This window comes from Narcine bancroftii, chromosome 2 (assembly GCF_036971445.1).
Source record: "Narcine bancroftii isolate sNarBan1 chromosome 2, sNarBan1.hap1, whole genome shotgun sequence".
Classification (NCBI taxonomy): domain Eukaryota; kingdom Metazoa; phylum Chordata; class Chondrichthyes; order Torpediniformes; family Narcinidae; genus Narcine; species Narcine bancroftii.
In genome coordinates this window covers 227,897,655-227,969,743 of record NC_091470.1, presented here as the reverse complement: position 1 = coordinate 227,969,743, position 72,089 = coordinate 227,897,655, and the positions used below count along the sequence as shown (strand labels likewise).

At 41.4% G+C, this 72,089-nt stretch overlaps 1 protein-coding gene and 1 long non-coding RNA gene across 2 annotated transcripts; one reads left to right on the top strand and one right to left on the bottom strand.

Moving 5' to 3' along the window:
- Positions 1-37,145: 37,145 nt before the first annotated feature.
- Positions 37,146-41,528, bottom strand: LOC138755125 (uncharacterized). The gene is made up of 2 exons (XR_011352038.1): positions 40,935-41,528; positions 37,146-37,871 (listed from the first exon to the last, which is right to left on the bottom strand). It is a non-coding gene; the product is annotated as an uncharacterized lncRNA (long non-coding RNA).
- LOC138755120 (14-3-3 protein zeta/delta) lies at positions 39,958-69,468 on the top strand. Its single transcript, XM_069920451.1, has 6 exons — positions 39,958-40,068; positions 40,508-40,850; positions 57,463-57,586; positions 66,780-66,943; positions 67,021-67,116; positions 67,760-69,468. The coding sequence occupies exons 2-6, from the start codon at positions 40,557-40,559 to the stop codon at positions 67,817-67,819; spliced, it is 738 nt and encodes a 245-aa protein (XP_069776552.1). The 5' UTR covers positions 39,958-40,068; positions 40,508-40,556; the 3' UTR covers positions 67,820-69,468.
- Positions 69,469-72,089: the final 2,621 nt, after the last annotated feature.

Genomic DNA, 72,089 nt, shown 5'->3' with positions numbered 1-72,089 from the left:
TAGGATAGTTAAGAAGGCCAAAGGATGTTGGGCTTCATTAATAGGGGGATTGAATTCAAGAATCAAGAGGTTATGTTACAACTCTGCAAATCTCTGGTGAGACAACACTTGTGTTCTGTTCTGGTCACTTCATTATAGGAAGGATGTGGAAATTATGGAGAGGGTTCAGAGGAGATTTACCAGGATGTTGTAGCGCCCTGCGCCAATCTGAAAGCGAACTAGGTCACAGAGGTGCAGGCTTGCACAAGGATGAGAGGCCCGAGACCTGGGAGCATTGCCAGCTCTCCAGGCTGACATCACAATGGTCCCAGGGACAGCAAAGTATCATGGTGGTTGTGCTTATAAGCTCACATGGGAATTCCAGTAAAATCAGTTAAACAGACTCACACTGACTACTTTGTCATTGTTCGCTACATTTGGTGACCCCGACAGTCCAAATCATCAAATTTGAACCTCACGATGAATGACGCTAATGCATTCTCCTTGAAGCTGCCTACATTCTGGACCTCAGAGCCTGCTGTCTGGTTTCAGCAGGCTGAAGCTCAGTTTCATGTTAAGCAAATCACTGCTGACGCCACGAAGTACTATTACATAGTCAGTTCTCTGGACCAGGAGACTACTGCAGGATTGTTGATTTCCTGCAGCAGTCTCCCACCAAAGACGGGTTTGATGCACTCAAAGTGCTCCTCATACACACTTTCGGGCCCTCCCTCCGTGAGTGAGCAGCAAGGCTGCTACATATGGATGGCCTGGGTGACCACACACCGTCTTCCCTCATGAGCGACATGCTGGTGCTGATGGATGGTCATAGACCCTGCCTGTTGTTTGAGCAGATATTCCTAGAACAGATGCCGGAGGACATTCACCTGCTCCTGGCCAATGACGACTCCGGTGACCTTAACAGGTTGGCTGGTCAAACCAACACCCTATGGCAGGCTGAGCAACATGGTGACCTGCCATCGACTACATTGCTATGTCAGAGGCTAATCAGTATGGCGGAATAGCCATCAACCAGGTTGCTGTGTCATACTGTCCCAGTGTCTGAGAGAAAGCCTAACACAGCTAGGGACAGCTTGGAGAAGGAACAGTGGAATTTCACTGCCTGACGCTGCTGACCACTTTGCTTGCATCGGGGAAATGCCTTGGTAGGCCATTGCTGATGGCTACGATGGTCATCTACAGAGACAGCCTGCTCTATTTTTTGGCTCCGGCATTCCGGTTGGCATTTCCTGGTTGACATAGGAGCAGAGATCAGCATATTGCCTCCCGCAAGCCAGGACACTCATGCTGGAAAGACCGCGCCTTGCCTCGCTGCATCTAACAGCAGCTATATCCAGACATACGAAGTATGAACCATCCCTCTGGAATTCGGTCCCTGCCGGTTTAAATGGACCTTCACACTGGCAGATGTACCTCAATCCCTGCTGAGCGCAGACTTCCTCTGAGCCCATTGCCTCCTCATGGACCTGAAAGGGCTCTGGTTAGTGAACTCTAAGACCATTAAGTCCCTCACCCTATGCCAATTCACTCTACTATCACATCACCTTAATTCGGTGACTTTCTATCACAATGCTTATGCCAAGATCTTAGCGGAATTTCCGAGCATAGTCAACCCGCCAATTCTCCTCAACCATGCTGAAGCACGGCATACAGCACCAATCCCTATTGTACACGCTCGGGCCTGCAGGCTGTCTCCTGACAAGCCGCAGCTTACCAAGAAGGAATTCTGCAAAATGGAGGAAATGGGGATAGCACGACACTCTGACAGTCCATGGGCACCCCCCCACCCCCGCACGTGGTACCTAAGGCAACTGGTGGCTGGAAACCTTGTAGTGATTATCACTGGCTTAACGACATCATGAAGGCAGACTTATCCAGGATTTCGCTGCTAATCTTCACGCGTGAAGATCTTTTAAAAAATCGATCTGGTTCAGGGATACCATCAGATCCCGGTGCACCCTATGAGGTTCCAAAAACAGCACTCATTACTCCTTTTGGGCTGTTTGAGTTCCTGCGTATGCCTTTTGGGTGAAAGAATGCGGTGCAAACCTTCCAGAGGCAAATGGACTCGGTAGCCCACAGCTTAGATTTCGTGATCAACTATCTGGTTGATAGTCTTACTGCCAGCCGCTACCGTCGGGAGCACAGCATGCACCTGTGCCAGCTCTGCCAGCATCTTAGCGAATATGGACTAGCTGTAAATCCTGCCAAGTGCCAGTTCAGGCTTACAATGATTGATTTCAGCAGACATTGCATTGACTAGCATGGGGCAGTGCCACTGTGATAGTACAGGATACTATCACCAATGTATATTTGTATATATTTGCTTATAGTTGTTGTGATTGGCTGAGAGTCACCACATCTACTGGCAGGTCATAAAGAGCTGCTCCTAACCAGACCCAGGACAGTCTGGACTGGTCGACTGTGCTGTAATACGCTCCAGTTTTTTGCTGATTAAAGCCTTGGTTTGAGCTAACAAGTCTTTGGTTCATTCGACATGCTACAGCCACTCCCTACCAAGGTGGAAGCTATTCACAGGTTTGCCCGACCTTCCACAATTAAAGAGGTGCAGAAATTTGTAGGCATGGTAAATTTCTACCATCGCTTTCTACTAGTGGCAGCCAGGATCATACAGCCACTCTTCAAACTACTTTCCGGCCAGTCCAAGGACCTGGAGTGGATTGAGAAGGTGACTGCATCTTTTCAAAAAGCATAAGATGCATTGGCCAATGCCACCATGCTCGTGCGCTGAGTCAACATGCCCACAGCCCTTATGGTCAAGTGTCAAACATGGCTGTAGGAGGTGCTCTGGAGCAGCTGGTCAACAGGAGTTGAAAGCCGCTTGCCTTTTTCAGTCGGCAGTTGAGGCCACCAGTGCAGAGATACAATGCGTTCAACCGAGAACCATTGGCCCTTTACCTTGCCATCCACCATTTCCAGTACTTCCTCGAAGGGAGGGATTTCATCATTTTCACGGACCACAAGCCTCTGACAGTCACCTTTGCTAAGAAGTCAGATCCGTGGTCCACAAGATACAATCTCATGGCAGATGCACTCTCCTGTACATCTGTTCAATTGATCAGCTCTTTGGCTCTTAGGATCGACACACTGCTCTGGCAGCCCTACCGTACTGCCATTTCGGGGCTCAAACTGGAAGACTTGAGGTTTGGATCTACGCTTCTTATAACATATCCACTGGACAGCCAAGACCCATTGTACTAGTGGTTTGGAGGCATTGTGTGTTCGAAACCATGGCTTAGCATGCCCATCCATACATGCTACGACGCAGCTGGCCATCAACAAGTTTATGTGCATGGCCTGTGTAAACAGGTCGGCCACTGGGCCAGAACTTGTGTACACTGCCAGACCTCCAAGATTCAGAGGCACGTCAAAACCCAGCTCCAGTCATTTCCCCTGAGAGACAGGCATTTTGACCACTTGCACGTCAACTTTATTGATCCCCTGCCAATCTCCAGAGGTGCCACATACCTGTTCACCATGGTTAACAGGTTTGCCAGATGGCCAGAGGTGGTACCACTCTCGGACACATCCATGACTTCCTGTGCCAGGGCCTTCACCACTAATTGAATAGGCTGTTTTGGGATGCCAACAAACACAACTTCGGATGGGGGGGACACAGTTCACCTTGACACTATGGTCAGTGCTATTCCAGCTCCTTGGCACCCAATTACATCACACACCAACAGTCCAATGGCCTCGTTGAGAAGTTTCACAACCAACCGAGAGCTGCCCTGATGGCTCGACTCAATGGTCCCAATTGGACTGACGAATTGCCATGGGTGCTTCTGGGAATCAACACGGGGCTGAAAGAAGATCTGGCCTCGTCCTCCGCTGAACTCGTGTATGGAGCCCGCTTACAGTCCCAGGTGAATTCATACCATTGGCCCGAGGACAGGAAGAACCACCCACTGTTCTCCTGACGTGACTTCAGGAGAAAATCGGTACCCTGGCATCTGTCCCAACCTCATGCCGTGGTCTGACTGCCTCCTACATCCCAAGGGAGCTCAAGGACTGCCAGTGCATATTTGTGCACAGAGGGACGCATCGAACTCCACTTCAGTGGCCATACGAGGATCCTTACAAAGTGCTCTGACACGATGGAATGATGTGTGTACTGGACAATGGAGACAGGGAAGAAACATTCACCATTGACTACATCAAGCTGGCACACTTTGACCTGGAACAGCAAGTGCTGGTAGCATGCCCACAGCGGAGGTCACCCACCTAAACAAAAGAACTTCATACAACGAATGGACTCATCACCTCCTGACACTGGTTCTGGGGTGGGGGGGGGGGGGTGGTAGGGGGTGTCATGTAATGGGCTGTGTCGATCCACAGGCAAACTGGGTTACAGAAGTCCAGGCTCGCACGGGGCTAAGAGCCCCGAGACACTGGGAGGGTTGCCACAGCCCTCCAGGCTGATGTCACAATGGTCCCAGAGGCAGTGAAGTATCATGGAAGTTGTGCTTCTAAGCTCACATAGGAGTTGCAGTAAAATTAGTTAAACTGACTCACACTGACTACTGTAACTTTGTTCGCTGCAATGTTGCCTGGAATGGAAAATGTCTTATGAGGCAAGGTTATCAGAACTGAAACTCTTCTCTTTGGAAAGTAGAAGGATGTGAGAAGACCTAATAGAGCTGTACAAGATTATGAGAGGCATAGAGAGGGTGGACAGCTGGTGCCTTTTACCCAGGGAAGGAAGAGCAAACACCAGAGGACATCTGTACTAAGTGAAGGGAAGGAAGTTTAGGGGAGACATCAGGGGTAAGTTTTTTATGCAGAGAGTTGTGGGAGACTGGAATGCTGAAACATTTGGGGCATTTAAGAGACTCTTAGACAGCCACATGGATGGAAGATAAATAGAGGGTTTAGTACTTTTTGAAAGGAATATATGGGTCTATACTGTGCTGTAGTGTTCTATGTTCTAAAGACTCTGAGTCTTTTCCTGAATCGTAATGACCTTCAGCAGCATACTTATTAATTTTGTCCCTCTATCCATAGAGTTAATAATTTTTGTTTCTGAAAATACTCCAGAGCTTTATTTTGTAATTTCATTGGTGCCTAACCTTTTGCACGTTCCTTAATCAGTTCTTTGTCCTTCACTATTCTGCTCACTGTAAGCACACAATATCAAAATTAATGTTTGCTTCATTTCTGATTGTGCCATTATATTAAGCTCCTCCTCGAGGGTGATCACACAATGCATCGTACCACCTTTATAAATGGTAAAAATTCAAGTCATTTCAAGTTACCAAACAAACAAAGCACAAAATGTAACTGTATGTCTTACCCATGTGCTGCAAGTAGCACTTGCTTATGTCCAAACCCAGATTTCCATAAATTGAGTGTTATATATTATAAGGAGTATCTGTAAACCAACTGAAATTACATGTAAAGAGAAAGCCAAAAATATCCCACGGGGCAGGGAAATTATCCTTAATGTCCTGGAAAACAATTACAAAGAGATCATTGTGAACAATTTGGGGTTTTTTTTGGTGTATCCGATGTTACAACAATGACTACTTGTAAAGAAATATTTCATAATCTTTAAAATGCTTTGGAGTGTCTTGAGGTTATTAAAGGTCCTATATAAATGTAAGACTTGTCATTTAATAAGATTTCAGTAACTTTCCCTGAAAGGGTTCACCCCACCTGTTTCTGAGGAAAAAATAAGCAACCTTTACAGCACTCAGATCGAATAAATATACTTAGTAGAACAAATAGAGGAATGAATTCTCATGATGTAAAAATTATCTGAGAAAAGAGGAAAAGTGTATGAATGCAATTATTTATTATGTTTTTTTTAATTGAAGGATTATGCTGAAAAGAAAAACATTGTAATAGGAAATGAATAGAAAATAATAGGTGAATATTAAGAATGCAGTAGTATTTTAGAAAATTAACAGATGAAAAATATGCTCCAATACTTTATGTATTTTGCATTTGTTTTATATATATTACATTTTTTGGACCACAAATCATTTTATTTTACAAAACGTTTTAGTAATTCAGCACCCAACTTTATCCCAATCATTGATTTTGCAACCATTTTTTTGCTGATCCACATTTAGATTGTATTGTCTTCTGTTTGCATTAGGCTCCTCACTGAGCTTGATGTGAGAACAATTAATAGCATGGCTGCTTTTGTTAACTAATTGGCTTATAATTGACCACAGCCTGTAATTTTGCAGCTGCAAGGTAGTTTTCCATTTTTTTAGTTAAAAAGCTAACGTTTTGAATCTGTCTTCTCTGGCTTTCTAAAAATGTAGGTTATAGCCAATTGGCTTTAGTCTATATATTTATATTTGTGCGGTGAGAAGGATAGGTAGTTAATAAAATTTATAGCGGATTAATCAGACAAACATCTCTCATATTGGCCCTCAACTTCTGATGCTCTGGAGAAAACAAAGGGAATTAATTCATATTTCTTGTATTTATTCAGACATTTATCCTGGTGGGCCTTTTCTGCACCTCTCCACATTTTTCCTGTAGCATGCTGACCAGAACTGCACAAAATGCTCCAAATGTGGTCTAACAAAAGGTTTATACAGTTGCACATGACTTATCCATTTTTATACCAAAAACCCCCTATCCACATGTTCCTATTGTTAGGGAGCTATGGACTTGCACTGAAATATCCTCTGTATATCAGATCTGCTGAGGGTTCTGCTATTTACTGTGTATTTAATTCTTGCATCTGACCAACCAAAGAAGCAACAGGTTACATATGTCCACATTAAACTTTATATGCCATTTCTCGGACCAAATTTCAAACTAATCCATATCCTTCTATCCCAATTTTTTTTGCGATCTGCAACTCCAATTTTTGTGTTTCTGCAAATTTACGAATCAGACCATTAACGCTCTTAATCGTTAACTTTTGGCTCCAGAGATGTTGTTTCAGTGTCGACAATAAACTGGTATTAACTGCTGTGAAAAGCTGCAACATTTTCTTGCTCATTTGGTATGTTTTTGTCACATGGGAACGATAGCACACTGGGTCCCTGGAATGTTGAAACATTAGGGGCATTTAAGAAACTCTTAGACAGCCACATGGATGGAAGAAAGCACACGCACAGCTTAGAGGGAACACTTTTCTCTACCCATAACCCTCTATTTTTCTTGCATCTATGTGGCTGCCTAAGTCTCTCTTAAATACCCCTAATGTTTCAGCATTCCAGGCACCCATTTATATAGGATTCTTAACGTTCCAGAAAACACACAAAAATACATCACAGTTGACAAACCATGTTACAAAATTATTGGAAAATAATCAAAATTTGTCCGGAGAAGGATTTTAAAAGATGGGAAAAAAGGGACCTTGAGGGAATTACTGAGCTTTGACCTTGACAGTTAATAATAGAGTTTGCAGTAGTGAAGGAAGTAAATATGAGGATGAGCAAAATGTCAGCATTAGAGGAGTTTTAGGACCTTTACATGGCCAGAAGGCAGAAGGAAATGATAGAGATGGGAGTGAGTGAGCACATGAAAGAGTCCATTTTAGGAGCCCAGGTAAGATATTACTAAAGTGATGGCTGAATAGAACATTCATATGGAAACAGGCAGCAGAATTTAAGGCAGGAGAGTTAGCATAGTGGTTAGTACAGCACTGTTGCTGTGCCAGCGAACTGGGATTTGAATCTGGTGCAGTTTGTAAGGAGTTTGTACATTCTTCCCATGTCTGCATGGCTTTCCTCTGGGTGCTCCTGTTTCCTCCCACCATTCTAAACGATAGGAAGGTGTAGGTCATTTGGGTGTATTTGGCAGCAGAGGTTTGTGGGCCGAAAGGGCCTGTTCCCTCTATGTGTCTATGTGTCTATGTTGGGCACTACCAGTTGCCCCAATAATCACAAGGTCAAAGACTGAGGGGAACGATGGGCTTTATTGTACATAAGACTTGAGCTGGCCCGGATCCAAGCTAGGGAAGTGCAGGGAAGGGAGAGGTGGCTCGACCTTTATGGCCTAGGCCCCAGGGGAGGAGTCCAGGTGAGAGTGTCATTGGGGGCGGGCCAGCCCGAGCCTATACTGGCCAATGAGTACATACAATCCATACCATTACATTCACCCCCTCTTTTTAAACAGAACCCCCCCCCCCCTTTTTTCGACACAAGAGAGAGAATTTTTAAAAAAATCTAACTGGAGGTTTAGCCGCACCGGCAACTTCCTCCTTCTGCGGGACCGCTGGGGGCTGGCGTGTCTGTGCTCTGCTGTTTGGGAGGGGAAGCAGTCCCGGGGAGGGTACAGTCTGGGTCGGCCTCCCAGTATTGCGCTCCCGTTGGACTGGTCTGCTCCGTGGAATGGATGGTGGCAGGTAGGGCAGTCAGAATCCCCGGCCCTCGCCAGGTCTCGGATAGGCACAGTGTCCTCGTGGCCATTGGGGTACCTCTCAAACGCGTATTGCGGGTTGGCGTGTATGAGATGTACCACTTCCACCAATGGATCTATCTTATGGCCCCTCATGTGTTTTCGTATCAGGACCGGCCCCGGGATTGCCAACCAAGGAGGAATGGAGGCATCATTCGCCGATGTCCTAGGGAAAGCAAACAAGCGATCGTGCGGGGTGGTGTTAGTTGTGGTGCACAGGAGCGATCAGATGGCATGGAGTGCTTTGGGCAAAACGTCCTGCAGCAGGACACCAGCATGTTTTTGGACCTAAGAGCCAGGAGCACCACCTTCCAGATGGTAGCATTCTCCTGGCCATTACCCCTGGGGTTATAGCTGGTGGTCTTGCTGGTGGCTATGCCTCTGTCCAGGAAGTACTGTCGCAGTTCCTCACTCATGAACAAGGACCCCCGATCACTTTGGATGTAATCGGGGTACCCAAACAGGGTGAAAATACTGCGCAGCACCTTGATTACCATTGCTGAGGTCATATCCGGGCAGGGAATAGCAAAGGGGAACCTGGAAAACTCATCCACAACCGTAAGGAAGTAGGCATTCTTATTTGTAGTGGGTAGGGGGCCCTTGAAATTAACTCTGAGCCATTCAAAATGGCGTGTGGGCTTAATGAGATGTGCCTTTTCGGGCCAGCAGAACTGTGGCTTACATTCGGTGCAGATCTGAAAGCGTCTGGTCATGGACCGGTCGTCCTCAACATTGAGTACAGAAGGTTCCGAGTCTTGATGAAGTGGTATAACCTTGTGACTCTGGGGTGGCACAGACTGTCTTGGAGGGTCTGGAGGTGGGTGAGATGTGCGTTGGCACACGTCCCCCGGGATAGGGCATCTGGGGGATCGTTGAGTTTACCTGGTCGGTACAAGATGTCGTAATTATAGGTGGAGAGCTTGATCCTCCACCTAAGAATTTTGTCATTCTTGATTTTACCCCACTGTTTAGTATTAGACATGAAGGCCACGGCCCTCTGGTATGTCAGGTAATGTCACCAGTGGCGCACTACCTCAACAATCACTTGGGCCTCCTTCTTGACCGAGGAGTGACGTACCTCAGGACTGTGCAGGGTGTGGGAGAAAAATGCTACTGGCCTGCCTGCCTGGTTAAGAGTGGCAGCCAGTGCCATTGCTCTCCATCTGAAAAAGGATAGACTCATCCACAGCATGCATCGTGGCCTTTGTGATGTCTCCTCGGATCTGGGAGAATGCAGCTTGGGCTTCTGCTGATAACGGGAAAGTTGTGGACTTAATCAGGGGATGGGCTTTATCGGCGTAATTGGGCACCCACTGTGCATAATAGGAAAACAGCCCCAGGCACCTCTTCAGCGCCTTTAGGGTGTTTGGGACTGGGAGCTCCATAAGAGGTCACATGCGGTTGGGGTCCAGGGCAATTACACCATGTGCTACGATGCATCCGAGAAGGGCCAGGTAGTATGTGTTGAACACGCATTTGTCCTTATTGTACATCAAGTTGAGAGACTTGGTCATATGTAAGAACTTTGCGAGGTTCGCGTCATGGTCCTGCTGGTCATGGCCACAGATGGTGACATTGTCAAGGTACGGGAACGTCGCTGTCAGCTTGTGCTCCTCCACCATCTGATCCATAACGCTCTGAAAAGCAGAGACACCATTAGTAACACCAAAAGGCACCCGCAGGAATTGAAAAAGTTTGCCATCGTCCTCGAAACCTGTGTAGAGCAGGTCGATCAGGCGAAGGGGAAGTTGATGATAGGCCTACTTGAGGTCAATGGTCGAAAAGACTCTGTATTGTGTGACCTTGTTGACCAAGTCAGCTATCTGGGTTAGAGGGTTCGCATCCAACTGGGTGAAGAAGTTGATGGTTTGACTATAATCAATCACCATCCGGGGCTTGCCTGCCCCTCTGACCATGAGGACCTGTGCCCTCCAGGGGCTGGAGCTAGGGGCAATGATCACCTCCACCAAGAGTTGCCGAACCTCGGCCCGGATGAACGCCATATCCTCAGTGCTGTAGCGTCTGCTCTTGGTGGTGATCGGTTTACAGTCCAGGATGAGGTTCATGAATAGTGACGGAGGGGCTACCCACAAGGTGGTGAGGCTGCAGGTCGATGCTGGAGGCTGGGTGCTCGATTGGGGGAGGGGGGGTCCATAAGCTGCGAGTTGCAAACAGTGAGCGGCAGTTGGGGGCCCCCTGAATGCCATTGTCACACTCCTGAACTAACCCTGGAAGTTGAGGCCCAGGAGGATCAGCGCGCAGAGCTGGGGAATGACCAACAACAAAAAGTCATCATAACATTCCCCCTGCCTCCCCCCCCAGCACCACCGCCAAAGATGCCACACAGTGCCCCCGGATACAAGTCCGCTGGTCTTTCGTTGTCATCGACATGGATCCCATCATTGGCCAAATGAGGATCGAGAGTCTACGGGCCATTTCGGGGCGGATAAAACTTTCAGTACTGCCACTATCAAAGAGGCAGTTCGATTTGTGCCCATTCACCTCGATCTGCATCATGGAGTTCGTGATCGGGTGAGGGCTGGCTTGGTTCAAGGTGATCGATGCCAGGATAGGTGTGTCGTCTTCATCGTTGGTGGGGAGGCCCGATGTCCAAGATGGTGGCCTCCATGTTGACCACGCTGCCAACATTGATGAAGACGGAAGAGATATCGTCGGGGGTGGAAGTGACGTCTTTGGTGAGAGCTGCTGCTGTGTAGAGGATGGAGGCGGGAACAGATAAAATGGCGCCTACCTTATCGTCCACACAGCCGGCACCGGAAACTCCTCAGCCATACATGCCATGCTGCTTTGGGATGGGACTCTGAACCTGTAGACTCATTGATAGTGACCCTTTTTCCCGCAGCCCGAGCAGATAGCTCCCTTCATGGGACAGAGACGTTGTGGATGTCTTGTCTGCCCACAGAAGTTGCACCTCGAGGATCCTGGCACCACTGCAGCCGCAGTCGGGTCAGAAGTCCCCGACGCCGACTCCCAGGATGGCGGCCCTTGTGGTGGCGCATACTGGATAGGCCCACTCCTGACCACAATTGACTCCACATGGCGCTGGGCCAAGTCTAAAATCCTGGCCAGTTGGATCGCCCATTTTAATGGGAGTTAATCCTCCTCGAGGAGATGTCAGATATAATCTGACCTCAATCCCGGACCAGATCTTCCACACACTGGGCCCCCGGCACAGGGACCATGGGGTTCCCCAAAAAGTCATTTCCCAGTGTGATCAGGGCTCGAATGAACTCTTCAACCAACTCACCAGGCTGCTGTTTTCTGGATGCCAGGAGGTAACAGGAGTAGACCTCATTGATTTTGGGCTTGTATAGTGTCCATAGCTCAGCCATCACCTCGGTGTAGGTCGTCCAGCTTCTGATAGCCTGAAAAGCCCTCTGACTTACTCTTGCCTCCAGGACTTTCAGCCTCTTCTCATCTGAGTCGACCACTCCAGCAGCGGCCTCCAAAAAGTTGTTGAAGCAATTGATCCACTGCTCAAAGAGTTCTGATGCACCCGAGACTTAGGGATCCACCTCTAGCCGATTGGGGTGCAGCAACGTCTCCATTACCGGAGGCGTTAAAATTTTATGTACAATAAATTGTTGGGCACTACCAGTTGCCCCAATAATCGCAAGGACAAAAAGTGAGGGGAACGATAGGCTTTATTGTACATAAGACTTATGCTGGCCCGGATCCAAGCTAGGGAAGTCCAGGGAAGGGAGAGGTAGCCTGACCTTTATGGCCTGGGTCCCATGGGAGGAGTCCAGGTGATAATCAGAGGGTGGGCCAGCCTGAGCCTTAACTGGTCAATGAGTACATACAATCCATACCATTACAGTCTAAAATTTTAGAACTTCTGAAAATTTTGATATTTATTGGTAAAAATTCACTATACCACTTTCAAAGAAAATGATAGAGCGTGGTGAGATTATCTAATTTGAAATTTCTCAGCCCTGTCTAGAATTGGATACCTTCTCAGCCAGTTCTTCAGGATCAAGTCGGGTTTACTTCCACCCCATTTTTGTAATTTCTCGAATGATGACTGATGAGGCTCGTGTTCAAACCACATGCATTTCCACAGATGAGGCCAAGGTTTGATGGGGTGGGCCGATCGTAGTGTGCTCCTTCCACCACTTATGCTGCACTTCTGTACCATCCTGGTGCATAAGACCAAGGATTTCAATATAATTCCAAAAGCTCTTGATCCAATCTGAGTGCAGTCAGGGTTTACATCTCAGTGGGAATGTTGCATCTTTTCAAGAATAGATGGAGCACATTCTTGAATCTTTCAGCCATTTGCTGATTTCTGTCTGTAAAAGAATTCAGAAAATACTAGAAGATCTGCAGGAGTATAATGTCAGCCATGAAAATAAAGTGCCTGACCACTACATCTATTGAACATAAGGGCCTCAGTGCTAGCAATGTTGACCTGGGAGAGGATGCTGATGTTAGCTGGCTTCTTCTTTTAATGGATCTGGTGAATTTTATGGATGTGGAGCACTTTTCCTGCACCTTCCATGAGTAGTCCACATCTCAGAATTATATAGAAGGGATCACAGTTTCACAGTAGACCATACATTTTGTAGCAGGCTGAAATCTGTTTTTCAAAGATCAATTGACAAAGACTCTGCTGGCACATTGAGGGTGATGGAGAATCTCATCTGATGTACAGAGGATTTTTGGGTGCAAGTCCATAGTTCCCTAAAAATAGGAACACGTGGATAGAGTGTAATTGGCTTTTTAGTATCAAAATGGTAAGTCATGTGCAACTGTATAAACCTTTGGTTAGACCACATTTGGAGCATTGTGTGCAGTTCTAGTTGGCATGCTACAGGAAAAATGTGGAGAGATGCAGAAAAGGTTCACCAAGATATTGTTTGAATAGATACAAGGAGAAGAATTATAAATGCAGTAAAACCTAAAACCCCCAGTATCCAGCACCTTTGGGGATTGGTCGATGCCAGTTAAGTGAATTTGCTGGTTGCATGTTGTGCAGACTGCTATTTTTCCTATTTCTGTGATTTTTTTTTCTGCTGGTTGCTTGAGGCTGTCCATTGCTTGAATTTCAGATAACGGGGATTGTACTGTAAATGAAATGCATTTAAATGGCCCTTCCTAAACATATTACACCAAATAATGTGTGAGATTGGAACAACGTGCAGAAATAAATGAGTGTACTGTAATTCACCACATTGTGCACTGCATTATACCTATCTAGCTTTTCCATCTCCCACACCAGTATCAATACTGACAATGTCTTATAATTTTTATGACTGCAAGCTTGTACCTGGTCAGAAGTTGATTGAGATTGCTCAATTATTAATTATTCAAAAGGAAGTTGAAAAGATGAAGCTGCAGATTCAAATAAATACATGGAAGGTTGTACAAAGTCTGTTGTCTGCAATGCTATAGCTAGCTAGCAAATAGTAATTTGCCTAGTAATTTGCCTGTCAATCAATCGTGGTGACCACACTGGTCTGACAGATTGCCTTTATGCACAGGATTTTTATGGATGATCTTTCTCTTGCCACATTTTTCTGAAAAAGTAACACCCAGTGCTTTTACTGGTTGAAGAGGTTTTGGTTTTCCTCTGAACTTTCAAACATGCAAGGTCCTAAGGGATGTGACAGAATGGATGTGGAGCAGTTGGATCTACTGGTAGTAGAATCTAGAAGGGAGGAGGTTAAAAATAAGAGATCACCCATTTAAAACCAAGTAAGATAAAAAGTAATTTTCTCTCAAAGTATTTTGAGTCTTTGGAACTACCTGCCACAAACAGCAATCAAAATGGAGTCTTCGGACATTCGTAAGGAAGAGGTAACTAGATCTTTGATAAATAAGAAGTCAAAAAGATACCACGTGTTAGAGAAGAATGGTTGCCATTTTGAAATGAGCAATCAAACTGTGACAACACTATAATTTTGAATCCTACTCTTTCCATTTACTGACAAAGTCTCCCATATCAAGGTCCTTTCTCAAGTCAGAATGCCAGCAGTTTGAACCTTGGTGATGTCAGCCCAACTGCACTGGACAGAACATGTTGTCAGAATGCCTGACAAAGACTGCCCAAGGACATCTTGTAGGCCAACTGTCCAGTAGTACCCAAAAGCAAGGAGGTCAGCAACTACGGTACAAGGATGTTCTGCACAGGAGCCTTAAGAAAGCTGACATTGCCCCATCAACATGGGAGGATCTGGCACAAGATCGCTTGCAGTGAAGTGATGCCATTAAAGAAGGTGTGGTTGCTGCTGAGAAAAAGCTCAGATGCAACAGAGAAAAGCCACAGGAAGCACCTATAGACTCTGACTTGCCCATCACCCATCCGATCCCACGGCGCAGGGGTCAACCTCCTAAGAACTCTGCCCTGATCGCTGGCTCGGGGGGGGAGTTCGCGTAGCAGCCTGCGGCCTATGCCTTGGGCCACCAGAAATGGCCATCGAACGTGGCGACTGGCAAGACCTCACATGGGCTGAGACACTCATTTCCATAGGCCACCAGTGGAACAGTGAAACTGGCCAACCATTGCTGGTGGATCACAGGGGTCCCAATCAGGGACCGGATGCTGGAACCGACCAATAGGTGGCCGGCCCACTCAATCCACGCCCCGATGGTGACGTGGCCGAGCTCACTATAAAAGGCAGAACTGCCCCTGAATAAACTCAGTGTTGAATACACTTTACTGGCATGTGTGTCTTCCGACCTCTGCAAGTTTCGAGCTACAGCCCAGGAACTATAACCATGAGCTATAACCTAGCTGTAGCATTAGCAACCATGCTACAGTACAATATTTTTATCTTTTAAACTCTTTTTTATTAATGCAGGTGTATTAGTTAGGCAACCGGAAAAAAAAAACTTATTTAGCATCTACCAATCCCTATTGGTGCCAGATATCAGGGGTTTTACTGTATTTGTAATATCATAAAATTGACACTGCAGGAACATGCCACTCACTTCCATTGCCCAATTCTTTCCCTAAGCCCCTGCAAATTTCTTCTCCCTCAAATATCCACTTAATTCTTTTGTGGAAGTGGCAATTGAATCTGCCTCCACTGCTCTCTCAACAGTGGATTGTAGAGTTCAACTACTCACTGCAGGATATTATTTTCCCTCGTTTCTTATCCCAATCTATTAATTTAATGTAATCAAAACAATTACAAAAAAAATGATGCCAAAGTGACAAATTCCAGAGCAATAATGGTTTATATTCCATTCATTAAGTAAACCTCAATATTATGGATGCCCAAAATATGACCTTCAAACTGACTCTTCATTCAGAGACTGTTCCTTTAGATGGAAAAATTACATAATTAAGATTGCAAATCATGGAATAATAATACAGTTGTTAGGAAGGTACTGGAGTTTATAATAATGGATAAAGTGACAGCAACAGATTAAAGTGGGGCAGCACATTCATGATTCACAATTCTGATTGAACTTTTAAAGAGATAACTTGTGGGACGAAGTCTATGACTGTTATTTATATGGAGCAAGAAGGATTTTATAATTACTTCATAAAGGTGATTTAATAAAGTTGAACTTTATTAAATTGAAATGAAGTTATTTACTTGGTTTAAAAATTAGCTGTGTGGTGGAACCGATGGAAGGGACAGTGGGAAAATGCAACACTTGGCAGGGCATGACTTAAAGTGAAGCACAAGGATTATGTTGAGCTTCAAATAGTCATGGTATTCATTAATGAAATGGATGAAGGGATACAAAGTGATGTACCAATCAACCATAAAATGAAAGCAGCATTGTAAGCACTAAGGATAAAAGGAATTTAAAGAGATGTTAATAGAGTTCTACAGCATAGAAATGAACTCTTCAACCAAACATGGCAATGCTGATCAACCAAGACCTATTTTCCCGTGTCCATTCATCTAAATACTTGTCTAAATGTCTTTTGAATGTTTTGATTATCCTACCTCTACCATTTTATCTGGCAGCTCATACCATAGACCCATTACCCTCTGTGTGTAAAATGTGCCATTCAGGTCCCTTTTACATCTGTCCTCTCTCACCTAAAACCATCGAGGGAAAAGACTATTTTATCTACAGCCTTCAAGATTTTATAAAAGTCTGCAAGGTCCCCTGTTGGCCACTTAAGCTCTGGGGAGAAAAGTCCCACCCTATCCAGCTTCTCCTTGTAATTAAATCCTACCAGCCCCAGTAACATTCTTGTGAAACTCGTAATAGATTGGGTGAATGGGTAAAGTGCAGCAAAATGGATTTCAATATGAACAAGGTCATTTATATTGAACATAGAAAGATTAGAATATTTCACAAATGGTAATACTGTAAATCGGAGCAGTGAGGAGCATCTCAATGTTCAAAGTACATATACCTTTATTCATTTATCCTGAATATGTCCTGAACATTTACAGAAAATGTAGAAAAAAAGTTAACAGGATGCATTATATTTAAAGGATTGGACAACTAAACAAAGCCCTTTCAGGAACATTTACTTCCCATTTCCCAGTTATTTCTCTATGGGCCAAATTATTATTTTTTATTTCTCAAGGGCAGCATGGTTGGTGTAGCGGTTAGCACAACGCCGTTACAGCGCCAGCAATTGGGACCACACCAAGGTTCAAATCCCGTGCAGTCTGTAAGGAATTTATACGTTCTTCCTGTATCTGCATGGATTTTCTCCGGGGACTCTGGTTTCCTCCCACTGTTCAAAACGTACCGGGGTGTAGGTTAATGGGATGTAAACTGGGCAACACAGAAAATAGCCTGTTACTGTATTTAAATTTTTAAAATAAGTATTCATCAAATTCCCACATGAATGTAACAATTGAATATGCTTCCACAATCCTTTCAGGCAGGGAGTTGTACCTGTGCAGGGAGATTTCTCCTCATACGACCCTTGGTTCTTTTGTGAGTCTGCCATTCTTTAACTTTCCACCATTGGATATAGATTCTCATGACTCTCAGTCTAAATCTTTAACAGTTTTCAAATCATCTATCAAATCATCTCCATCTTTTATACTGTAAGGAGAACAATCCCACCTTCACCAGTCAATACAGATGATTGAAGTCCACCAATTCATTTTATCTATGCTTTCTTGGATTTCTCCTCATTTACTTCTCATTATGAAATAACCAGAAACAGATTGTTTTGCAGTCAAAGCAAAAGTTCAGCATAATCTTTTTTTTTAGTGATTTATGCCTTTATTTAGAGAGATTAAAATCCTGTGTTCTTTTCTAATTGTTTTTTCAACTGTTAGTATCGAAGGTATGTGCACATGGGACTCTGTAGAAATGTATTCTTTAATATTAACTCCTTTTACTATCTAATTGGTCCTAAGAAAATGAATTCTGTGGCATTTTCATGATTAAATTTCATGTCACATAGCTGCCAAGTCCACAGGCTATATCCATTTAATATTTAGTACTTAATGTATATTTAAATTGTGTTTACTTCCTATCCAAATTTTGTTTCTTCTGCAAGTTTTGAAATGATGCCCTATACTCTGGCATCTATCACTCACACATACATAGTACACATGTATATCTTATATACAGTATCTGTTTATTTGTGTGTGAGAGAGTGTGAGATAGAAGTTGGGGAATAGGACATCATTTAAAAATCCAGAAACTTCAAAGCAAATAATATATATAATAGTTATATATTTATTATAATTTAAAAGCTGCACTGCAGTAACTTGCCAAGACTTCATTGGCAGGACTTTTCAATTCTACAGTATCAAAGAGAAGTAGGATCATGGCAACACTTCCAAGTCACATACCACTCTGCTTCACCAGAGCTTGGTCAAAATGTTAGATCACCCTACCTAATGTGAGTATACCTTCAATAATTGAACTGCAGTGGTTCAACAAGGCTGCACATATAATCTTTTCAAGTTTATCAAGGGATGGGTAATAAATAAATGCATGCATTGCCAATGCCATATTTAATCTGTCAAACAACCTGCGGAAGGCTATCTCAGCATCAAAGAAACAATTTTGGAGGAAGCTAGAGACGGAGACAGATACTCGCCAACTATGGCCGGGATTGCAGACATTACATCTTACCAAGCGAGGTTGAATACTATAAATGGCTGAGATGCTTCACTACTCCATGAGCTGAACACCTACGCCTGCTCTGAGAAGGAGAACTCAATAGTGCCTACGAGAATCCCTGAAAAGGCTGAGGACCATGTGAAATCTGTCTCTGAGGTCGATGTTAGAACATCATTTAAGAGGGTGAACCCTCACAAGGCATCAGGCCCTGATGGCGTACGAAGCAAGATTCTGAAAATCTGTGCCAACCAACTAGCCGAAGTGTTCATAGACATTTTCATCCTCTCATTGCTGCAGACGAAGGTTCCCACCTGCTTTAAAAGGGCATCAATCATCCTGGTAACAGAGAAGAGCAATAAACTGCATTAACAACTAACGTCCAGTAGCATTCACATCTGAAATGCTTTGAGAGGTTGGTCATGTGAGAAGTCAAAGGAGATGGGGGAAATTTTAAATGATTTCTTTTCCTCGGTATTCACTAGGGAAAAAAATATTGTACCAGTTGAAGTAAAGGAAAATAGTGGGGAGGTCATGAATCATTTATGGATAACCGAGGAGGTCATGATGGCAGTGTTAAAAAAGATAAAGGTGGACAAATTTCCGGGTCTGGACAAAGTATTCCCAAGGACACTCAGGGAGGCTAGTGTACAGATAGTGGGGCCATTAACAGAGATATTTAGGATGTCACTGGTCACGGGGGTAGTGCCAGAGAATTGGAGGGTGGCTCATGTTGTTCCGCTGTTTAAGAAAGGGTCCAAATGCAAGCCTGGAAATTATAGACCTGTGAGTCTATAGGTTTTGTCAGGGGTAGATCATGCTTAACAAACCTTATAGAGTTTTTTGAGGGGGTTACGAAAAGGATTGATGAAGGGAAGGCTGTGGATGTTGTCTATTTAGACTTTAGTAAAGCTTTTGACGAAGTTCCCCACAGGAGGTTAGGTAAAAAGGTAGAGGCATTAGGTATAAATAAGGAAGTAGTGAAATGGATTCAGCAATGGTTGGATGGGAGGTGTCAGAGAGTAGTGGTAGAAAATTGTTTTTCAAATTGGAGGCCGGTGACTAGTGGAGTTCCTCAGGGATCAGTCCTGGGTCCACTATTGTTTGTTATATTTATTAATGATCTGGAAGAAGGGGAGGTGAATTGAATAAGTAAGTTTGCAGATGATACAAAGATTGGTGGTATTGTGGACGGTGATGAAGATTACTGCAGCTTAAAAAGAGATATAGGAAAGCTAGAGGAGTGGGCTGAGAAATGGCTGATGGAATTTAATATGGATAAGTGTGAAGTGTTGCATTTTGGAAAGGCAAATCTAAATAGGTCATATTCATTGAATGCTAGACAATTGAGGAGTGCAGAGCAACAAAGGGATTTAGGAGTTATGGTAAACAGTACCCTCAAAGTTGATACTCAGGTAGATAGAGTGGTGAAGAAGGCATTTGGAATGTTGGCCTTCATAAATCGGAGTATTGAATTCAAGAGTTGGGATGTTATGATGAAATTGTACAAAGCATTGGTGAGGCCAAATTTGGAATACTGTGTGCAGTTTTGGTCACCAAATTATAGGAAGGATATAAACAAAATAGAGAGAGTGCAGAGAAGGTTCACGAGAATCTTGACAGGATGTCAGGGTTTGAGTTACAGAGAAAAGTTGAGTAACCTGAGGCTTTTTTCTCTGGAGCGTAGAAGACTGAGGGGGGATTTGATGGAGGTGTTCAAGATTTTAAAAGGGATAGAGAGAGTCAATGTGGATAGGCTTTTTCAATTAAGAGTGGGGGATATTCAAACCAGAGGCCATGGTTTGAGATTGAAAGGGGAAAATTATTAGGGGAACATGAGGGGAAATTTCTTCATGCAAAGGGTGGTTGGGATGTGGAATAAGCTTCCGGTGGAGGTGGTTGAAGCAAGAAAGTTATTTACATTTAAGGAAAGACTGGATAATTACATGGAGGGGAGAGGATTGGAGGGGTATGGACCAAGTGCTGGTCAGTGGGACTAGGAGGGTGGGGATTTGTTCCGGCAGGACTAGTAGGGCCAAACTGGCCTGTTCTGTGCTGAATATGGTTATATGGTTATATTGTCATGGTCAGAATTAACATGTACCTGAGTAAAGGACTGGACCCACTACAATTTGCCTACTAGAACAATTGCTCCACAGCAGACACAATATCACTGCCTCTCCATTCAGCTCAAACATACAGTTGCTCTTCAAAGAATACAGCTCAGCCTTCAACACTATTATTCCCTCTGCACCCCATTTTGCAACTGGATCTTTGACTTCCTCATCAGAAGACTACAGTCAGTACAAATTGGAAACAATGTCTCCTCCTCACTGATGAGCAACACAGGCGCACCTCATGCGTGCGTGTTTTAATCCACTGCTGTACTCACTCTATACCCATGCCTGTGTGGCCAGGCACAATTCCACTGCTATCTACAAATTTACTGATGGCACCACAATTGTCAGCAGAATCACAGATGGCAATGAGGAAGCGCACAGGAGGGAGATAGATCAGCTCATTGAATGATGTCACAATAACAACCTTGCACTCACCAATAGCAAATCCAAGGAGATGACAGTAGACTTCCGGAGGAAATTATAACATGAACCAGTCCTCATTGAGGTTTCAGCAGAGGAGGGGGTCAAGAACTTCAAATTCCTGAGTGTTAACATCTCTGAGGATCTGTCCTGGAGCCTCCATGCTGATGCAATCACAAAGAAGGCTCTCCTGAGGTTATACTTTGTGAGGAGCTTGAGTCTTTGTCACCAAAAACTCTTGCAAATGTCTACAGATGTACCATGGAGAGTATTCTGACTGGTTGCATCATTGTCTGGGAAAGAAGTGCCAATACACAGGACAGAAAAAAAACTACAGGAAGTTGTGAACTAGGAAGCGCCATCACAGGCATCAGTCTCCACTCCACTGAGAACATCTACAAAAGATGGTGCCTTAAGAAAGCAACCTCTATCCTCAAGGACCCTCACTACCCAGCCATGCCCTCTTCACACTGCTACCATCAGGAAAAAGGTACAGAAACCTGAGGATGAGCACTCAGCGACACAAGGACAGCTTCTTCCCCTCTCCTATCAGATTCCGAAATTAATAATGAACCATAAACATTATCTTACTTTGTCTTTTTTTCTTTTTCTTGCACTATTTTTATTTATTTTGTAAGGTGCTTTATAGTTAAAAAAAAATGGAACATGGTGGCACTGCTGCTGGTGCAGACTCACGAAGAGCAGGGAGCAGATGCACAGTGCTCCCGTGGAGTCCAACCACCCAGTCTGACTGCCATCAGCTCTGTACAGGCTATAAATGGCTTATTGATGGAGCTGACAATGGCTTTATTGGAAAATCCTGTGGTGGCGGAGTCTGGCCCAAAATGGTGTCACCTATGATTGGCAACAGACTCCAAGGAAACAGAGGACTACAGCAGGGTACCTGAAAATGGGGAGAAGGAGCCGCAGAGGGGATGGCAGGTGCGGCATCATGAAGTGGGGGTGGACATTCACGGGCCATGCCGCTGAAAATGAGTTATTGTGCCCCCCTACCCACCTGCAGCACCAGCTTCACTAGGGGGCTGTGGACCAAACTGGGTAATGCCATCAGAGAGGGTGTCACCGAAATGAATCATAAGCTATAAGTACATGCATTTGTCTGAAATGCCAGAGGGACAGGGAAGTGTGATGGTGCGGCAGCCGAAGGAGATCCATGGCACCCACTCTCACCCCCCACCCCGCTAAGTGAGTTCTCAAATAGCAGTTAGTGCTTCTCCCCTGCAGTTACCCTAAGGCCACCCCCCCCTCCCCCTGAATAGATGCTGACTCTGGGAAACGACTCATGGGACAATCACAGTGGTGGACCAGTTAGGGGTTCTGATATCAGATTTATTGTCAGAGTGCATACATGACATCACATACAACCCTGAGATTTATTTTTCTGTGGGTGTGACAGAATTACCACTAATTGGTAGTGCAAAAAATTATTGTACACAATGTATACATGTAAATAAAACTGTAAACAGATAATGAATGTAATCAAATTGCAATATATAGAGAATAAAAATGAAAATTAATATGAAGTGCACAAGTAAGAGTCCTTAAATGAGTCTCTGATTGAGTTTGTTGTTGAGGAGTCAGATGGTGGAGGGGTAGCTGCTGTTCCTGAACTTGGTGCTGCGAGTCATCTGGCACCTATACCTCTTTCCAGATGGCAGCAGTGGGAACAGAGTGTGTGTTGGGTGGTGTGGGTCTTTGATGATCGCTGGTGTTCTCTGACAGTAGTGTTCCCCGTAGATGTCCTCAGTAATAGGGAGGGTTTTGCCTGTGATATCCCGGCTGTGTCCACTACCTTTTGGAGGGCTTAACACTTGGAGTATTGGTATCCCCATACCAGACGATGATGCAGCTGGTTAGCCCACTTTCCACCACACCTCTAGAAATTTGCCAGGGTTTCTGGTTTAATATCAAACCTCCACAAACTCCTGAGTAAGTAGAGGCGCTCTCGTGCTTTCTTCATCATGCCATTGGTGTTTTGGGGCCAGGAAAGATCCTCCGAGATAGTGACTCCCAAAAACATAAATTTGCTCCACCTTTCCACCTCTGATTCCCCCAATGATCACCGGATTGAATACCTCTGGCTTTCCTGAAATCATCAATCAGCTCGTTAGTTTTGGTGACATTAAGTGCAAGGTGGCTGTTGGTTGTTACGAGCCCAGAGGACCCCAAAACCCAGCAGCAATAGATATTCACCAAGACAAATGGTTACTTAAACAAAAATTGCTTTTTGTTATATTTAAACATGAAAATAGAATCAAACTTTAACTTATCACTTGACTTACTTAACCTAACTTAACTCCCTTCTAATTCTAAGCCCATGTATATGTAAGTTCAGAAAAGTTCTTTGATTCACAGTCCAATCTCACTTCTCATTCCTCCATGTTCACTGGTTGCAGGCAATTCTTATACTGTGCACAGAAGTTAACATTTATAAAGTTCACCAGATGCTTGAAAAGTAAATGGTTACCTCTCAGGAAGGTTCTTGTTGGTTTTCAGAGAGAGATTTGTTGTTCCAGGACATCCACAATTGATTTCTTTTTAATCAGCCATTTCAGTGTCTTGCTGATGAAACTTGCCCCCTCAGGGTTCTCCAGATGATAACCTCTTTCTTTCAGGTCACCACAGAGTTCCTTTTTGTTTCACTTATTCCAAGTGAAACATTAGACAGCCAGTCCTCTCATCTTGCATAAAGCACAAGGGCTTTGACCAGGCCATCTTCCAAATGGTCCTTTTCACAAGCTTGCCAGTTTGTCCTGTTCCAGTCCCAGCAGTCTCTACTGACTGTCACACTGTAGAATGATCTCTGTCTCTCTCTCTCTTAGAGAGAAAGACTGTTTGATTCTCTCTGCTTGCAAAACCACATAACCCTCTGAGAATAGCAAGCTCTTCTCCAGACAGAAGGCAGCTCCGACAAGATCTTTCATCTGTTGCCTTTTGTAAACAACAATCCATTAGTGAAGTCTCTTGGGCACGCTCCAAAGCTCTGCAAAAGGTGTGGAGCCAATATGTCTAGCATTAGGAAAGCTCCAGTATTTCAAATAAGATCTGTTTTAAAGTGTTTGTATGTTACTTACTCTAACAAACCTTTCCCAATTTATCTCCAAAAAACAGATCTATATACTCTGTCACATAGTGCATCATTCAGCCAAATTTTCAATCTCGATCCTGTATGCTGATTCATCCCCTTCCTTTATACAACCCACTACCCTGGTAACATCGGTAAATTTGTAGATTATGTTATTACCGAGCCACAAAATTGTAGGTGTAAAGTGAGTAGAGCAGGGGACTAACAACACAGCCATGTTGTACTGGAGGTCTGATGGAGATTGTGGAGATGTTCTTACCAATCTTCACTGATTGTGGTCTTGAGGTGAGGAAATCCATGATCCAATTACAGAATGGGCTGTTAACACCCAGCTCTTGGATTTTGCTGATCAGTTTTAAGGGGATGTAGGTGTGAAATGCCAAACTGTAGTTGATAAAGAGCATCTTGATATATACATCTTTGCTGTCCAGGACTTTGTGTAGAGCCAGTGAGATGGCATCTGCCGTTGACCTGTTGCTACGATAGGCAAACTGGAAAGAATCCATGTCACCACTCAGACTACAGCTGAAAATCACACAGGCAGCGGGCTGTTGGCAACTCAAGGCCAGGAAACCAGGCTGCTGTTGACTTGAGAGTCAAACCAGGCTGTGGGCTGTTGGAGACTGGATTAAGACTGGCTCAAGGGGTACCAGGTATTGGAACTAGGATATGAGAGGGAGCTGAGGGCAGTGAGGGTTTCCTGATCATGTCGGAGGTTCTGATCTGGAGCTTGGTCTGCTGAAAATTTGGACTGGACTTTGTGTAGCTGCGGGATCTCTGGAGGCAAATCATTGGTGACTCTATTGGTACTCTCTTTTACTTCTCTTTCTCTGACTGTAAGATGCGCTTCAGGCAGTTTCTGCAAATGGCAAATCTGACTGCCGAAAGGCAGACAAAATTAGTGTCCGTTCAATATTGCACTGATTTCATTAGATGACAATGAAGAAACCTTGAACCTTAAATACCTTAAATTTCGTTGCTGCAAAACAACGAATGTCGTGACATGTTCATGACAATAAATTCTGATTCTGATTTTAAATGTATAATTAGATTAATTTTCCCTTATAATTGGAATGGGCAGTTAAACTTTTATTTTTGAAGAGAACAACTCTTGTCACTCATGAATTCTATGATCAGCTATTGTTATAAATCATCTTTATCCCAAATTCAATGTAATTGATGCTGATTTAGCAATTTTTTTTGTAAGAGCAGAAAATTCAATTTCTGTGAGCATTCCTGGAAGGAGAAAATCAGCTTGGTTTGCTTTTGTTGATTGCTATCTGCTAAATGCTACTCAAAGCACCCATTCATTGATGTTTGGATAAGAAGGGAATTAGGAAGACAGAGGTAAAACACTTACACTTACAAAATGGTAGACGATGCCGTTTTATTTTCAGGTCTTAATGAAAAATGTGCTCTTGAATAAATATTTCCACTAGCAATGGATTTGTACCAAAAAATTAGTCACTCTCTTTGGGAGAGAAAGACAGGAAAGTCCAATGAAGCACTTTGAAGCAGATGTCCACAAGATAGAAAGAAAGTGAAATGAGGATCAGTGCAAATTGCACATTTATGCAAGAAGATTAAACTCCCCTGATTATTGCTGTTTCAGTACCCTTCTTGCATGTGGAAAGCTGGTGAGGTCTAGATGGCCTGTAGAATTGAAGAATTGGGTTATGTCAAAACTTCCAGGGTAACATTCTGCGGGATCCTCGTGTTAAAAATGGATGTCACATGGACTTCACTAGTCGTAAACTACATGGATTTTATGCACACCTTTGACAAAGTCCCTTATGGGAATCATGCTATGTATAAGTACCAGTGATGCAGAGCAATTTAGCTATTTGAATCTGCAGTGGACTTGGTAGATGTTGAAGGACAACGGTTGTTTTGTAATTGAAAGCCTGGTATTAGTTATGTACAGGCGACCCCTTGTGATGGCTGTTTGGGTAACAGAAATTCATCCTCACAGGTCACTATCCAGAATTTTTAGATAAGGAATTAAATTCTCTCTTTTGTAATTTATGTGGATAAATAAATAGACAAAGACAAAATACAAAAAAAACAACAAGTACTGTCAATTTTCATTTTCGTCACATAATTTGGATATGACATCACCAGATCAATTGGGTTGGGAGTCACAACCAAATCCCTCCTTTGCCAGATTCCATGCAGACTAAGGACATGCGAATAGACATCTCAGAGTGCAGCACCAGTGAAGTCTTCACCTGTGAGGCATTTTTTCTGATGCACTGCATGAGGGGAGCTGCATGGGCCATGGTCAGCTCATACACAAGCAGTCCCTCAGCCCTACTCCACTTCCATTCAGTCACCTCTCATTAATTCATTAACCTCTCTTAATTCCTTCTACATCGAAGTCAGAGCATCAATCAAGAGGATGAATCCTCGCAAATATTAGGCCCTGATGGCCTACCTGACAGGGAATTGAAAATCTGTGCCACCCAACTAGCTGAAGTGCTTATGAACATTTTCAATCTCTAACTACTGAAGTCAGATGTTCCCACCTGCTTCAAAAGGGCATCAATCATCCTGGTGCCTAATAAGAGGAGAGTGAGCTTCTTCAATCACTATCGCCCAGTAGCACTAACATCTACTGTGAATAAATGCTTAAAGAAGTTGGTCAAGGCCAGAGTTAACACATACCTGAGTAAATGACTGGACCCACTGCAATTCGCCTACCATCACAATTGCTTCACAGCAGACACAATATCACTGGCTCTCCATTCAGCTCTGGATCACCAAGACAACAGCAACTCATACATGTAATGCACATCGAAAGAACCAAAGACTTGTTGATCCAAACCAAGGCTTTTATTAACTGGAACATATCACAAGTAGGTTGACCAGTCCAGAATGACCTGATCTGGCTAGGAGCAAACCTTTAAGGCCTGCCAGTAGGTATGGCTACACTCTCAGCCAATCACAGTCATCCTACACTACCATCTGTACATATACATATTGGTGATAGAATCTGTACTATCACAATACATATGGTTGATCTTCATAGAATACATTCAATACCATTATTCCCTCAGTGCAGGTCAACAAGCTCCAAACCTTGGTCCTCTGCACCCCCTTTTGCAATTGGATCCTTGACTTCCCCATTGGAAGACCACAGTTAGTACGAATTGGAAATAATATCTCCTCCTCACTGATGATCAACACAGGCGCACATCAAGTATGCATACTTAGCCCACTGCTCTACTCACAACACACCCATGACTGTGTGGCCAGGCACAATTCCAATGCTATCTAGAAATTTGCTGATGACACCACAATTATCAGCAGAATCACAGATGGCAATGAGGAAGCGGACAGGATGGAGATAGATCAGCTCATTGAATGGTGTAACAACAACAACCTTGCATTCAATGTCAGCAAAACCAAGGAATGATTGTGGCTTCAGGAGGAAATCAGGAGAACACAAATCAGTTTTTATCAAGGGCTCAGTAGTAGAGAGGGTCAAGTACTTCAAATTCTTGGGTGTCAACATCTCTAAGGATCTGACCTGGAACCTTCATGTTGATGCAATCATGAAAAAGGCTCACCAGTGTCTATACTTTGCGAGGAGTTTGAGGAGATTTGGTATGTCACCAAAGACCCGCAAAAACTTCTACAGGTGAGCAATCATGGCTGATTGCATCACTGTCTGGTATAGAGGTGCTAATGCTCAGGACAACAAAAAACTCCAGAGGGTTGTTAATTTGGCCCATGACATCACGGGCACTAGACTTCACTCCATCAAGGACCTCTACAAGAAGAAGTGTCTTAAGAAAGCAGCCTCTATCCTCAAGGACCCCCATGCCCTCTTCATTCTGCTACCACCAGGAAAAAGGTACAGAAGCCTGAAGATGAGCATTCAGTGGCACAAGGACAGCTTCTTCCCTGTTGCCATCAGATTCCTGAATGAATAATGAGCCACAGACACTGCCTTACTTTATCTTTTTCTTGCACTATTTCTATTTATTTATTTTTAAATATAGTTTGTATAAATATTTGCTCTATGATGCTGCTGCAAAACAACGAATTTTGTGAAGTGTTCATGACAATAAATTCTGATTCTGACCTCCCATTTGTTGGATCCCATCCCTTTTGTTGACGTCTCCATTTGCTAAACTCTTTTCTAATTCATGAACCATGTCCATCTATTGAATCTAATCTTGACTTCAGCAGTTAGATAACAGCCGTGGTTCACGCTATTATTGCTGATAGGCTTAATTTGAGAGTAAAAACACGCATAGGGACATCTCTCTCCTTGGAATTCAATTGTAAAATATGGAAAATCACAACACAGATGGTTTTCTAGAAATGCAACCCTATATAATATGGGGATCTGTAGATCTATGGAACTTTACAGCACAGAAATAGGACCTTTGGCCCATTTAGTCCATGATGAACTATTATTCTGCATCATCCCATTGACATTCCATACTCCTCCCATCCATATATCTATCCAATCTTATCTTAAATGTCAAAATTGAATCCACATCCACCACTTTCACTGGCAGCTTGTTTCGCTTAAAATTTTCACCTTTCATGGTTAACCCATGTCCTCCTCTTCTTGTCTCACCCAACCTCAGTGGAAAAAAAAGCCTTGCATTCACTGCCTCTATACCCCCCATAATTCTTTATACCTCTATCAAATCTCCCTTCATTCCTCTAGACTCCAAAGATTAAAGTCCTTATGTAGTCGACCTTTCCCTGTAACTTAGGTCTTAATGTCCCAACAATATCCTTGTAAATTGCCCTGTATTTTTCCATTCTTATTGATATCTTTCCTGTAGATAGGTGACCAAAACTGCACACAATACTTCAAGTTTGGCCTCATCAAATGTCTTGTATAACTTCAACATAACATCCCAACTTCTGTACTCAAAACTTTTATTTATGAAAACTAATGTTCCAAAAACCCTCTTATGACCCTATGTACCTGTGATGCCTCTTTCAAGGAATTATGTATCTGTATTGCCAGATCCTTCTGTTCTACCGCACTCCACAGCGCCTACCTCTTACCATGCAAGTCTTACCTTGGTTAATCTTCGCAATACCTCACACTTATCCACATTAAATTCCATCTGCCATTTTGCAGCCCATTTTTCAAGATCCCACTGCAAGCTTTGAAAGCTTTCCTCGCTGTTTACCACACTCCTCATCTGTAAATTTACTGTCCGAAACCTGGCCAAATGGTGCACAACAAGAACATTGCACTCAATGTCACCAATACCAAGGAACTGATTGTTGACTTCAGGAAGGGAAAACCAGGTGGAGTCACGTGATGGAGTAGTGGCCGGTAGGAGAATACCAGCCCTCTCCAGAAAAGAAGAAATAAAATGAAGAAAACGCAAAGCTCAAGAAACACAAAACACAATAAATAAAAGATAAAGGTGTGGAGAAAAGAAAGAAAATGTCACCTAAGAAGGAAAAACCAAAAACAACAGGAGAAAAAGAAGGAAAGATGCTGGAAGAAGAAGGAGAAGGCCTTACCTGCATGAAGAGGCAGGGACCCACTGTGGACAGAAGAGCCCTCTCCCCGAGGTTAGTGGAGACACCGCAGGGTCACAACCTCCCGACCGCGCGTCTGCAAAAATGGCTCACTGAGCCAAACAGAAGTGCGCAACTGCGCACAACAAGGAAACTGAAAACACCGACGGGAGGGGGGCCCATCTGTGGAGTGAACTTACACAGTGCAACCAGCTGAGAGATGCCCAACAGCAGGGCTCTCAACTGGAAGAAGAGGAAAGCAACAGGAAAGCGAGTGATAAGAAAGAAAAATAGTAACAGGAAGCCCAACAGATAACTAGCCCAGAAGAAGAGGACCAACAACAAGAAGCCATGAAAAAAAACACCCAACAAACTGAGACAAGCAGCTCAACAAGAAAGTCAGAAGAGATACAGATACAAGGACAGGAAGTAGAAGACACAAACACAAGAGCAGACACAGAAGAAGAAGAAGAAGAACACCAAGTTCTGCACAGAGGAATAGAAAGTAAAATAGATGGACAGTACATAGATATAAAAAAATTTCAAGAATAAAAGAAAGCATTAAAAGAATGGTTGACATTAGTATTTAGTAAAATAAAAAGAAAAATGAAAAGTACAGAAAAAAAAGTGAGTAGAATAGAGCTGGTCATAACAGAAATAGGGAAAAGATTAGAAAATGTGGAAGAACGAGAGATGGCTGTAGAAATGGAAGTGAATACTTAAGAAGAAAATTGGAAAAAGTGACAAAAAAGTTAAAGAGTCACAAGAGTTGTTTGCTCAACTATAGTAGGCGAAACAACATAAAGATAGTGGGCCTAAAGGAAGATGAAGAAGGCAAAAATATGAAAGAATTTATAAAAGAATGGATCCCAAAAGTCCTGGGAATGCCAGAAATACAGGAAGGAATGGAAATAGAAAGGGCACACAGAACACTAGCCCCGAAAACACAGTCACAACAAAAACTAAGATCCGTTTTAGTAGAATTTCTGAGATACACGACAAGAGAAAATATATTGGAGAAGGCAAGCAATAAAATTAGAGAAGACAAAAAACCATTGGACTACAAGGGTCAAAAAATTTTTTTTTTTACCCAGACATAAGTTTTGAACTCCGAAAGAAGAGGAAGGAGTTTAACACAGCAAAATCAACCCTATAGAAAAAAGGCTATACATTTATGTTAAGATATCTAGCTATGCTTAAAATAGTTATCCCGGGGGAGCAAAACAGACTGTTCTCGGATCCGGAGAAAGCACGAGAATTTGCAGAACACCTGCAGGACAGAAAGAGAGATGAAGAGATGTAACAAGAACAAAGAATCATGACAAACTACATATAAAGATGTAAAAATAATGTATGTAAGAACTAAAGAAGGGAAAGAAAAGGGAAGTAAGGGAGAGGGTAAAAAAAGAGAAGAAAAGAGGGTGGGCTTTGTTTTAATGTGAAGATAAAAGTCTTTTTTGGAGGGGGTTGGGTAGGAGAGAATAACAGTCACTTCAAAATCAGTTGACACTTGTGAACAGGTTCACAATCCGAATGGAGAGGTGAGTTGTGGTTGGCCGGCAAGGGATAAGGGGTGACTCAGAGAGGGCAGGGGGACACTTGGGGTTAAGGGAATTTTAGATGTGGGAGTGATTGAAGAATTTTATGTTTTAGAAGTGTTGTCATACATTGAGTTCAAAAAAAGAAAACTGAGAGATGAAAATGGGGAAAAGTGGTGGTGAGGAAGCGAAAATGAGGTGTAAACAGTGTATGAAATGGCCATGTTGAACTATATGACTGTAAATATTAATGGAATACATAACCAAATCAAAAGGAAGAGGCTATTAAATTTACTGAAAAAAGAAAAAAATAGATATAGCATTCGTGCAGGAAACGCATCTAACTGAAGTGGAACATTATAAATTAAGGAGAGACTGGGTAGGACACGTAATGGCAGCATCATATAATTCAAAAGCCAGATGTGTAGCTATATTAATCAATAAAAATGTACCAATCAAAATAGAGGAGGAAATAATCGATCCAGCAGGGAGGTATGTAATGATAAAGTGTCAGATATATTCAGAATTCTGGAATTTGGTCAATATATATGCACCTAATGAAGAGGATCAAAAGTTTATACAAGATATTTTTTTGAAGATTGTAGATACGCAGGGGAATATATTGATAGGAGGGGATTTTAAACTTAATTTGGACCCAAAGTTGGATAAAACTGGACAAAAGACTAGCAAAAAGAACAAAGTAGCCAAATTTATGGTTAAATCAATGCAGGAAATGCAACTTTTGGATATGTGGAGGAGGCAACACCCAAAGGAGAAGGAATACTCATATTATTCAAGTAGACACAAAACATACTCAAGGATTGACCTGTTCCTGTTGCCAGCCCATATCCAAGGGAGAGTTAGGAAAACGGAATATAAAGTTAGAGTGTTATCTAACCATTCACCCCTATTATTAGCAATAGAACTGGAGGACATCCCACCAAGAACATATAGATGGAGATTAAACTCCATGCTACTTAAAGGACAGGAATTTAGAGAATTTATTGAACGCCAAATTAAAATGTACTTTGAAATAAATATGGAATCAGTGAAAGACCAACTTATATTATGGGATACAATGAAAGCCTTCATTAGAGGGCAGATAATAAGTTATGTAACTAAGATGATAAGACAATCGGGAAATAGAACAGTTGGAAAGGGAAATAGTAAGTACAGAAAAAGAACTAGCAACAAGGGAAGATACAACAAAAAGAAGACAAAAAAATAAAAAACTAAGCATTACAAACGTATAAAGTGTAGAAAAACATAATGAAAATAAAGCAGAAGTATTACGAGCTAGGAGAAAAAACGCACAAAATACTAGCCTGGCAACTTAAAACAGAACAAGCTAAAAGAACAGTATTGGCATCAAGGTAAAGGACAAACAAATTACATGTAACCCAACAGAGATCATGAAAACTTTAAGGAATTCTAGGAACAATTATGCTGAACTGAGAAGGAAGGGAAAGAAAACAAAGTAGATGAGTTTTTAGCTAAAATTGAACTACTGAAATTGCAAGAAGAGGAGCAAAACAAATTGATAAAACCATTTGAAATAGAGGAAATACAGGATATATTAAAAAAGCTACCGAACAATAAAACACCTTGAGAGGAAAGACTCCCAATAGAATTCTATAAAACATAGAGTTATTAATTCCTCCTCTCCTGGAAGTAATGAACCAGAGAGAAGAAACACAAAACTTGCCAGATTCATGTAAAACAGCATTAGTTACAGTAATACCAAAGATGGGGAAAGATCCACTAACACCAGCATCATACAGACCAATATCTCTACTTAATTCAGATTATAAGATAATAGCAAAACTATTAGCAAACAGATTGGCTGACTGTGTACCAAGAATAGTACATCATAGTATACTTAACAGAACCAGAAATATTAATAAAAGAACTACATAAGAAATTGAAGGAGTATGGAGAAATATCGGGGTACAAGATCAACGCCAATAAAAGTGAAGTGATGTCAATGAATAATGCAGATTACACAGAGTTTAAAAAAGAATCACTATTTAAATGGCAAACATAAGCAATCTGATACCTAGGTATTAGATTAGATAATAAATTAGGCCACTTATACAAATTAAATTATTAGCCATTAATGAAGAAATTACAGGATGACAGAACATTGGAAAGAATTGCCACTAACACTGATAGGGAGGGTAAATTGCATTAAAATGAATATCTTCCCAAGGATACAATGCCTATTTCAATCGTTACCAATTCCCTTAACAGAGAAATTCTTCAATGAACTAAAGAAAATAATAAGGAAATTCTTATGGAAAGGGGGGAAACTGATGATAGTGCTAGATAAATTAACAGAATTGTACAAACAAGGTGATTTACAGCTACCAAACTTTAAAAATTATTATAGAGCAGCACAATTAAGGTATCTATCAGATTTTTATCAAACAAGGGAAAAACCAGATAGAGCTAGATAAAATAGGGGAGAAGGTACCAGAACGTATACTTTATAAGTGGGATAAAAAACTGGTGCAATATAGAAGTTCACCAGTATCGTTTACTCAACATATGGAAGAAGATTCATGCAGAAAGCAAAAAAAACAAATTACCAACTGCCGAAATTATTATTGACATAAAATCAACTAATCCCTTTCACAATAGATAACCTTTCCTTTAGAGAATGGGGGAGAAAAGGAATTAAAATAATAGAAAATTGTTTTTTTGGGAAATAATTTATTATCATTTAAACAAATGAAGTACAAATATGGAATAACTCATGGTACAATGTTTGCATACCACCAACTGAAAACCTACTTGAAGGACAAATTAGGAAGCAGACTGAGGTTACCAGAAGGAAGCAGTTTTGAATATGTGATTACAGAAACAACGATAATAAAAAGATTTATAACAAACGTGTCCATCAAGCTGCAAGAGAAAGAAAATGATGAAATAAGTTATAAACCCAAACAAAAGTGGGAAAAAGATCTAAACATAAACATAAAAAATGAAATATGGGAAAAGTTATGCTTTGGAACTATGAAAAATATAATAAATATGAGGTTACACATGATACAATATAATTGGTTACACAGGCTATATATCACGCCCCAAAAGTTAAATAAATGGGATCCAACAGTATCAGATGTTTTCGTTGTAAGAAGGAAATGGGAACAACAGTACATGCAATTTGGGCATATGAGAAAGTGGAAAAGTTTTGGGAAGATCTAAATCAGGTATTAAATAAAATCACAAAAAGCAACATACCAAAAAATCCTGTGATCTTTCTTCTAAGTAATATAAGAAGTAAAGAATTAGGCCTCAAACTGGATGAAGTGCAAAAAAGATTTATTATGATAGCCTTAGCTGTAGCAAAAAAATGTATAATGTCAACTTGGAAATCAGAAGAGAGCCTGAGAGTACAGCAATGGTACATAGAAATGAATAAATGTATTCCATTGGAAAAAAAATAACATATAATTTAAAAAGTAGTCACATTATTTGAACAAATTTGGGAACCGTACATGGAACACAACAAAGAGGGCATACAGTGGACCTCCACCCCCTAAAATGATAGAATGAGAAGAAGAAAAAATGACCTGATCCAGTGTGTAAAAGTAGATGACACCATTTTCTTCTTTATTTTCATTGTGTGATGACATTGTTTAATGGGTTTATTGTATTGTTTATGTTGAACGTTTAATGGGTTTGGAGGGGGGTGCGAAGGAGGGAGGGGGAAAAAAGGGGAGAAAATGCCACTGTGTATATTCAAGAGGGAAATGTTTGTGTATATTTTGATCAATATGATTCATAGCGTGAAAAATTTTTTTAAAAATTAAAAAGGAAGGGAAAACCAGAGGTTTATGATCCAGTAATCACTGGGATATCAGAGGTGGAGTGAGTGAGCAAATAAGAAGCAAAGAATCATAGAATATTACAGCACAGAAACAGGCTCTGCAGCACTTTTTGTCTGTTCCAAATTATTATTCTGCATCGTCCCACTGCCTTCACCCAGTCCATAGGGCTCCATAACCCATTATCCACGTTCCTGTCCAAATTCTTCTTTAGTTTTAAAATTGAGCCCGCATTCACCACTTCAGCTGGCAGCTCATTCCACACTCTCATCTCTCTTTGTGTGAAGAAGTTCCATCTCATGTTCCCCTATACTTTTCCCTTTCACTCTTAACCCATGTCCTCTGGTTTGTATCTCACCAACCCTCAGTGGAAAATGCCTACCTACATTTACTCTATCTATACCCTTCATAATTTTAAATACCTCTATCAAATCTCCCCTCAATCTTCTACGTTTCAGGGAACAAAGTTCTAACCTGTTTAAACTTTTCCCGGAACTCAGTTTCTGAAGACCAGGCAACATCCTAGTAAATCTTCTCTACACTCTTTCAATCTTATTGATATCTTTCCTGTAGTTAGGTGACCAAAGCTTCACACAATTGTCCAAATTTGACTTCACCAATGACTTATACAACTTTGATGAAGGCAAATATACCAAAAGCTCTCTTTACAACCCTATCTTCTTGTGACACCACATTCAAGGAATTATGTATCTGCATTCTCAGATCCTTCTGATCTACCAGTGTCCTACTGTTTGCCGTGCAAGTCCTAGCTTGGTTAATCCTCTCAACACCTCACACTTATTCACATTAAATTCCATTTGCCCATTTTGCAGCCCATTTTTCCGAATTCCATTACAACCTTTTAAAGCTTTCCCCACTGTCCACCACATCCTTCATCTGTAAATTTACTAATCCAATTTATCACATAATCCTCCAGATCGTGTACTGTAGGGACTGGTGCTGGAACTCTTATCAGTTTAATATACGCATATACAATCTGGATATAAACATGGAAATAATAGAAAGTTCACAAATAGCACAAAAAATTCTTGTTGTTGCTGATAAGGAGGATAATCTTTAACTATGGAATTATATTGATGAATTAGCAAGGTAGACCAAGAAATGGCATATGGAATTTAATCCTGAAAATGTAAGGTGATCCATTTTGACTTCTTAATATTGTAAGGATGTATATGCTGAATGGTAGGATCCCAGGAAGTTCTGAGGAATGGAGGAACCTTGATGTACATGTCCAAGTATTGTTGGAGGTCAACAGATTTGTTGAGAAAGTATATAGGATGCTTGCCTTCATAGCCAGGGCATAGAATATAACGGCAGGGAAGATACGGTACAACTTTATAAAATAATTGGTAAGATTATTTTATGTTATAATCTATTATTTTATAATCTTACCAATTTCCAGGAAAGATGTGAGCGCTCTCAAGGGGAGATTCACCAGGAATGTTAACTGGATTAGAATGTGGAGGAACAGAATATGATGGGTTTGCCTATTTTGGAGTGGAGAAACAGAAGACAGGGACCTCTGATTGTATGTAAAATATTCTGAGGGGTGTTGATAGGGAAGATATTGAGAATATTTTTCCCTCAACAGAAAAGATCAGATGGCGTGGTTTAAGGTAAGGGGAAAAGAATTAGAAGACAGCATTTTTTCATCTAGAGGATGGTTGCAATCTGGAATGCCTTGCCTAAGGAAGTGGTGGAAGCAGGTCCTCCCACACCATTTACATGGTGAATACCATAGCATAGAATACTGTGGATTTTGTGCCAGTAAATGGGATTATCATAGATTATTATCTGATAACCAGCATGGACATAGTAGTCCGAGGATTTGTTTCCTTGCTCTGCGACTACAGAATGCCAATGACTCATCACATCCCTAGTGTGAGTGGTTAGTTAATAAAGATTAATTGAACATGGAAAATATAAATTGGCAACAAATAATTTCATTTACTATTTTTTTTAATTGGTCTCAGACCATTGCAGTTGAAATAGGAAATAATTGGTCTGGTCAAGAGAAAACATTGGGAGTGGGAAGAGTCAGGATTCTTGGTAAACAGGAAGAGAACAAGATTGGGAGAAAGTAAGTACACAAACCTATAGCAAGCTAAATAAAATTGGGATGACCATAAATATCTTAGGCCTCTTTCTGAATGTTTCAAGTCTACAAATCAAAGCTAAAGTATGAATATTGGCATTTAAAACATATACCATCCTTTATTTTTCTTTAAAATGCATATTTTAGTACAAGACAGAGGCATCACTAGGGTTGGTGTCACCCAGTGCAGTAACTCGTGGTGTCACCCCTCCCCCCGCCATCGATCTCCTCCTGTACCAGACCATACAGAATCCCTAACAATGTTTTTTGTACTAATGTTATTTATTCATAAATCTTAATTCCCATATATCACTGAATGTAATGGAAATAGTAGTGAGATATACAATAGCAAAATTAAAAAGACAGCCTAAATGTATATACTGTATATTTCTGTGTATAAGTTGAGTCTTGAAACCCTCAAAAAGCACTCAAAAATCATGGGTCAACTTTTAAGCCAGATACAAAAATGAGACCTTAAATTCCTCAAAAAAAGACTGCTCGACATAGATTCAGCATATAAGATGACTCTGAAGCACCTCCCCACAGCCAGCACCACCGCCATAACCCACCAAGGTCTCTACTCCTGCCCAGGAGGCCAAGGTCACCACTTCTGCTCACGGGAATGAGGTTACCGCTCCTGTCTGGGAGAATGAAGTCCCCACTCCTGCCCAGGAGAACAAGGTCCCTTGTTCTGCCTGGGAGCCGACACTGAGACATGGTTCCTGCATCGACGTCACTTCGGCAAGGAGGCAACTTTTTCATGGCACTGCATCTGACTCCAGCAGCAGCTGATGTGGAAGACTTGGACCCAGTTCCGTTTGGCATCTTCCTGGCAAGAAGTAAAGGTTTTATTCTACTGGCATTGTAATCATTTGGTTACTTAATTTTTTGGGGGTCAACTTATATGCCTGATATATGATAAAACCATAAAAATGAGGCTGGAAATGGGGGCCTGACATATCTGAAGGTCGACATACACCACAATATAAAGTAGTTGTAAAAATATAGAATAATATATAATAAATATAGTTGTAAATTGCTTAAATGTAATATTTCTTAGGTTATATGAATACTAACAAAATATGTTTTGTAAAATCTTGCTACATTGAATTACAACATTGTTACAACATTATTAGTTAGAGTAGAAGCCTTTTTTGATTTTTCTTCTTTTCCTATTTCATTCTCAAAAAAGTTCATAAATATTAATTACCACAATATTGTAGTTAAAACACCAGAAAATTTGACAAAACCAGCAACTATAAAAACGCCAGCAGTAACAAAAACAACAGCACATGCTTGCAGCGCGTGCAGAAGAAACCACATGTTCCGAGCATCATTATAATTGAGTAATAATGACAGTTCTGACCGGAACGCATTACAAAGTTCAAAAAGTAAATTTCCATAGAGTTATAGCCTTGTATGTATATTGATACATGTAAGATGGGCTTACAAAAAATGTTCTTGTTGTTAAACTAACTACAGGGATATTTTTATAAAAATAATCAATTTCTGCTAAAACACTGCACAAAAATTTTATAGACAGTCATTTTGGTGTCACCCCCTCTGATGGTGTAACACGGTGTTGTCCATACCCCCCTAGTGACGCCAGTGGTACAGGAGATAGCTTATGGTGGAAAAGCTTGTAAATGTCAAATTGATAGCAGACATATAACCTCCACTGTTAGTGATAGGATTTGAAGATATGGGAACATTTTCTTTGGGCAACATTTATCTTTGAAACAAGACTTAAAAATATTTTATACAAACATTTATTAGATTCCATTTATGCTGTCAAAGTTCATAATAAAGATGACTTCACTTCAAAAGTAATTAGAGAGCAAAACAATTGAAATCAAAAGAGAAAATGCCGCAAGAACTCAGCAGGCCATGCAGTGCCCATGGAGGCAGTACAGTATTCCAATATTTTCTGTTAAAAAAATATATATTAGTCATAAGATCATTTTGAGATGTCCAGGAAACAATTAAAAACAATAAATAAATGCTAGATCCCTGTTTTCCAATGAAATGTTAATATACCTAATGGATCACATGAATAGTAGGGCTGAGCTTCAGTATTTTTAAAAAAATCAGGTTTATTGTAAATTGTGGATTTAAAAGAAAAATTATATATTTAATTTGGTAGCAGCCTAATGACAACTATTTCTAAAACTAAACTTTCACAAACCAAATGTATAAATATTGTAAAACCATGCGTGAAAATGGGAAATCTATGAATGCTCACACAAAATTATTTAAAAGCAGCATTGCAGATGGGAAAATCAAGTTACCGGTAACATTTTGGGTTTTGCATCTATTCTTTTGACATAAACATTAGAGGTACGTCTTCCTTGATAGATTGTGTTTGAATCTATTGGAAGTCTCAATTGCTTCTCAGATTGTAATAATTGTGGTGCATTGAAGAGGTTTGACGTTTTCAGCAACCTTCCTTTCCCCTCCCTTCGCTCCAAGTGCATTGTTTGCTCGGAGCTGTAATAAAGCTGCCACTGGGCGTATGAAGTGCCCTCAATGCCCCTGCTGGATTTCTACACACGTGTAGCATTGCGCAAAAAAAAGCAATACCCCTGGCAACACTCCCAAGGTGGAGGCTATCTTTTTTAAAAACAAAAAAAACCCATTTCACTGGCAGGGAAGATAGGGCGCAGTTGACGAGCCGGCCGGTGTCTGACAAAGGTACCAAAAAAGCGCCTTTCCTTTTGCAACGCAGAGATCATTGATCGAATACGTCAATCATGCCGCCGTTGCCCTGGCAGCGCCGTACGTCATCTCGCCCTGCATCTCATTGGAGGAAACCCCGTTTGCAGGAGCGCCGTTCAAGGATCAGCTGAGCGAGGAGAAGGCTCCCGCCCCCTCTCCCTCCCACCAACCAACCCACCCCCCCCCTCCCTCCCCCAATTTCATCACCTCCCCCCACCCACCGCCCGAGGGAGCGAGCGTCGAATCGCGGCGGCTCCTCCTCACTCGCTGAGCGCCACAGTCACCGTGAGCCTCGCTCGGACAGCAGGTAACCGCGGGCGCCTCCTCTCCCCGATCCCTCTCTCGCTTTCTTTTATTTTGGAAGGGGGGGGGGAAGGAGAAGTGCCTTCATTCATTCACTGAGCAAGGAGGCCGCGGGGCGGGGTGGGGGGGGGGTCGGAAAAAAAATGAAAAGTGGGCGATGGGGGCCGAGGCTGCGTAGCCTGGACATCCTCGCTTCCCTCCCGGTAATGGCCCTAAAGAACCCCGGGGAAAGAGCCGCAGTGGTCCAAGGGGGGGTGGGGGTAGCCTTGTTCTCTCTCCTCCTCCCCCCCCGCCCGCCCCTTGTTGGAACAATAAGGCTGGATTCGGGGGGGTGGCTTCAAATCAATGGGCGGAGTGGTTTTATTCACCGTTATATAAAACAACCCTATTCGCCCCCCCCATCCCCACCCCCACCCCGTTGTTCTGTCTCTCCCACCCGGCAGAGTGCGAGAGCCATCGACTTCCCTCCCCCCCATCCTACTCCCGAGCGCCATGGACAAGAACGAGCTGGTGCAGAAGGCCAAGCTGGCCGAGCAGGCCGAGCGCTACGACGACATGGCGACCTCGATGAAGGCGGTGACCGAGCAGGACGTGGAGCTCTCCAACGAGGAGCGCAACCTGCTCTCGGTCGCCTACAAGAACGTGGTGGGGGCGCGGCGCTCGTCCTGGCGGGTCATCTCCAGCATCGAGCAGAAGACCGAGAGCAACGAGAAGAAGCAGCAGATGGCCCGCGAGTACCGGGAGAAGATCGAGTCCGAGCTGCGGGACATCTGCAACGACGTGCTGGTGAGGAGGGGAGGGCAACCGGGGGGCGCACGGCGGGAGGGCGGGCGGCCGCTAGGCCCTTGAAATAATGCAAGCAGCACTCACAGTTTGAAGGGGAAAAAGGTGGTGGGAGTGATGTCAGTCCTTTTCCCAAGCCAATTACCTCATCTGGTTTAAAAAAGCGTGTAAGAGACAGTGTAGGTCGCCATTAACAATCCCAGGAGCGAGCTGCATTCCTCGTCCATTTCTGCATGTTTCACACTGCAGATTTTGGACCCGAAGGTTGAGATACCTTTCACCCGGTGAAGATGGTCGTTCCACTTACTGATGTTTTCGCCTGGTAGTATTGCAACCGGTTTTTTTTTTAAAAAAAAACTCTGCTTTTGCGTCTCGTTTCCCTTTCTGTAAATGGAGGAAATCTGCGGGTGTTCTGGGGTTTTTTTTGGGGGGTGGTTTGAGATGTTACAAGCCTTATTACCGAGGAGCCCTAGCGTTTGCTTGTCACCGCATTGACCTTGTTTCTTGTGATTTAAATAAAAAAATCTGCCTGCAAAGAAATCTGATACTGGAATCGATTGTAACAGACCAGGGTGGTTTTTTTTGGGGAAGGGATAGTGGCAGTCTGGGATTAGGTGAAGGAAACGCAGCCAGATTTTTGGGCGTTGCCAGTCGAGGCCTTCTATACGCCTTCCATTTATATTTTTTACTGTAGTCTTTTAATTGTAAAGGAATCTAAAAGTTTGGATTTTGGGAAAATAAAGAACATCGCTTCCCTAATGCTTGGGCGAGGAGAGTCGATATTTTAATCATTTAAATTACGCACATGCACATACAGCTCCCTAATTTCATGTTACTGTTTTATTGGCAGTGTTTGGTTTTTATTGGGCGTGCCTTTAAACCTGCTGATAACGCCTTCCTTTAGGTGACACTGCCGGAGAGATGAACTACTTCAGGTTTATCACAAATCAAAAGCTGATGGATTCATTACTGATACTGTTATAAACCCGGTAATGAGCGGGGCGGGGCGGGGTGGGGGGGGGGGGGCAGGTGAAAGAAACGCCTTTTTTAAAATTTTTGAATTCAGGTGAACTTTTCCTTGTAGGGTTTCTTATTTGCAGTGGAAAGGAATTCGTGCATCATGAGGTCATTTTCTGCTACTGCAGTGCTCTTGCTTTCATTGTAAAGCGGATTGGTTTATACTTGATTTATTTCCAAGTAATTATCTGCAGCATTTTCAAAAAAAAGAGCAATAAAGAGGGGCTTAATTGACTGCTTACCTTTCTCCTCTCTTTGTGGCCCCAGTCCAGCAAATTTTGCCTGTAACCTGGGACTAAACCTGCACAAGTGTTTTGTGCAGATTTATTGAGCCTGTCCTGTGACACTGCTGAATCAAATGTGATAGGAACTTTAGATTTACCTTTCCTAATTATGTTGTGCTTCTGGATTGTGTGGGTGCACTTCTTACACTTCTATATCAAGTCTTAAAACTTGATGCCCTCTTCAACCTGCCACAGAATGGACAGCTCCATCTGCACTTACAGCTCACCGAGCTTGAAAGGGTTTGTGGTGACATCAAAAGGCTTGAAATTGAACCATTATAAATGTTTGAGAAAATTTATTTGATTTGGTATTATCGTTTCATTGAAATATAAACCTTCTCTTGGTCTTCCTGTCATGCTTGCTAACATTTTAGGACTGAAGCATTATGAAGCGAGGGAAACTAAGGAGTTGATAATTAAGTGTGTGGTGTCGATCTGTAGAAACATTTAATGTCAGTTTGAATGTATCAGGCTTTAACCTAGCTCTATTTCTTGAGTAATGGTTTGAAAATCTGCTTAATACAGGAAAGAACTTGCTGGCTGTTACTGAGATGTCATCACTCCAGATAACATTCCATTTGTCAGCTAGAGGTGATGTTAGTATTATCCCAAAAACTAAGTTTGGAGCTAACTTGGGCCAAGAGTAGAAATTAAAGGTTGAGAATAATGTATTTTTAATTATAATTCTAATTTCTCTGAGCTAGAAGCATTTGTTTTGCTTGACACAATTTTTATTCATTTCAACTGCTTATTGTACAACATTCCTGTTTTATTTCATATCGAATTAGAAATTGCATTTTTGTTCTGTTGGTCCATTGTGCTGAATTTCTGATAATGTGATCATTTGGTTTTATTTTAAGATCTAATTTCAAAACTTTCATTTGGAAGAACACACTTGATTAAAAGAATCATCTCAATATAGCTAGCATTAAAGATACTCAACAAATTAATATTAATCATCCCATTGCCTCCACAGATGCTGCTTGTTCGACTGGTTCTCCAAGTTTGCTTTGAGACTGAGCTTGGACAGATTTAAAAACTATCGAGACAGTCATTGTAACAATAACTGTTTGTTCCCTCCACAGATGTGATCTGGTCTGAGTGTTCCATAATTTTTGTTTTGGTTCCGGTTTCTAGCATCTATTTTGCCCTATTTCTACAATGTACCTTCTGGTCCATTTCTTTGGATAAAAGCTGCAGAGCCATTACCTGTGCAATAAAGGTGTCAGTGCTGTTCCCTACCTTGTCCATTTATCACAATTCATCTCTTTTGCAGTAATCCCTCAGCCTTGCAGTATTTATTCACTTCAAGGCTGGATCTGCATCAGGTTCACTGTTCTTAAAGCCAACCTCAAACTACTTACATTAATGTTGTAATTAACATGGAACGATATTCAATTCAATAGTACTGTAGGGCAGCTATTTCAAAGAGAATTTGATGCCAAATTACCTTGGATATTAGGACTATTAATCTCATGAAAGGACATTTAAAGATTCAACCAGAGGGAAGCCAGGAGTAAATGCTTAAATCTAAATTTAAACACGTGGGCATGTGAATTTTCCACTTTAAAAAAAAAAAAAATCCACCTCCGCATTTTATCAGTGCCCTCTCGGTGTGCTCTGACTCTCCCTGCTCGTTCCATGCAGTGCTAGGATGTTACTCTGCGACTCTGTCTGCCACATTTCCTGCAGTATTAGCAGCGGCGGCTCATCCCCATGCTCTTCCCCTCGTTTGAAAAGTGTTTCCAATGTGTTATGCCATGCTGTTTATGTTAGTGATGCTCCCTTGTGTTTTTATCTATATCTCAAACCACGTGTGAAGAAACGATTGGGAACGACTAATTGGTTTTAAGGTCAGCTGAAGAAACACTCCGAGTAATAGATGAACATCATTGCAAAGAAATGGTTACAGATTGGGCAGGGTGGTGATTGTGGACAGGTTGGGCAGGGTGGTGATTGTGGACAGGTTGGGCAGGGTGGTGATTGTGGACAGGTTGGGCAGGGTGGTGATTGTGGACAGGTTGGGCAGGGGCACTACCTTGGGATTGGATGCATGTTGAGCACTGCTTGGCATGCTAGATGTTAGTTATAGACAAGTACTGCTTGGGGTCAGGAGAACCAGACACTGGATTGTGCACAGGTCAAGCAGGTACTGCCTGGTGATGTGGAAGGGGCTTGGAGTCTGGTTACAAATGGTAGTGTCTTTCTGATGATACTGTGTTCACTAACAAAAATGATTTTGTTTAAAACTGGTAATTTTGTGTGTACATTTTCAAAAATGTTACAAATGGGGGGCACTGCCCCCTTGAACCCCCACTGTACGCTTTGAGCAAGTGCTCTGCTCTTTCCTCTTTGACCTCACTCACATGCCTGCATACAGCATGAGCTGGACAAGTGAAAACATCATTGCCAGAGGTGGAATGGAGGTCAAAATTGAACATGGAAATACTAGAACATTCTGTGAGTAAGGCCACTGTTGAATTTTAAATGAATGAGAACTTAAATCCAGATACTACTGGTTTGCATGGCAGTGTAAGATGGCATGATTGTTGTATGTGGAAAACTTAAGTTGGAAGATGGACCAAAGTTAATGGACAGTATAAAGTGGGAAACAGATCAGTGAATCATGAATAAACATTTTGATAAAAGATTAACTAAACATCATTGCATGGATTAAAATTGCCAATCTCCACTACTGTGGAGAGAAGTGGACCTCACCTGAATTGCTTAAGATGCCACTGTTTTAAATGGGTTGGTTTTTCCTAAAATAGTTGGATACAACATGCTATTGATATATAGGAAATGTGGTTGATGGTTGATTTTGTAAATTTTTAGTTGTTAAATGAAGAAAAATTCTGCCTTCTATATGTCAGATAATGATTTCAAATCAGAGGAAGTGAATGGTCCAAAGAGGTGATGGGAAGGCATTCATTATTGTCTGGAAATATGTGAAAGCTAATGTTTTTTGAATTTCCAACTCATTGGGTTGGCAATTTCATTGAGTGAAGTTATTAACAGATGTCTGGGTTATGGCAGGATAAGTAATGAAATGGTTTCCAAAATGATCCCAGGGATGAGAGGATTAACATATAAGGAATGGTTCTGGGACTGTACTTGCTGGAGTTTAGAAGGATGACGGGGTGGGGGGGGGGGGGGGAAGAGGGGGGATATCATTGAAACATTCTGAATATTGAAAGAGCTAGGTAGTGTAGACATGAAGATGTTTCAAGCAGTGGGAGAGTCTGGGACCAGCGGGCTCAGCCTCAATAAAAGATCACCACTTTAGAACAGATGAAGAGAAGCTTCAGTCAGAGGATGGCAAGTCAGAAATGTGTGTGGAGGACATGGAGTCATTGGGTTTATTTAAAGCTGAGGTTAATAGGTTCTTGATAAATAAGGGAGTTAAAGGTTACAGGGAGAAGGCAAAAGAATGGAGAATAAAAGGAAAATAGATTATTTGAATGGCTGAGCAGATACAAAAGGTTAAATGGCCTAATTTTGCTATCTTGTAGAATAGAAGACTTCAGTCACACCGAGACTGATAATGCAAATGTCAGCTTGCAGATGAAATTTTTGGTTTTGAACTTGTTTGATATTCAGCTGTACTGTACTTTGAAGATGTACATTAAACAAGATACTTCCTCTATTGCCTAGATATTTGTGATTAGTCGACATTATCGTGATTGTAATATTTAATACTAATGCATTATTTGCAAAGAGTCAGGCCAAGTATAAAGGCTTCATTTTATTGATACACTGGATGACCCAAAAAAAGTTTGGCTTGGATCACTTGCTCGACTTTAGTCCCAAAGTGCATTACAAAATTGTGATCTCATTCACTGAATATTGAAGATTTATTAGCTGAAAAAAAAACTATTGGGAGGAGGATGGTTTAAAAATAAGCGTGAGTAGTTAAATTTGTCCTGAGGATAAAATCTTGTTTTTTATGTTTTGACTGAATTTGGATGTCTGCTTTTAAATGTGCCCTTATTTGCCTGGGGAAATTTTAAATTGAGGTAGCCATTGGTCAGTTTATCGGCAGCAGATTGGCCACAGTTGGGTGGAAAATGGGTGAAGTTGAAAAGTCTAATCAAAATGGTTATTATTCTCTTTCTCTTTGGCTTGGCTTCGTGGACGAAGATTTATGGAGGGGGTAAATGTCCACATCAGCTGCAGGCTCGTTTGTGGCTGACAAGTCCGATGCGGGACAGGCAGACACGGTTGCAGGGGAAAATTTGTTGGTTGGGGTTGGGTGTTGGGTTTTTCCTCCTTTGTCTTTTGTCAGTGAGGTGGGCTCTGCGGTCTTCTTCAAAGGAGGTTGCTGCCCGCCGAACTGTGAGGCGCCAAGATGCACGGTTTGAGGCGATATCAGCCCACTGGCGGTGGTCAATGTGGCAGGCACCAAGAGATTTCTTTAGGCAGTCCTTGTACCTCTTTGGTCCACCTCTGTCACGGTGGCCAGTGGAGAGCTCGCCATATAACATGATCTTGCGATTATTATTAAAGGGGAGAAAATGGCATAAGCTGCTTCCAGGTTGTCAACTTGGCGATTAGCATGGAAGGGCAATGAAACCAAAAGAGTATGGGCTAAAAGATGAAGCCTGGTTTTGATTGTATTAGTGGATTTAGATATTAAGCATATTTCTGGAATTACAGCAGAGGGACATAGCCATGAGAACAGATAGTTCCCAGCATGTGATAGATTTATTTCTTGAAGTAAAACTAAAATTCTGAAAAATCTGTTAGATTTTTAATTTGTACATACAGCATGATAACAGGCCCTTTCGGCCCACAAGCCCATGCCACCCAGTTGTCCTACAACCCCAGGTACATTTTGAAGGGTCGGAGGAAACCCACGCAGACATGAGAAAATACAACTCCTTGCACTTGAACCCTGGTCCCAATCACAGACACTGTAACAGTGTTAAGCTAAATGCTACGCTAACTGTGTGGCCCAGTTTAGGGAGTCCCTGTGGAAAAAGCAAATCTTACAGATTTGTGACTTCTTCAAAGCTAATGAAAGACCACAAACTGGAAATGTGAACTATTTAACTTTCCATGTATGCTGCCTGAAGTCCTGAGTTTTCCAACATTTTTTGTTTTTCTCGCATTTTAGCATTTGTATTTTTAAAATTGTGTTTAATATGCTCTCAAAAACTAGATGAGATAGAAACTAAATAGTTGAGGTTTTTTGGTTTAATTGTGGTAGTTGAGAGTTAGAGATGTTATGCTTCACTTAGTGGAAGTGTAAAGATTTATAGTGGTGTGAAAAATAATCAGATTTTAATGATTAGAAAGGAAGCGAAGGTTTCAAGGTTTTTAAAGTACTGATGGTTAGACTGCATTTCAGGAATCTGTTGAGCATTGATGGGTTGGTAATCAGATTGGTGCAATAGTTTCAAAAATAAATGAAACAGAAGATGATACTGGTTTGGGCTTTTGGGGAACAGAAAAATTATCCTCCATAATCAAAGATGCTTTTGTATTGTGATGTCTGTATTCTGTCCCTGCCATATTTTGATCAATAGCTTAAATGTGGGTATTAGTGCTTGCTTGCAATTGGGAGAGGGCATGAATCAGCCATTCATTTTGGAAAGTTCCTGCTGGTAAGTTTTTATGGAGCATTTATAATAAAAAAGGGTGTGCTGCATTGTCATTTGCCGCCATCTAATCGAGATGTTCAGTTGAGGTCTTGTGTAAGGTTGAAGTAAATGGTACTATGGTGGTACAGTAAAACTGGCATCTTGCAATCGGGTATATTTTGGCATCCAGCATTTCAGAAGGAGCAGCTGGTCATTCCTGAATAAATTTAATTTGATTATTCAGCACCTTTCAAATCCAGCATGTGCCGGACAAAAAGTAATTTTTTTACAGTATTTTGAAAGTATCATTGTAGTGCTAGTCACTATCTATCCCTTGGGTTATAATCATTGTGTGGAATGACTTGCCCTACATTATACCAGTATCCATTTATATCACAAGTCAGATGTGTTCCAGTATACTTCAGAGAACCATCGTTAACATAATTTGATTTGCATTTATGGGTGGATTAGAGCAGATCGGGTTTGGCTAGGAGATTTTAAAGGATATCCAAAAAATGAGGGAGGGAAGAACTGTGGATGTTTTCAAGTTTAGGGTGTTGGGTTCTGTCTGGACAGTAGATGTGGAAGTGGTAAACCTCTGCAGAAGAATTGAGAGCAAGGGTGAGATTTTTTTTTTTTTGTTGCTTGAACGAGACATAATGAATATTCTAATGAAAGTCTTGGATTTGTGGAATGGAGAAAGTGTTAAGAATAGTCAGGAGTTAGAATTGTGGTGGGAGATTTTTCATCAGCATGTGAGCTGAGATGCAAGATCGGGTGTGGGAGTATTTTAACCAGTGCAAACGCAATGGATTATATCTGAAATTTTCCGTGATTCTATGCACAGAGGTCTTTGATTCTAAGGTTGTGAACTTGATGGGTTGATCTTAAGTACCTTGGAGAGGATGAGTTTGCATTGTTTCTGCAATTCTTGGATCGGGTATAATGTGCAAATACAGAATACAAGTACATAAATCCATGTTCCATTTTCAAAGTATCACATGAATCAAAACTCAACTTTTTAAATACAGGATACTCAAGTTTAACAAAGTTAGCTCATGATTGGCCTGATTAGGGTGTATAAAAACATTTTGGAGGAAAATGAATACAGGGTGCATGAAGGATATCTGGGGAGTTTGTACAAGTTATCTTGTGGATCATTAAGACATCAATGGTATCCTCCAAGTTTACAGCTGCAATAGAACATTTCCACATTTTCCTTGTTTCTGTCATGATGCACTCACAAATTTTGATTTTTAAATTTGGAGATGCAGTGCAGTAACAGGCCCATACTGCCAAAATACACCCATTTGACCAATTAACTTCCTAATCCTGTATGTCTTTGGAACGTGAGAGGAAACCGCGGAGCACCTGGAGGAAACAACGCAGACACGGGCAGTGCTGGGTTTGAACCTGGGTCACAGGCACTGTAATAGTGTCGTGCTAACCACTACTCTAACTATGCTGTCCTTGCCTCTTCATTCAATTGCCCTTGACTTGTCTTGATTTTTCAAGTAACGTTTTTATTGAGATTTGAGGATGGTTGATTCCCCCCCCCCCCCATGATCAGATCACATTTGCACATTTAAGCGTGGTATAGCTTGTAAAACGACGACTCTTCTTTCAGCACTAAACTTTAATGCAATAGTTAAGAATAAACACCAGCTCAGGTTCTTAAAAACTTCTGGTCTAGCTGTATCGAGTAAAATATCTAAACCAAAATGTTGGTACTTTAATTCAATAATAAATATATAAACAGGAATGCAGTGCAGATCTGAAGCTAGACAAGTGTATAGTCTTAGGTCTGTGTAACTTCATGATTTTCTTATTGGCTCTGTGGTGTTAACTGAGACATTGGACTCTAGCTGCTAGAGCAAAGTCTCCAGTTTATGGCTCTCCAATGGGGCAACATAGTTAAACCTTGTTCCTTTTTCAAGAGTGAAATGTTTGAAGCTCTATCAAGTAATTGGGGTGTCTAAGCTTAAACTGACACCAGTTAATGTAGTTTTCAAATGTAATGTTTTCAAGTGTAATCTGAAAGACATTGCTCTTCTGGAAAAAAATCAGTAATGTACCAATGCCTATTTCTAGCTTGGATCCAGAATTGATATTTTGGGACTTTGGCAAACTTGAGTAAGCACCCCAGGTATTACTGGTGTCTTGCATTTATATTAAAAAGTTTTGTGCACATGCACCATGCATTTTTATGAAGTTCTGAGAATACCATTTTTGCAACACAAGTAATTCGATTCATGGAGCTTAACAGCATGGTTGGAGTAGCAATTAGCGATTGGGACTGAAGTTTGAATCCTGCGCTCTCTGTAAGGAGTTGAGACGTTCTCTCCATGTCTGCGTGGGTTTTCTGCGGCAGCTCCAGTTTCCTCCCACCGTTTGAAATGTAATGGGGGTTTAGGTTAATTGGGTGGCATGGACTCTTGAGCCAAAATGACCTTTTACTGTGCTGTAAGTCTTGATTGTTAAAAAATCAAATGATTTTGCTGAACACTGTTTATTGTACCTTGTTTTTAAAGCTCCATATCTGCATTATTGAACTGTGCCAAGTTTTTTTTGGTGGATAATTCTCTTGTTGAGCAGCTTGACTTTGAGTCGAAAATGCAATACACAATCCCTTTGGAGAAACTCAGCAGGTAATATACCATTCATAGGAAGTAAAGGGTAGCCAGCATTTCGGGCCTGTGCCCTTCGTCAGGTAAGAGAGGAGAACTTCTGGGTAAGCCCATGCCCAAAACCTTGGTAACCCCTGTAGATGCTGCGTAACCTGTTCAATTTCTCCAGCATGCTTGTATATTGCACTCAAACCCAGTATCTGCAGCGTTACTTTAATTACTTCTAAAAATGTTTTGAGTTTTTATATATTCACACAGTATTTTGATTTAAATAAATAGAACAGAACATAAAACAGCACGGGAACAGGTCCTTAAGCCCATGATGTCTGCACTGGGCATGGTTCTAAATTAAATCTTTGATTGCACTTGATACATATCCCTCCATTCCTGACATATTCTTATCTATCTAGAAGCCTCTTAAATGCTTCTTTCACCACTACCCCAGGCAGCCTGACAAGACACCTACCACTGAACAAAAAAAATGCCATGAAACTCTCCCCTCAGCTTAAACGTATCCAGAAATGTTGTTTTTTTTTTACTCAGGGTGGGGGGGTGGAGGAGGTTGACTGTTTGCTCTATTTTATCATTCCTATTCCACCGTCTTCTATACATTATGCCCTCTAATCCAGGCGTGCATGCTGGTAATTCTCCTCTTTATCCTTTCCAAAGCTGCCACATCTTTATGTAATTGAGCATCCATAATTGGATGCTATACTCAAATGCGGCCTAACCAAAATTTTGTATAGCTGCAACGCAACTTCCTTGCTCTTACTCAATGCACTGACCAAAGATTGCAAGCATGCCATGTGCTTTTACTACCATATCTACTTGTGTGGCTACTTTCAGGGAGCTATGGACTTGGACCCCTCTGCACATCAATGTTGTTGTGTTCTGCCTAACTTTGCCCTTGCGTTTGACCTCCCCTTGTATTTAATCTGGGCATTTCTCTGCCCTCATCTGTGATCTGTATCCTGCCTTATTTGTGTATATGCATATATTGTAGATGCAATGTATTTATATTTTTAAATAATCAATAGTGATCCCAACACCTGTCTAACATGTCTGGTGTCCAGAATCCACTGCCCTATTCTCCTCATCAACCATCTTCATCACACCAAAAAAAATACTGCATTAAATTTGTAAGACATAACCTGCATGCTGATCAATCCTCATCTGACCATGAATTTCTAAATATACATAAATCCTATCCCTAAGTACCCTTTCCAAACTGGTGTTGGGTTCACTGCCCTATAATTTCTGGATTACCGTAACTGAACAAAGGGACAGTATTAGCTACGATCAAGTTCTTGGGGATCTCACCTTTTGCTAGCATGGATATAAGTAACTCTATCAAGAACCTAACAATCTCCTCTTGTCCCTTTCAATAATTGTGTCATCCTTGGGAACCTTTACCTTAATTATACTCCAAAAAAAAACCTGCACCACCCCTTAATTGATAACAAAACACCCAACTTGTTGGCGTTCTTCACACTGCTGTCACTAACGTCCATGTCCTAGGTGAAGCCAGATGGAATGTACATATTTAGTATTTCACATCCTCTGGTTGGCTCCAAGAACAAATTCTGTCCTTTGTCCTTGAGTGGCTTATTTCTTCACTAGTTCTCCTTGCCTTGAAATTCATGGTCCTTTTTAGACTTTTTAATGTTCTGCTTTAGTTCTTTCATGTCTTTGAATTCTTCGAGGGCTGTATCTAATTTCAGCTTCCCAAGCTTTGCCTATGCTTTTTTGAATAAATTCATGACCTCTCTCTTGCCTGTCAATCCCTGTAACGTGCAGGTCCTTGAGTAGTTCCCATATGACAGATCTGAACTTGCCAGATAACAGCTGCTTTCATTTTAAACTCTTTCCCTTGCCCTCAAACTCCAGTTTAATAATGACATCATTTTTCCCACCAGGGTCAAGCTTATCTTTGTTCATGACTTTAACCAAAAGGTTCTTGCACTGAAACTCCACAATCACCCTGCCAGGCTTTTTTTCCAAATATAAGGTCTAGTATGGCCATCTCCCTGCTTGGCTCAATGCTATTTCAAGAAACACTCCGGGATGCACCTAATAAATTGTGCCCTGTCCAAGTCTCAAGCATGAAGGAAGACTGTCACCTCTGGCAAAGTTAGTCTCCTGCTAAAATGACCAAGTTGTTTTTGCATCTTTCCATAATCTGTACATGTCTGGCTCTTAGCAGGTCTATATTGTAACCTTGCCAGAGATATTACACATTTCTTATTTTTGATCTCTACCTGTTAACTTAAAGGTTGAGCCCTCCAGTAGATTTTGAGTGCAGTTGTGATGCTCTCCTCATTTATAATGCAACCTCTCTACCAGAGCAAAATAGAAATACCATGCAGAGTTGATGTTTGAAATAATAGGCAATTTTTAAAAAAAAAACCTGTCAAAGCTGATCTGAGTATGATTTTAGTACTGTACGTTTTTCCTTATCCTAAGTTCCATTAACCAAAATTATCCATTAACCGACATCACAAGTTGAAAAAGATTATCACCCAACTTGCGCATGTGGCGCTCTTGATGCTCTGGTGCCATTTTGATAACAATGAAGCTCTCATGTACTGAAAAAAGATGTTTGCAAATGGCAAAAAGTCTGCAGATAGCACTATGAATGTCAGTGAAAAGAAAAGGAGGAAGCGTTTGTCTATAGAACAGAAAATTTAGCTTTTTTTTTTGGTACATATTAAACATTTCATGGTCAAAGCCTCCTGCTTTGTTGTTTAAACATTGGTATAAGAATTTTGCTAATGCTACTGAGCTGCCCTGTCATTTTTCTGTTGATCTAAAAAACACAATAGCCGAAACTGGTCTCAAGCTTTTCAGATATTGGGAAATGTACTCTACAAGTTTTATGCTCTCAATGGGCACAACTATAGAAACTTCATGAATGTAGTTTCACTGTTTCGATTACAGGATGGGAGTTGCAAAGATCATGGTGCTGGCAAGATAAAGGTTGATTACAGAATAGGATGCTTGTTTATCAACAAGTTTAACTTGGTAACAAGTGGTGTAGATTTCTGTTTCCAGCAATGGTACACATGATTGTAACTTAACAATAAATCCAATTTTCTATTAAAAGCAAAGGATGCATGTTATAACATAATTAATTTTGTTCCTGAAACTTGGGTGCTGTCACTGCTGTATTCCATGGGTCTACTCTTAAGTTTCTGTAAAGGCCACCATGCAATGTCCACATTCCCTACATTAATCCAGGTTCAAGTTCATCTGCTTTACATGCAATACTCTTTGTATTGAAATAAATGAACTTCACTCCATTGGTATCATTATGTTCATTAACATGGCTGTTCTTGTCCTTCCTTTCAGACTTGCATGGCATAACATCTGCCATGCCATCAACTTCACTTGATGCCACTGCCATTCTAATTTCAGCCTCCTGACTAGCACTAACAAATCTTCCTGTGAGGATATTGGTTTCCCTCCAGTTTTATGCAACCTAATCTTGTTGGGTAGATCCACAAATCTGAAGCCCTCCCTTGTGCCACCTCCTAGGCCACATGTGCACTATAATTATTTCTTGCCTTGCAAACATGGGTAGTAATTATGAGATTACAACTTGGTCTACCTTTTAAAACATTACTTAGCTCCTTAAAATAATTTTGCAGGGCCACATCTCCCTTCCTGCCTTTGTCATTAGTACCAGTATGGACCACCACCTTCGGCTGCTCACCCTCTCAGAATATCTTGCACCTATCTTCTCGGTGACATTCTTCACCATGGCACTATACTGGTGTGTCATGGACAGAAAAACATGTCTGTGCCCTGAACATTTGGAGTCTCCTATCACTGCCTAACGCTACCCTCCCTGCTAAGCCTCAGCTGGTTGAGGTGCTGCTGACCTGGATGCTGCTGTTACCCACTGAAAGGCCATATCTCTTTTTCCCATCCTCAAGCAGTACAGAGTGATATGCCTATCCCTTGGAGCATGGTCATAGTGGACTCCTGCATTGTTTGTCTACTCCGTTTGTTTCCTAGTGGTCATCCACCTTACTGCCTCCTGCACTTTAGGTGTGACCACATTACTGTTTCCTGCTATCTGGGATGATCTTGAATTTGCCTAGCTCTTTGATACAGTCAGTCAGGAGTTGTAGCTAGATGCACTTCCCTCAGGTGTAGACACCAGGGTACCCTTCTCCCACATCCTACAGGAGGGGCATACATCTCCTCTGACTGCCATCCTGACTAAGCTCTCGGCCAACATATCTGGAGCTAAAGCATTAACATTTGCCGTCATCACCATCTCAACCACTGCCTGCCTTTTATTCACTTGCTGATTGCTGCTAAAGTCTGGTGTATTGTGCATCAATGAACCTTTATTCTCACAGATGACATTTAACAGACCACCCATGAATTAAGCACTAAATGTTTTAAAGCTAAAAGTTGGAAGTGCTATAGATTAGCAGTTTGCCTTTAAGGAAACAATTTTGAATCATTAGCTGCTTCTGCAAAAGGTGGAAGTTTCAGACCTTGTTTGAAAAATTGAAGCATATGGGACATTGGTCTATAGAATTTGAAGTACCGCACTGTTGATCTTTAAAGAATCATGTGCTGATTTGCGATGTATCCCATGGACGTTGGAATGATTTTGATTTTAAAACTCTTCTGAAAAGACCACAATCAACTATCTAGCTTTGGTCAAAAATCAGTATGTCTAGTTGTATCATTTCAAGTTAGAAATTTAGCTCAACTGTTTGCATTGTCACTTTGTCTCACAAGCTTTTTTTTAAAAAAAAAGTTAAAACGTTGCAAACTATTAAATAAAATTAATTAGTAAAAGGCTAAAAATGATGTTTGTAACATTTGTAACATCAGCTTGATGGCTCTTTTGGTCATTGTACTACATTTTTAAAGACCTATTTGACCTGGCATTCTTGGTGGATTCTTGAAAGTAATTCGGAGTCTTACCAAGAGAATTTTGTATGATTCTGTATAGAGGTCAGTTTTTTTCCCCTCCCAATCACTTTATTGGAGTCTGGGCCTGTTGGAGAATTTGTATGCCTTTTCCCATTTAGGACACAAAAAAAAATCACATCTGTGCAATGTATTCTGATGCATCTTGACTAGCTGTACTTTTTAGGAAAGTTTAAAAAAAAATCAAGGTACAAATGGCCAAAGATTGAGGTTAAAGCTTGATGTTTTTATTGCTTTCTAAAAGTTTTGATTTCCCCAAGGAATCTGGTTACTTTGCCTGTTGAGGCTTCTTTTAATCACTCGTTTTTTGGGGGAGGCTACAAGTGTCACTGGCATTGCCAGAGTTTATTGCCATTCCTAATTCAGCTTTCACTTTGAACTTGCTGCAGTTCTGGTTTTTTAAAAAAAAATTAACTGATCAGGTCCAGTGGTGATGAAGTGATGTATCTAAGTTAGAGCAGAGTGTGATTTGGGTTGGAAGCATCTCAGTGGCTGTGTGACATGAGCATCAAGCCCCTTGACTGTAGTGGTTGAGAGTTTGGAGATTTATGGTAGCTATGATGAGTTTGTGGTGGGGTGGAATGAATATTTAGTGCTGAAGAGAATGTAGGGTCTTGCTTTGTATTGGATGCTGTTGAGTTTCCAACCTTGTTGGAGCTGTATTATCTGGGCAGCATTGTCCATGTTTTTGATTCTTGTTGAATGGCTTTGTCTAACACTTCTGTGTCATGAATATTGCTTCTCTACAAGTCCATGTATGACTGCTGTTGATGTCTTGTGTGCCACAAAATCTGCTTTATTTGCTAAGCAAGTTATAGTTTCTCTGGTAGTATACGGTTTCATCATCTGATTGAGGTGACTAAATTGATTGTCTTTTTGAGGTCAGGATGCACTTGGCTAATTGTCCATGATTTGGTACATGCCAGTGTTTTAAATACCAGAAGAGTTTAATTGGAGGAAGGGCTATTTCTGAAGTGGAGGTCTGTAGTACTACACCTAGGACTCCTTGTCTGATTCCATAGCCGATGCTGTGTTTCAGCCATTGACATTGCATAGAGTGAGTCAAATTGACTAAGATGGCTTCTGTGGTGAGGAACTCCGGAAAAGGTTAATCTAGTCATCTACTCAGCATTTTTATCTGAATGTCATTAGTCAGTAGAGTTCCAGTAGCATTTAGAGTGTCCGTTCTCAATGTGGGGGGGGGGGGGGTGGGGAAGAAGAGAATAGCTCCCGCCACAGCACATAATTATAAAATATTTTTGTGGTCGGTAGGAGAGAAGTATGGAAGAAACCAACTAAATGACTTCTTCACCAGGGAGGGTGCAGAGTCCGAAGGGGACCATAGCCAAAAAAAAGTTGAGAATGGCTAATTTAGAGTACAAAAGATCATGCCGATTAAATGCTTTCCAAACCTGGACCAGTATAACTCTGCAAAGATGTTCACGTTTAATTTTACTAATCCATTATGTCACTTGTATGTGCTCATATTATAGGGTTCTAATGAAATCCATTCAAATGAAGACCAAACCCTTTGAGCAATGTTTTCTAAAGACTTTGTGCTTAAGATTGGTTGACCTACAGTTGAGAGACCTATGCTGGGACAGCTTGGATGGGGTAGCATTAACCATTAAGTTGGCTGTTTGAAGTCTGCAATATAATGAAGAATATCTATCTGTGTCCTGGAATTTGGCATGTGTAGTTAAGCTGTACAGGTACACAATCCTTTATCCGGACATCTATAATCCAGAAAGCTCCAAAAACAGGCAAGTGGAACGAGGGACCAGCAGCATAAGTTGGGCGGACGAGGAACCAGCAGCGTGAGTCGGGCAGGCTTAAATCTGGCTTTCCGAAATTTGGAACACACTGTCCCAAAGGGTTCTGGGTAAAGGGTTGTGTACCTGCACTTCATGTCAAATAAAATAGCTCTTGTTCCCCCATACTTTTTGCACTATTATCTGATGCCTCTGAGCTGTAGGTAAAATATTTTAACAAACTTGGTTAATCTTGAATTTTCTAATCTCATGTTTGAATTAAGAACAGAGTACAATACAGTATAAACATTTTAAAATGTACTTGCAAGCTATCAAAATTGTTTACCGGTGAAACTCTTTTACTGAATATTTAAAATTTGTCCTGTATTTCAAATTGACAGAATCTTCTTGATAAATTCTTGATTGCCAATGCTTCTACACCAGAGAGCAAAGTTTTCTACTTGAAAATGAAGGGGGATTATTATCGTTACTTAGCTGAAGTGGCTGCTGGAGATGACAAGAAAGGTATGTTGAAATGTAAAATGCTGGGATGAATCTAACTTCAATCGATAAAGCTAGAATTTTTTGCTTAAGAGTATTTCAACTTCAATGTTTAATAATTTATTTTTTCATTTAAATCATTTTGATCAGTATGATGCAATAAATTAAAAAAACAATTCTACAAGTCCAACCATTGATTGCATTTCTGAAATATTTGAGGAGCCATGCATTTGTTGATCCATGGCTCACTTCCTTCATGTGCTGGAGTTCATGCACTAGTTTGACCCAAATGTGCATGTTGACATGCACAAAATCCAAAGGAAGGTCCTAGTTTTCAAACAATATTTTGGTGTTAAGTCTCTGAACTTGCAGCCAGAGTTGTGGACCATTGACAGGAGCATCCAAACTTTTGAAGGGCCAGGTGGCCTACTCCCAACATTCCCTGCCGTTCTATATGATCATAACTCATTTTCTCCAGATGCTGACTGTCAATTTCACTAACCCACAATTTTCTGATCTTTTGAAAAATGTATCTGCTTCACATCTCTCAAGGGATCTGACTTTCACAATCCTGTGCGATAAATTGGACATTTATGCTCTACAGAACAAAATTGCTTCTCACCTCAATTTTAAATGACTGTTCCCTTGGAACTAAATTCCTTTGAGGCTTCCTCATTAATGTAAACATTTCAATGCTTCTTATAACCCTCATTCTAAACTTCAAAGAATATAGATCCAATCTTTCTAACTGTTTGTGGTAAGGCAACTCTTCCATTCCAATAGTTAGCCCAGTTATTCTCTTGTGAGTTGGAATCCCACTGCCACAGATGAGAAATTTAAGTTCCAGTATGGTAATTAAAATCTGAAAGTTTTGGAGAATGTTGGATGTTGTGATGTGAAATGCCTTTTGTTAAAAACCCCATCTGATTCTCTAATGTTTGGCCTGTCACTAAAAGCTCCGTCTGATTCGTAATTCTTCCTGAACTGAAGCAGCTAGTAGGGGTTTAAAAATTGGAATATTACAGGAGTTTAACCTGCCAATTTGGGAGGTTATCTACCTGTGTACAGGCCAATTGGTGGGTAGAAATTTTTTAAAAAGCTAGAATGAGGTTGACAAACCACCTTGGAGGTGGATTGTCTGCCTGTGTACATGCACCCTGTAGCTACTGCTGGTCAATTTGTAAGAGATCGATGGCTGCCCATGTAGAAAATGACGTCAGCGCTTGCGTGCAATGGCTGTCTTCCTTATCCATAATCCCCTGCACCACTGGAACGCCAGAGCAGTTCCAGCAGAGTGGAGGATTGAGTAAGAAGGACAGTCATTGTTCCTGCCCCAACTCTGCTCCGCCATGATATTGCGTTCCTCCCCTGCGCTTATCCCGGACCCAACAGCCCCCACACCCACCCCGGCCACTTACCTTTTGGAGGCTAACAGGGAACAGGGTATTTCCTATGGGTCCTCTGGTGACACCGTGAGTACGTGACGTGTCACTGAAGGGGCTGGAGTGCCCTTAAATTGCCCGGTCACTGTTCAATCTACAATTTAGGGTCCAGTGTGTAGGAGCTTTCTGCACAGGTAGGATACAAGGATCCTGAGCAGCCCTAGTTTGTAAACACCTAATGATGGATAATGCTGACACTGATGTACGAATCTTGTGCTCTTATCAAACACATCCATATGATAACTGCATTTCAGGTAGAAAGGAAATTCCAAACTGCTACTTAACATCCATATGTATTTTTCAGCCTAAATCCAAGCTAGTGCTGTAAATCCAACTCACTTCCATAAGATGCATTTGATAGGAATTTGGGAGATGGCTGAAAATGTTTATGCTTTCGAGGAATGCAGTGCTCCACTTGGCTTTCATCAGAAGGAACCATTAATCTCATTAGGACAATTGTTGTGACAGTGGTTTGAGATTAATGGTGGGAGGGACCAGAGTATTTGTTATTGGAATTTTATCTGCAAGATGATCCATCTTCAAATTGGTCAAAAAACTGTTGGGACTAATTTAATTTCATAGCCTCATGCTGATATGGGCACTTGTGGAGGAGCAAAGAAACACCCACCCCATTAATTATGATATAATTCTATATATCCAAGTTATTGACCTCTTTGGGGAGGAAAATGGGGACTTTCTAGGTTTCTTAATTATCACTAGTTGTATTGGCCTTTTCATTAAAGAATCACATCAAGCTAGTTTATCCTCGTCAGTAAACTGCCATCTTCAGCAGCAAACGAGATAAGAACGTGTACAGCAGGAGTTTCCCATCTGCTCGGCAAGATCAGAGCTGGGATGGTCTTTTGCCCTTTTTATACTAACCCTATGACTGTTCCTTCGGTGTTAGAAAAATATCTTGACCTGTCTGAGATGTACTTGCCAAATGAGCCCCCCATGGTTAGAGAGTTCCAAAGAGTTGCTCATCCTCTGGGGGAAGACTCTTCTGGCTCTAAGCACCCCAATGAGAAAAAGCATAATTTTTACATCTAGCATGTTGAGGCCTGTAAGAATATTATTTTAATATCACGAAACTAACAATTAGGAAGACAACAAAATGCTTAATCGTCCCTTCTGTCATAGTGACTGCAACAATGCCTTTTGTGTAGCTCCTGCATGAATTCACTGCTTGCACACTCCCGGACCTCAAATTTAAAACAAGCTTCTTATTTATTTCTTACTTGTGTCATATTTCTCATCTTTGACCACAGCCCCCCAAAATAATTCCAGGCCTTGTTTGTTTCAAGGAAATCATTTGTTACTCTGTTTACGTAGTCTGTGGATGTGTATTCTTTGGTCCTTTTGATCCAAGCTTCAGAATTTATTATTTGACCTTGTAAAGTGCATAACTTCATTGACCTGAAGTGAATTCCTTTTGTCACTTTTCTGTCCCCACAATCGGTTTTGTGAGTTGTGCAGCCAACAGCTCTCCCTTTTTCTAAAACAGCTGACCGATTTATTTTTGATGTTGCAGCTGCTTTTAAATCCATTTTGTTGCTTTGTCTTTAATTCTCTTGGCTTTTAGTTTGAAAAGCCTGCCATTTGTGATTTTGGTCAAGATTCTGTGGTATGTGGTTGTTTCTTGCACAAGTGTTTGGATAAATCTATCCATTAAGTTAATGTAGTTGCAATTGTGAGTGTGTTGCATACATGTAGTCTTAAAGTTGGCATTTGATGGCACTTTTTGATTGCTTGCTGCGCTTCAGCAAATGAAAGTAGTCATTCCCTTTTGGGTATGGGTAAACATGAATATTAATTGACCATCAGATTTTGTAGAGAAACACTAATAACTTGGTCATCCACCTAAAGGTCCTGTGCTGGTATGCAAGTTTCACCTGGTGTTCTTGTGACTGAGCAAATCACAAACATTCTACAAGATTTTTTTTCCTTTGGTTTGCCAGTTAGTAGAACTTGTGCTCAATTAACCCATGCTGATTTTAGAAGCCTCTTGTTACTGAAAAATTAGGACTGTTTGGAGCTATTGCATGTGAGTGACTTGGTAGTCATGTTAGTGCTGAGCTGGATAAAGCTAACAGCACCCTAAAGGGGTTGAATTAGTGCCACTCTGTTAAATGTTTAACAAATTGGGTAGAAACATGCCTTCCAAATCCGAATGACTCATGGCAATGTTCCAAAGAAATATGAAGCTTGTTATTGCTGTGTTCATTTACTGTTGTGATATGTCACTGTTCAACACTTTAAGCTTTGTTGGTGCTTACAGATGCATGGAATGTGGTTGATGTGAAAACTAAGCTGAAAACATAATTTCCATTTGGAGTTCTGGGTAAACTTCCTTTGCTTTTATTCCAATTGGAAAATCGGGATAGTTGGAGGTGCCCTATGTAATTGATAATGCAGGATGAATGAGGATTTAGTTTCAGGATCTGTAAAGTTATTGTGATTCATTTACCATTATAAAGATAAAATATAACTATACATTTTTAAAGCAAGTTCAAAACACTCATCTGCATATTCTATTAATTTGGATGTTGCCACATTTGGACCTTCAATGCTGGGGATGGCAGGTTTTGGACATGCATCACCTTTAGGACATTTAAGAAAGACATTTTACTTAATTGCAGTCATATAAGTGCAAAACAGCCTTATTGCCTGACCAGTTTGGGCTGACCAAGTACTCATCTACACTAAACCCATTTACCTGCAATTGAACTGTAGCTGTCTATGCTTTGGTTATTCAAGTACTTGTCTAGGTACTTTAATGTTGAGTCTCTGCCTTAACTATCCTCTTGCACAGTCAGTCATACAGTACAGAAATAGACCCTTTGATCAACCATGCTAACCTTTATCGCTGTCTAGGCTAATCCTGCATTAGGATTGTATCCTCTGCTTCTCCACTAATGGTATCTGGTTTTTGCACCACTACCTCTAACACCTTGTTCTTGATATCAACCTTTTATTTAAAAAAACACTTGCCCCTGTAGATCCTCTTTAAATCTCCTACCTTTCTGTATATTCCTAATACATCCATCCACCGTTCATTGTATCCCCCATGAACAAGTTGCTCATCACCGTGCGCTATATGCGTATTTTACAAACCAGGTTCTCTCTGCGGGTTATGTGCATGTGTACTATATGGGAATATTTTTACGTTGAAAGAACACACACAATTAATAGTGGACATGGGAATATAATAGCGGCATTGAAAGAACGCGCGCAATTTTTGGTGGGAATGTTAGCGGGCGTGGGAATGTTAGCGGGCGTGGGAATGTTAGCGGGCGTGGGAATGTTAGCGGGCGTGGGAATGTTAGCGGGCGTGGGAATGTTAGCGGGCGTGGGAATGTTAGCGGGCGTGGGAATGTTAGCGGGCGTGGGAATGTTAGCGGGCGTGGGAATGTTAGCGGGCGTGGGAATGTTAGCGGGCGTGGGAATGTTAGCGGGCGTGGGATTGTTAGCGGGCGTGGGAATGTTAGCGGGCGTGGGAATGTTAGCGGGCGTGGGAATGTTAGCGGGCGTGGGAATGTTAGCGGGCGTGGGAATGTTAGCGGGCGTGGGAATGTTAGCGGGCGTGGGAATGTTAGCGGGCGTGGGAATGTTAGCGGGCGTGGGAATGTTAGCGGGCGTGGGAATGTTAGCGGGCGTGGGAATGTTAGCGGGCGTGGGAATGTTAGCGGGCGTGGGAATGTTAGCGGGCGTGGGAATGTTAGCGGGCGTGGGAATGTTAGCGGGCGTGGGAATGTTAGCGGGCGTGGGAATGTTAGCGGGCGTGGGAATGTTAGCGGGCGTGGGAATGTTAGCGGGCGTGGGAATGTTAGCGGGCGTGGGAATGTTAGCGGGCGTGGGAATGTTAGCGGGCGTGGGAATGTTAGCGGGCGTGGGAATGTTAGCGGGCGTGGGAATGTTAGCGGGCGTGGGAATGTTAGCGGGCGTGGGAATGTTAGCGGGCGTGGGAATGTTATAGTGGTGAAGAATGGGCACAATTTATGGCAGACATGGGAAATCTTGGAAATATCTCTGTACTGAATGCTATGGTGTTCCTATAAACAAGTCATATAGGCTAGGGCACTGCATCGTATCAATATTAATTGCCCAGACCTATTCCTGAGGGAAGAGATAAACCTGTCAAGTGCCTCTGCTAAGAGACAACATTAGAATTTAAAAACCTGCTCAACTCTGATGCCTGTCTTCAATTTATTTAAATGATACCTCTCCAACAAAGCTTGTTAATGTGTTGCAGCAGGATATAATGGACGATTGACACCTCTGGGGCAAGTTGATTGGGTATTAATTGCGGGAGATTAACTGTGGCAGATATTGGTATGTGCTTTGTCTCGTCCCATTTAAATGCAAATTGCTTTTTCTAGTCAGAATTTAGAATATTTTACCTGCGCGTTGTAAGAAAATACTTTTGCACAATTTGATTTTCTGCACGTTATATGAGTGAAAATACGGTATAAGCAAGGGTTATTGACACCTATGAAATTGAGGAGTTGGGGGAAACTTCTTTCTTATTCGTGCCATTCATAAATTTGTACACTTCTATCATATTTCTCATCTTTGACCCCACCCCACAAAACAACTCCTGGCCTTGTCTGTTTCAAGGAAATCAAATCAATTCTCTTAACTAGATTCCATCTAGGTAAATCTCCTCTGTACCTTATCCAGAGCAGTCTTGTCCTTTCTATGCTGTTGTGACAAAAACTACATGGAAATTTCCAGATGTATTTTCACAAGGGTTTTATCAAGCAGTTCCATATTTCTCTGCTCTTATTCTATTCCATGGCTAATAAAGGCCAGTATTCCATATCGTTTCTTTACCACTTGTGCTGCCTCCTTTGGAAATCTACCATCAGTTCTATCTTGCTCTTTAGCTTTCCAAAATGCTTAATCTTGTATGCAACAATTAAAATTCCACTACATTACTCTGTCCAGTTTGCCAATTGACCAATTTTTCCATAGCCTGTTAATAATTTTTGTCATCTATATGGGTAATCTACATTACATTATGTTACTATCCATTAACAATGGCGTGAAGCAAGGCTGTGTTCTCGCACCAACCCTCTTTTCAATCTTCTTCAGCATGATGCTGAACCAAGCCATGAAAGACCCCAACAATGAAGACGCTGTTTACATCCGGTACCGCACGGATGGCAGTCTCTTCAATCTGAGGCGCCTGCAAGCTCACACCAAGACACAAGAGAAACTTGTCCGTGAACTACTCTTTGCAGACGATGCTGCTTTAGTTGCCCATTCAGAGCCAGCTCTTCAGCGCTTGACGTCCTGCTTTGCGGAAACTGCCAAAATGTTTGGCCTGGAAGTCAGCCTGAAGAAAACTGAGGTCCTCCATCAGCCAGCTCCCCACCATGATTACCAGCCCCCCCACATCTCCATCGGGCACACAAAACTCAAAACGGTCAACCAGTTTACCTATCTCGGCTGCACCATTTCATCAGATGCAAGGATCGACAATGAGATAGACAACAGACTCGCCAAGGCAAATAGCGCCTTTGGAAGACTACACAAAAGAGTCTGGAAAAACAACCAACTGAAAAACCTCACAAAGATAAGCGTATACAGAGCCGTTGTCATACCCACACTCCTGTTCGGCTCCGAATCATGGGTCCTCTACCGGCACCACCTACGGCTCCTAGAACGCTTTCACCAGCGTTGTCTCCGCTCCATCCTCAACATCCATTGGAGCGCTTACATCCCTAACGTCGAAGTACTCGAGATGGCAGAGGTCGACAGCATCGAGTCCACGCTGCTGAAGATCCAGCTGCGCTGGATGGGTCACGTCTCCAGAATGGAGGACCATCGCCTTCCCAAGATCGTGTTATATGGCGAGCTCTCCACTGGCCACCGTGACAGAGATGCACCAAAGAAAAGGTACAAGGATTGCCTAAAGAAATCTCTTGGTGCCTGCCACATTGACCACCGCCAGTGGGCTGATAATACCTCAAACCGTGCATCTTGACGCCTCACAGTTTAGCGGGCAGCAACCTCCTTTGAAGAAGACCGCAGAGCCCACCTCACTGACAAAAGGCAAAGGAGGAAAAACCCAACCAATTTTCCCCTGCAACCGCTGCAATCGTGTCTGCCTGTCCCGCATCGGACTTGTCAGCCACAAACGAGCCTGCAGCTGACGTGGACTTTTTACCCCCTCCATAAATCTTCGTCCGCGAAGCCAAGCCAAAGAAAGATGTTACTATCCAAGTCATTAATGTAAGGGTCCCAATTTTGATCCCCGTGGCATATTTTTTAAAAATTCAGATGTAAAAATACCATCACTCTCATCAACACAATTTTTGTTCCAGTTTGCCTTGTGTTCCATGGACTGTAACCTTTTGGACTAGCTATCTTTGAGACCTATATGCCTCAGCTTTCACTTAGGCTGCATCAACTGGAGGGGGGAGGGTGCAAGATGAGAAATCTCGTAGAATTGTACAGGGCAACACGGTTTGCTGTTACAGCACCAGTAATCAGGACCGGGGGTCGAATGCTGCGCTGTTTGTAAGGAGTTTGTACGCTGTCCTGTGTCTGCATGGGTTATCCCCGGGAGAGGGGAACTCTGGTTTCTTCCCACTATTAAAAACATACTGGGGACTGTCGGTTAATGGTGTGTAAATTGGGCATCACTGACTCGTGGACTAAATTTAAAAATTTGGACACATTTATAATGGACATGAATATGGTAGACATAACAAACTTCCCCTCCCTCCCCATTCCTCAATAGTAGAGGTGTCTGATCCTTGTGCATAAGAAGGTAACAAGCAATTTGTTCATGGGGCATACAAGGAAGAGGTTGTTCAACAGTGGTTGGAGAGTTAGGAATGCACAGAAAGGTAGGAGGTTTAAAGGGGATATACAGGTATAAGGTTGATACCTAGAACAAGGTACTAGAGGTGGTGGATTTAATTACTGCCCTTGGAAGACATTTTAGATGGTAATTTGAAAAAAGGTATAGAAAGATGCAATCCTAATGCAGGATTAGTGTAGATGGGGATAAAAGTTAGAAAGGACATGGTTGATCAAAGTCTGCATTACTACAGGAATATAGTTAAACCAGAGACTCAATATTGGCCATTTAAAAATAAATAAATAAATAAATTCAATTAAACTTTTCCTAAGATTTGACAGGGTTCAAATTGATTTTGTATTACAAAAATTGAGCACATTTAAGAGAATGTAATTTTGTGCATAAAAAATGAATTTGGAAGATTCAAAAGAATGAGGGGCTAAATGGGTTGCTTTCTCAATTTGGTTAAACTCTACTCCCATGTTGAATTGAAATTGTCAGTTGATCTAGTTTTCACCAGGCATCGGAGTACTGGATTTGAGTTTATATATAATTGAAAATTTAATAAGGTGTGGAGACTTGAGGGGAATGAGAAATTATGGTTGTGTGACTGCATGCTGAGACTGGGATTTCAATTTTTAACTGATATTCCCCCTATTGAAAGTAATTGCACATCTCCTGTACAAATGTAAAATGTCATTTAAGGTGATCAATTAAGCTTTTTGAAATCAGATTGAGCAATATTTTTACTATTTGCTATATGCTGATTGAAGACTTTCATGTTGGTTATTTTTTTTGAAATGCGCTCATTGGGACACAACGTAACAAGTTTGAATTCAAACTATTCAGTGGAGTATCTTTCAAAAATATTTAATTTTGCTGATATTGAATAGGTATTACATGAAAGTCAATTTGGGAAATAAATGGACGTCCTAAATGAATGCCTTTAATTTCTTTTTTTTAGAGACAGTGCACAATTCGCAAAAAGCCTACAAAGAAGCGTTTGAAATCAGTAAAAGAGAGATGCAACCAACACACCCTATCCGCCTGGGACTGGCGCTTAATTTCTCGGTGTTTTATTATGAAATTCTTAACGCTCCAGAACAAGCTTGTAGTCTCGCAAAGACTGTAAGTACAGACAAAATTCTTTTGAATAAGTTCATTTTATAGTTATTACATCTGACTATATTTTCTCATTCTAAAAGGCATTTGACGAAGCAATTGCAGAACTTGATACACTGAATGAAGATTCCTACAAAGACAGCACATTAATAATGCAGTTATTGCGAGATAACTTGACAGTAAGTATTTGAATGTACTTGTGTATTAGAGATTTTTGTCCCAAGAGCATAGAATTCATAATCATATGGATCAGGTGCAAAGGTCAACTTTTCAATAAAAACTTGATGGAAATTGATACAGAAATTGTGTGTGCAAGGATTTGAATGACTAATCCAAGGTATTTGAGTAAATGTGGGTTAGCTGGTTGGAAAGGGAGCCATAATTTAATGTACTGGTGAGGGTGATTGTTAAACTAGCTGTTTTCATTTTCTTCACCTTCCTGCTTTGAACCGTATCCATTTCCATGCTTCTCTGTGATAGGCTGACTTCTATCAATGAAAATGGTTTGCTCCAATGTAATGAGCCTTGCCATGAGGCTGAAATAGTTCCTTGCTCTTTCAACTTGATGGTCTGTGGGAGCAATTTGTATGGGAGACTTTAATCCTAATGATTGTAAACTTTGGCATATGATCTTAAGACCATGCTTTGCCATCTGAGTACACAAAATATTTGTAATCTTCATACTAAATATACTAAAATGGTGACCAGGAGAGAAGGATAATCACAGCATTTAACTTGTTTTCCTATATTACACAGCATAGCTTGCATTCAAGAGTATCTCTGATTTATACTGAGGCACTAATTTGAATTTTATCTTTCTAGTTGTGGACTTCAGACAACCAGGGGGAAGAAGCTGATGCTGGCGAGGGAGGAGAGAATTAAACTTCCCCCTTCTAGTTCTGTCTGCCTCATTCCTGAATCTTCACCATCAAGACTATTTGTAATCTCTGCTGTCCCACTAGTTTCTATTTTAGGTCTTTGGAGAGCTTCTGTCACTTTTGGGTCTGTGTTTCCCATGTGGTTTGTGTTTGATTGGGGAGAAGTCCATTCATATTGGGAACTCTTGTACTGTATGTTTCAGATGGCCAATGTAAATTCAGGGTGTGGAATTTTTATACAAGTTTTAAATGTTTGGTTAGTACTCTTTGTAGCTGTGGTTTCCACAAAGCTAATGTCAAATATGTCCTGTACTAGCAAAGAAAGATGCCCCTAACTTAAGTGTCCGTATTGGGAAATGGCAGATTCAGTGCGAGTCGTGCAATTTCTAGAGAGTTGCTAATCGGTAGAGCAAACCCGCACCATTACATGTCTCAGGATTTTTGGGATAGGGCAGAGGAGGATTAACATTCCATGAGTTGCAAGTTTCACCATTGCTCATGTCTTCATTTTGCTATACATCTGAACATTTTATTTGTATTTAAAAGAAATTATTGTCAACGTAAGAACAAATGTACAAGCAAACATGCAGTAAAAATAAACGCTTAACTTTGATAATGTATGTTTAAGAGGTAAAGACCTTCCCATGTGTTTATCTGGTAACTTTTTTGTTTTTTTTAGTTTTGCTTTGTGGTCTTGATTGCCTAACACGCATGTGGCTGTGAAATAGTTAACAGGGAAGTAATGAGATATATTGCTGTATGGCTAGCTGCATTCATGTCTTCTGGACTTTTCATAAGAACACAAGCATAATTGTTATCAAGAAAATGTGTAAAGTTGATGTAAGTGGAATAAAATGTTTTATGAATGGATTTTTAAAAATTTCAATTTGATTTACTAAATTATATGCTGATATTTGTGTCTCCAATGAAATGGAATTCACAAATATAGTTTGGATGCATGACATTGGAAGCTTTGGATAAATGCTCAAACTGCTGCCTCAAATGAAGGAATAATTGTTCAGCATATTTTCAATCTAGGTTAGTTGTCTGACAATGTTTTGACCGATTCCTGAAACTGTTCAAAACTAAATGGATGGCAAGCCTCCATTTTAATTGTAAATAGTACATTGGCAGTGTTTTCAGTATTTTCCTGAAAATCATTTAGCCATGCACAAAAGTAAAATGAAAGATTATGCCTCATTTGCAAAAATATATGGCCTGGTTTTGCTCTTTGGACATCTTTACTGATAGCTTTGTTTTTTTTCCCTAGTTCCCTAGTTAAACATCTGTTTTACAATGGCAACTCCAATGTACTATATTAATAAATCAATTATCCATCAAAAATTTTAGCATTAGAATTTTGTTTCACCTTCATTGATTAGCAGTTAATACAACCCATGCAGAAATGTCTGGCAGAATAAATGTGTAGATCATAAGGGATCTAAAGACCAAAAAATGAGAGAATACTAATTTGATAGGAGGCAGTGAAGAAGGGACCAGCTCCAGGGAAGGAAGAGTGTATCTATTAACAACTGGCTTGAACCAACAGTTTGAATTTTGACAGCAAAATCTGTATTGTCTTGTCATTTGGGGTAAAGAACAAATGTACCAAAAACAAAATTAAATATCTGGAATAGTATGAAGAACAGATAAGTTTCCAGATTGTCTTTGTGCTCCCTTCCTCTCCTTCATGTCCCCTGAAATTTGTTGGTTGGATGCACTGCAGGTTTCTGTTCAACCAGAAATGAAATGCAAAAGCTTTTTTCTCTTCATTGACACCTTTTGCAGGTTTCATTTATTTTTTGATGTATACAAGGTTGTTGGTATTCTTCATTTTTCATGTTAACAAAAATCTAATATTCTTGGATTCTCAGGATTTAGCTGTCAGATGCGCCTAAACATCAGAATGAACCAGAGCATTTGGGTGCTCGCGACGTAAAACACGGTAACGGGCCTTTCTGTCTCACAAGCCCATGCCACACAAATATCCCAATTAACCTACAACCCCCGGGCTTTTTGAATGGTGGAAGGAAATCCACCCAGATATGGGAGAATGTACAAACTCGTTACAGCACAGGATTCGAAACTCTGTCACTGATGCAGTAATAGTGTTGCACTAACTACTGCTTTCAACTAGTCTTAAAATCTGCGCTAAATGCAACTTTTGTAATCTGCCCCAATGAAATTTGTATATAATTTTTACATGATCATTATATAGAAAAGGCTTGTTTGATCCCCCATTAATTGGAGTCAATGATGTCAAGGGAAATCTTATTTAATCTCAAAATACGGCTTAAAAAATGTACTCCCTTTTGTGGTTGCAAAGGAACAGCTATAGTCTTATATTTTATTTTTTTGACTCGGGAATAAGATGCCATCTTTATGGGATAGTTCCAGCTTTATTTTGGGCATTTCCAGATGAGTTGTTAAACTACATGCTTGCTGTTTTGGGTTATTGCAGGAAAGGAGCTCAGTGAAAGGAATGAAACGGATCAAATTGTGCTCACTCCAGATTCATGACTGATTCAATGTCTTCGGCTGAAAATGGGACAAGTTGACTTGGCAGCACAAGGTTTGGGGCAATTTCAACAGGAATGTTGGTCATTTATTTCCTCTGGCTCAGGCCAGATTTGAATTAAATCTTGTTGAATTGTATTCTTGGCCTTGACCTAAATTGACCATTTTAGGAATGTAAAGCAATCCAGGGAGAATGTTGGGTGGCCAAATCTAGACTTGCATTCCCATGTTCCTCCCTCAATCTTTCCATGATCTTAATCCTTTTCCTTGCACTATTTCATATACTTTGGATGAGAACGTGTTACCAGGTATAACTAAGTTTTAAGCAGTCATCTATAAAGGGCCAAAGGAAAGTGAGCGTGCAGGAGGTTGGTGGGTTGATGAAATGGAAATTCTATGAGAGAAGGGCAAGCCCATATTGAACTTCAAACATGAATTGTAATTTCCAATAATGTTGATTAAAATTTTAATTGGCCTATTCAAGAATATTGGCATTTGATTTAAACTGGAAGATTGTGCAAATAATTCAACAAATACCAACTTTTTAAAAATGTGTTGGTTTCTTCATGGATTCAGTCACTGAGAAGTGGCGTCAAAATAAACAATTGTTCAGCGTAATATTCTCTGGTTTTTCAAACACGAGATCAGAAAAACAAACTGAAAATGGGAAAATCATAAGAAATTGTTTTGTTTTCAAGCTGTTTTTATCACCATACAGATCATAATCCAGATTTGTTTACAGAAGCAGTTCTTAAATGTATCTTCCATTTAGTTGTAAAAACCCAATAACTGACGTGAGTTCTCCAACATGAGGGATGAACTATTTGAGATTTGGTATAATTTTTGGATGGGCATTAAGTTGTTATCTGGTCAGGAAAATAAGCCATATCCCTCTAAATCTTTCCTAGCCATGGGCTTGTCCAAATGTCTTTCAAACACAGCAATTGAATCTGCCTCTACTACTTTTGAAATTTACTCCACATAACTGCAACTTTGGAAAACGTTGTCTTTGATAAAGGTATTCCCAGGTTTTTTTTATCAAGTTATGTAAACATTTATAAATTTGAGCTCCAAAGATCTTGATGGAGGTGCAGTGAAGTGGATTGATACCAGTAGACCATACATGTCAAACTCTGGCCCGTGGGCCAAATTTGGCCCGCGATATAATTACATTTGGCCCGCAAGATCATATTAAATAGTTGGCCCGCTGGCCGCCGCGCCAGTATAGTGCATGCACGCTGAAGGTGAAAATGAAGACGCCGGAGGTGTGGAGGGATCTCAGAGTCCCGAATCCCGGGGATCGGAGCGCCGCGCTCGGCCCGCCTGGCTCCCGGACACAGACGCGGCTGGAGTTGGGGACCATCCTCGCTGCGGCGGCGACGCCGGACCAAACGTCTCGTTGGCGATGCCTTCCCCTCGCTCCGTGCGCGGCGGACTCTGCCTCCCGTTCCTTTTGTTGGAGACGAGCCCAGCGCCGTGAGATCGCAGTTTAATCCCTCTCCAACCATGGGAGGGGGGTGGGAGCAACGCGCTCTTCTCAGCCAATTCCTCCACCGCTCCGGACGCTGGCGTTTCAACGGGGGGTTAGGGTGCCTTCATCAGGCGACCGACCTGTTGGTCCAAGACAAGGGGAGAGCGTACAAACTCCACACAGACAGCACCTGAACTCGGGTGAACGTGGAGCTGCGACCCCACATTCCACATCAGGACTGTGTGTAAGATTGGGAGCAGTGAGACGGAAGCTTATTTTGTTCCTG

Coding starts and splice junctions, on each gene's coding strand:
- LOC138755120 (XM_069920451.1), top strand. CDS start 40,557: ATGGACAAGAACGAGCTGGTGCAGAAGGCCAAGCTGGCCGAGCAGGCC. Junction 40,851..57,462: donor ACATCTGCAACGACGTGCTG/GTGAGGAGGGGA, acceptor TCAAATTGACAG/AATCTTCTTGATAAATTCTT. Junction 57,587..66,779: donor TGCTGGAGATGACAAGAAAG/GTATGTTGAAAT, acceptor TCTTTTTTTTAG/AGACAGTGCACAATTCGCAA.